Below are 61651 nucleotides of genomic sequence, written 5' to 3' on the forward strand. Positions count from 1 at the left end.
CATAGTCAATAGGGGTATATGATGTGAAGTATTGGCTCTTTCACAAATGAGCTGCATTTATTTTTATAACCAAATCCATAGTCTGTATATTGAATCCCAAGGTACACAGAGAATCCTCTTTAATTAAGCATGTCCCTACACATGGATTTCTCAAAATGATGTGTATACTCATCATTAACTTGCTTGCTGTTCTTCCACAGGACGTAAAAGTTTTGGTAACTATAACAGTAGAATTCAAACTGATATGCTAGAGTTTTGACACTGATTGTCTGTCTAATAGACTAGCAAGACATAATCCATAACATATATTTTTTCTTGATGATGCACCACCTTTTCATTCCTTTGGAGTTTGGACCATCTGCATCTACCTGGCAAACCTTTTTAATTTGGTTTTGCCACCCTGCATTTTTTCCATTTTTCCCCGGAGTGTGATTTCTTTACCTTCTACCTTTCCTAAACTGTATCTTCCAGCTTGACAGATAATGATAGGCATTAAGCTTCAGAACTCTTTATTTTCCTAAGCATATGAAAGTCTTTTTACTTTTCTTTGTTACTAGGAGTCATCATCCTCTCCCATTTGCTCGTGTCTTTAGCTTGAAAAGCCTTGAAAATATTTTTCTGAACAATTACGTTGGTTACAATGTTATATTCAGATTTTCATAGGTGGGGCCAGAGGGGTAGCAAGGATATGAGATTCTGTGGTTGTGAATATGGAACGAATGCATACTTGGATTCAAGATATAATGGTCAAGAAGATTCTTACAGTCATAGTCCCAACATCGACGATCTAAGAACTGATGCAGAAATCATAGCCAACACACTAAGGTAATAGAAGTGCTTGCCATGAAACCTAGAAAGCCCATTGGCAGGTTGTGTAAGCAACTTTACTGGAAGTGGTATTGTATAAACTTATGCACAAAAATCCTGCAAAGTACAGTTGGAAAGAGTGTAGACAAAAAGCAAATTTGTTGATGTTTGGTGAAGGAAACTACACGCATCTATAATGCAAAGAATAAAAAGCCCAAGAGTAAATCTGACTCTCTCTCTCACACACACACACACACACACAGATACACTAACATTTCGAGAATAACTAACAAATCATTGCCCTGTGGTTTGGAGCATGATGGATGATGCAGGAAGATGATTCATGCTGTTCAAAACATTTAAACTCCTAAGTGTAATTGATTAAAATGAAGCGATCTCTAAACTTTCTGACCATGGATTAGAACAAATTCTTTATTGTATTTTGAAACTCATTCATCATCAGATCTCTAGATGCACTTGTCTGAGGTTCCATGCCATTTAATTTTTTAACTTCCAGGCATTATGACAATATAAATCATTACTTGGCAGGCTATCCAAGTAAATCTCCCATTCATTATGCTCTATATTTCAAAACACACGGACCAAAATATAGTGCTTTAGATTATTCTAAAGCATGGATAAAAACATATAATCTTTCCCAAAGAAACACTGTTATGAATTGATCCTAGGTATATGGTCTCCAAAACATTCCACTTTTAAGCATGCTGGAGAATCTAAATCATGACAAATGGTGCGGTCATCAAATCATGCATTTTGACTCTAGGCTATGTTCTGGTAACACTAAAGCCATTCTGCACATATACATCTTTGCTAAATTTTTTGTAAGAACAAAATAACCTAATTTAACCGAGAGCTTGTTTTACAAGCTGTTGCAAATTTGATAAACTGAATATATTGCAGAGCAATACAACACCAATTAATTATTTGAATAGTTTGATCTATTATAATGGTCTCAAATGCCTAAACAAAGAAGTTTAATAAAATGTAGGGTTATACTGGCTATGATATCTGAATGGCTTTGAGACTTTCAAACATCAACAGCACTTTAAAAAAAAAAATATTTTGAGATGAACAGTTCATTTTTCTCATATTTCACCTGCCAAGATGTATTATAAAAAATAGGAGAATTAGAAGCCTTGACAGACAGAATAAATGACACTAAAATGGTCATATGATGGAGAACTATCAGAACAAAGTCAACCAAAGAGCACAATTAACACATCTGTGAAAAATTTAATGGACGGGAGAATATGTGCGGAACAAACCTGAAATGGACGGGAGCATATGTGCGAAAGATGACCTGGGTCCTACTCCTATTGACCTCTCTGTCAATCCAGTGAAACAATGTCTTAATGGCTCTTTGATATGCTGTATATGCACTCATCTTCATCTTTACCTCATTTCCTTCTTGGAAATAACACCCTCTGAATTAAAGAAAAAAAAAATCAGAAGTCAAGCCCACAGATATTACTTTCCACTTAACTCCACAAAGAAAGAATACTCTTTCTATCCAGTGAAAATGAGGGAAAGGAAAATGAAAATAGTGGCTTCCATCTGTTGATCCAGGCATGATTTAGCTTCATTACCTTACCACATTCACTCCTTTCCCTCAGTTTCCTATTCATTGAAACATGGCCTTACCGTTCCCATCACAGGATATTGCTAAGAATCTACAAAAAGGGAATGCAGCTATAACTATATAACTACCCTCTGATAGTCTTCTCATAGTTCCACCAATGCCCAGTGTTAAAGATGAGCACATCAGCATCCTTCCATCGGGTGGACATCCAATCCAAGATGTCCAATTTAAGCGTGGTCTTTACCCTCGCCGGTGCTCGAGCTGGGGGGCGGCTCTGGAGCACCAAGAACGGAGCTCTGTAATACTCTACGGTGCAGTTGTAGTCCCTGAACTTGAAAACCAAGAAACCCTTGTGCTTCGTAATAGGGTTACCATTCACTTCATAGATCGAGCTCTTGTCGGGAACAGCCATAGAAAGCAAACAGAGGAGGGACTCCCACTGGTTCCTTCCAATTGAGTCGCCCACAAATACCAGCCGTCTGTTTCGCAGCTTCTCAAGCATCTTCTTTGCATCAAATCTTAACCATAAAAAATAGAAGGAAACAAGTTAGAAAAAGAACTTTGCCACATTGCATGTCATATCTTCAGCACTTCTCTAAATTAATTAAGAACCGGAAGCCAAGCTAGAACATGGTGTTTGTTGCAACAATCTCCTTGTTTTGCTTAAAATATTAGATATTACCCCTTCAAAGAAAAGGGAAATATTAAACCAACATATTTATAATAAGTAAAGAATGTTAAAGACAGAGAAAAATACGAACTCAATTGAAGTAGATATCAAGTACTCATTAATAATGTTAAAATTTCACGGATTTGTTAAAACAGAAGAAGATATTGTTTAAATAAAAGAGAGACAATTAAATTGCTTCTTTCCAAGATGGCAACATTTATCACTATATGATTGAACTAATTTTACTATACAATACCCAGAAACATCAAGGGAAAAGATGATCCCATTCTAATTAGAAATTAAGCCAAGAAAAATGGTTCAAATAAAAAGCTAAAATATCAGTAACGGATACTATTAGAAATTAATCCAAAACTAACAGAAAATAAATAACAAATACTCGCAAAATAGTAATGGAGAAAATCAAAAATTTCAAAAAAATATGGCCAAACAGCCCATAAACATCAGAACGGCCAATTACCAAACCTTAAGCCAGCTTCCAATAAAAGTAAGTATAGAAGTTTTTAATTCAGTAAATTATAAAATGATTTGGATGTCTCGAGATTCTACAAATATGTCCAAAGAACAACAGGAAACTCCAGATTTAAGGGAACCAGACAAAGGTTATCGAATTAAACATCCCAGCTCCCTCGGTCTCATAAAATTAATGTTGTACAGACGGAATTCCTCTCAGAGGACCAAAAAAGTAACAACTTGTGGTAAAAGAACCGAATTTGTAGTATGAAACAATTGAGAAAATTATCTTTTTTAAAAGAAGGTACAGAATAAAAGAAGAATCTTTAAACCGGGGCTTCCATTGGAAAGACAAGAAACAGTTCGACAAACCCAGCAAATTCAAATTGAATTCCAGAAGAACAAATTAACGGCTCCCTAAATTTCTTCAAACCCAGAAACCAGGCAAAAAAAGAGAGAAAGAAATATGAGAAGTTACGAGCTAAATCACCGAAAACGCATTCCCCTGCGCAAAAGCTCGGAATCTAATTCCAGAAAAAAAGAAAAGAAAAGAAGAGAAAAAGAGCTTGAGAAAAAAAAAGGACAAAGTAAAAGAGATTAAAAAGGCACAGAAAAAAAGAGAGAGGAAGTTAGAGAGAAGAATAAGAATAGAACCTGGGGAGATCGCACCGCGCCGGCTGCCACCGCCACTTGGAGTAGAAGAGATCGCTCCTCCCATTCTCCGAGCACCGAAACCCCTCATCCAAGAACCCGCAATCCCTCGACTCATAAAGCGGATAACTTTCGTCCCAAACCCACTCCCCGTCGAACCAATCGCACTCCTCTCCGCCAGCGCCTCTGCCGCCGCCGCCGCCGCCGCCTTTGTTCCGGGAAAGCTCCACCCCTAGTCCCCAGACGTCCTTCGCTCCGCCGCGGCCTTTGCTCTGGCCAATCTCCGCCCCTAGTTCCCAGACGCCCTTCTCTCCGCCGCCGCCGCCATCGCCGCCGGCGGCGGCGGCCGCCGTTTGGTCAGGCCACGCCATGCCGCCGTGGTTCGAGGAGAAGAAAAAGAAGATAAAAAGGAAGAAGGCCGCGGTGAAAGCGAGGAAGCCGAGCACGCCCACCTGCTCGAATGGCTTCACCCGCCGCCCCAGCCGCCGGAGCGCCTCCATGCCTCCACCCTCCTCCCCGCCATCGCCCCTCCTCTTCGCCGGCGATCTCGGCACCGCCAGCGATGCATTCCTCGTCAGGCCCGAGACCGAGACCGCCATGAAAAGAGCCACCTTTCTCCTCCTCCTCCTCCTCCTACAATTACTATTTGTAAAGAACAACTTTTTCCAGAGCCATGGAGTTATGGAAAGAAATCACGAATAGATTTGGAGGAGGACTTTGAGGTGATGATATCATACGAGTTGAGGATACGGAAGGAATGGTCTATATAAGCAAGGAGGAAGAAATGGAAAAAGAAAGCTGTGGATTCTTGCTTACCAGAAAAAAAAAAATCTGTAGATTTTAAAATATTTTTAAATTTGAACTATAATTTTATTTTATTAATACTTGGGCTTTATTTAACAAAAATTTCCGAAGTAGAAACAGTGGTAGGAGGGAGGGAGGCAGATGGTTGGTCTGTCAGCAAGCAAAGAACAAAATGAAGACATGGAAGCAGGCTTTGCAAGATTTCTCTTTATTTTTATCTATTCAAATTTATTTTTTTCCTCTTTCCCATTTTCATTTATTTTATTATTTATATTATATTATTAGTTTTTTGATGAATAAAAATAAAAAGGTACGAGGGCTTTTTTCCGACTTACCCATTTTACTACTACTTTCGTTCAAGTGCGTGGAATTTTGATAAGATCCGGTGCATTAGTGCTGATACGACCGCACGCCTATTATTATCGTTTTCATCATCTTAGCAGTGCCATTTTGGTCATGGAGTCCTGCAGGCTGTTGAGTTTTTTTCTTTTTTTTTAAGGTGTTTTAGAGAGAGAAAAAGGATGGAGGTGACTGGTGAGTTCCACTTTTCACTGTTAGAGAGAAGGTGGTGGAGTGGAAAATAAGAAATAAGAGGAGTGTAACAATGCAAGCATCTTGCTGCCATTTTTTATCTAGATTATGTTAATTGGTAACTGCATGGGGACGTGCCACCAAGATGGTAGCACAGGTAGAATGAGGCGTTGGCTTTCATCGAAGTGGTCCAGATTTAAAATACGTAGGCATCAATTAAATTTGGAGATCAGATATCCCACATCTGGACGTTGCCGGTGGAAATGTTACTGGTCTACGGGTACTGAGGTGGCACTGGATTGACGTACCCACACTTGGATGATGAGTTCAATAGGAAAAATCCATAGATCAGAGAGGGTACGCAAAAACTTGCAGCCTGCATTAAACATTCCCTGGTGGAAGGAGGGCCCAGTGAAGGCTGCTACGCGGGTGAGGTTTGGCTCTTTTCGTCCCTTTCTATTTTTTAAAAAAGAAATAAAAAGAATAAATCAATAATAATAAGAATAATAATATAAAAGAGTAATTTTGCACGACACCAAATCTAGGCCGAGGGGGATGTTGTCGGGTGTGGATGCCGAGGATGTAGAAGTATACCACTCCGGGCACCGCAAAAGCAACGCAAAAGTTGACCCAAGCCCCTCGATTATCTGATAACGTGATCCATGGGCCCCACAATAATATTTATGATATGCACTTCGTGGTGGAAAAATCAAGTGTGGATGCCGTTGGGGATAAGGTGAGATTTTTTTTTTGCTTGGGGGGGTTTCGTAGCTCGACGTGGGGACGTGGGAGGCGGTGAGAAGTGGGCGTCCACGCCGTGGTACGAAGACTTTGAAAGTTGTCTGATGACGTAACGGGCTGTGAGCGGTGGACGTTGAGGGAGTAATCCTGGGGGGCTCCCACTTTTTTATCACAAGCAGTTGGCATTAATCATGGAAATTAATACTGTCAAGGTAGTTGAATAATAACAGCCATTACAATATTTTTGGGTCGTCTCCATTAGTTATATATAACGGATATTATGAAATATTAGTTTATATTACAATGGTTTGTTATACTATAAATAATGGTCATTAATTTTTGTAATGTTTTTTCTAAATATTTATGAGTTGAATAATGATTGAAAAATATTTTTTTAATATCGACATAGCATTGCTATGATATCTATCGTGGTGATTATTTTAATGATAAAATTTGAATTAAGTTTGAGACCTATTATTGCTTCTCTAGCTACTATAACAGTTAATACAATTCCGACGGATCTATTATAACATAACACCATCATTATTGGAACTTGATAGTTGATATAAATGTGCCAATCTAACATTAGTCCATGTAAGCAACTTTTTATGTAAACACATAGCATTTTTCTTGATAGGTATTGATTTGATATCTACATGCACATTTGCAAAAGAGCATTTTGTTTTTTTTTTTTTTTTTTTGAATGAATATCTCACATATTGATCCATGGAAAACTTATAATTTGTCAAAAAAAAAAAAACATATGCTTTGTAAGCTCCATTTCTAAAACATTGGAAAATGAATAGTTGACAACTATTTAGGTAATCACTAAGTTTTAATCCTTCCTTCATTTATAAAGATTAACATTTATTTCTTTTATGTGAACTTTAATTCTTAACGGACTTATATAATAATTTTCAGTTTATATAGAATTTTACTAGATAAAAAACTAGGTCACATAAGTTTGAGCAAGGATGGACGATCTTCTTGCACTAATAGTAAGTTTAAACATTACTTGCAGGTAAATACAGTGTTATTAAATATAGAATAAAGAGTGTATTTCTTTTTGATGATAAATAGAGAGTGTATTTCGCTCGATCGATTTTTTGAAATTCAAAAAATAAATGAGAAAGGTTGTTTTCCACAAGTATATGATAATTTATGGTTTTATATGCAAAAAAATTTGTTATAACAATTTTAGAGACATATAATTATTACTAGTATATAAGAATGTGCCAATATCTTTATTTTTTGGGATGAGTGTACAAAGGTATGGCACCATGCTCGCCTCCTTGAAGTTTGAAATATGGTTACATTATTTCAAAAGTTGTCACCTCCACCTATCATAAAAGCAACTGTTCTACTAATAAGGTTGCTAACCATCGGTTAATATATAAAACCAATTAAATTTCAAGGCAAAATGTTGGTTTTGGGGTTTAGTTGGGCCGCCCATGCTGGGCTAGCCTGACCAAAATCTTTTAACCAACATGATCCAAGTTTGAATTTAAAGAGGGAGTAGTTATAAGATAGAAGAAACTACCGGGTAGTTTTTTCCTCTCTCATTCCCTCTCTTATCTGCATACAATTGACATTTTAAAAAAAACAAAAAAAAAGAGGAACAACAGGGAAGGGTTCTAAGCAAGAAATTAACTTTCTTCCATCCTATCTTTGCAAAAGCATTTGAACGGTGATTGGTGTGTTCTTTCCATTGTGATTGAACATTTGGCCTGAGTATTTTCATTGGAAGAGATTATTTATGTGATTCAACCTCTAGATCCTGGAAAATCTTTTTCTTTTGGTATTCCTTCAGGTAATTCTTGAAATCTGAAATTTTTTTATATAGGTATACATCATTTTTTCAGATTATCACAAAAAATGACTCCTATTCTTGTTTTCATGATACAAATCCTGCCATGACTCCCCACTTACAACCATACATTTTGCAAACCCTATCAGATCGGTTTGATGAGGGGATCTTACAAAATAAATATAGTCCAACTAAGTACATTCTTATCTATCTATCTATCTATTTATCTATAAAAAAAAAGTTATGGTCCACTTAATGGTCAGCCTCTAGCTTTATGGTCAACTAACTAGAAATAGTCAAGCGGCCAATCCTTAAATCCACCATTTTAATTGATCAATTGAAAGCGTGGCCGGCCTCACCCTTGAATCATTCAAGGGAGGAATGGAGGATTATTGTGAAGGAAAGCAAGGGATATATTTGGTGAATTGATTGGACCAAGAGAATCTAGTTAACCTCACCACATGTGATGCGTGCCCCTCCAAAAAAGTCCACCGTCAAGGTTTTCTAAGTCCCTTGGACACCACATTGTTTGCACTTCACTCCATACCTTTCCTTTCCGGCTTTTCTCCAATTTTCTCTTTGCTCAACCATTCTTTTGGCTCCAATCCCAGGTTCAAATGTAGTTTCTAATCATTCATTGCTTTTTCAATCAGTGTATGACTTCTATTCATTTATCTATAGTGTGACTGAGTATAAAGAAAACAAAGGAATCTGACTAGTTCTTTTGAGTCATCTCAGAAGTTACCAGCCAAGGAAGACTGAGCAAAAGAAAGAGATAGGTCAAGTCTTTGTCATCCCTCTATTTTCCTAAGAAATCCTAAGGCTTGTGCCATATATGTTTCTAGTAACCATTTCCATGTGACCTCCCAAGTACGTTGGGACTTATTTGGTTCCTAGGGAGGGAAGAGGAAAAAAAAAAATGGTCAACAAAAAAATAAAAAAAAATTTCGAGCTTGATTGGAGTTTTTAAAGAAGATCGATGAAAAAATAATTTTTTTATAGAAATAAAATTTCTACATTTCATAAAAAAAAAATCTATATGGGATATGGAAAAGTCATTTTTCTACCAACTAAAAATTAGGATTTTTTTTTTCAAAAATACCCTAAGTTTTTAGACGGAATAGGGTAAGATCTTTCTCTTTATTACGATGAGGTATTTTACACAACTTTATTAGAAAAATAGATACTCACCGAAATATAAGCCATTATGGAATGTGTCAATTTTTTTTATTATCAATTAAACATGCAAAAGCCACTTTTTCAAGCATCATATATCTAAGCATCGATTTTACAGAAAAAATATTAATTCTACCTCCGAGCCAAATGAGTTTTAGGATCTTTTATGTTATTTATATGACTTGAACGAACTTTTAATTTTGTTTGCTTGCTGTATTTTTTTATTTTTCGGGAACAAAGTTAGCATCCTTCTGCTTATATTAAAAAAATATTAATTAGCCTATATTTGTGCTTTCTCTCTCCCTTTTTCCAATCAAATCAAATTCTCATTCCTAGAACTTCCAAATAGATTGAGCTCTCTCTCTCTCTCTCTCTCTCTCTCTCTCTCTCTCTCTCTCGATGGATTGACTATCTCTTTATCTCTTTCCCATCCAACTTATAACATATATCTAGTCGTATTATCTTCCTTCTCTGGGTCTTAAGACATTGCAGAGTTTATACGAGATGGAAGGCATGGGAATAAGGTAGAGGTATTTTAGGGCTGACAGGCAAATTCGGTTCCTCCTTACTTACCTGGCTTTATCAAACAGAACTTTATTGAAAAAAGAAAACAGTAAAAGGTTATCATGTCCAACCAAACATGTCCTTGCTAACACTGGAGCAGGAGGAAGCTACATTGCACCTCCTGCACCTTATTGTTAATTGTGATGGCCAAGGTTTATGATGTGATCAAAATAGGATAAGAGAGTGTGGTTAGATCATGATGCAAAATAGTTGGGCATAATCCAAATGGGAGCTTGGAATTTTGAGGACCACATATAGTTTGTGAATGCCAAGTGCTTTGTTCAGGGAGGCCACCAGGCTTGGTTGCAGGCAAAGGAGGTTGATGGAGAAGTGCAATTCCCACCAGACTTCACACATGTTCAGGAAAGCCAACGGAGCGGCCGACTGGGTGGCCTCCTATGCGACTCACAAATCCGGTGGTTTTGTTTAGGTTGGGAGTGGATCTGTTTTCGGGCCATTACGTAGTGTTTTATTTTTTGATCTTGTTGGCCGCATTCACACCCGCAGTGTGTGAGCCGCCGTTGTACCAAAAAAAAAAAAAAAAAAAAAGAGGTGTGCAGTAGGGCTATCAAACTAGGCTCGAGCTCGAAAAGCTTGAATAAAGCTAAATTTGAACCTCAGCTAGCCAAGCTAGAATTGGCAAGATAGGCTCGAATTTGATTTTAAGCATCAAAAGTTTGACCTAGCTTTATCAAGCTCGGCTCGGTAAAGCTCCAAACAAGACCAAGGCTTTATTTTTTTTATTCCTTGAAATAATTAAATGTTAAAATAAGCTTCAACCAAGCATGAATTGATTCGAAATTAATTAAACTTATGTTCACCAAGTTCGAATTTAAGCTTGAATTAAACTGATCATTTAATTTTGAACCAAGCTCGATTTAGCCCAGCTTAGCTAGATTACACTGTTACACTCCTGGTCTGCAATCAAGCTACCAATCATCAATTATAATGGGAAAGACTTGACTTGGGCCACTTGCAGCCAACTGCGAAGCCAAGGACCTGCATGCATTTATTTTTTCCTTATTTCTGTCTTGATATTACCACTAAATGCTTTGCTTGCATAGTACCATCTATTGCCACTTAAATAAAGAGCAAGGTTTAATTCAAGTTGGAGTTGGCTCTCAAAGAATGGGTGGGTATACAATAGAAGTGAACACAAAATTGGATCCCAACTCCCTATTAATATCCCATAAAAAGTGCTGCCCCATAATATATTCTCAGGCATATGCATTTCATGTGTTCCAACTCTAGCAGTCATCCCATCCAATATTTTCCTAACTATTCATTATAAGTTCTACAAGGTCGTAATCCACCAAGTATAATACATATTTAAACCTATTTCTAATGTTACTTCAAAACTCTCCATAACTTCTCATTAATATCTTGCATGTAGTCTACAAGCATGGAAAACATGTGTGACAATAACTAAGGCATATGTACTGGATCCAACTATTTAATGCAATCAAGGATCCGCAGACAGCCCAAATCTTTCATGTTACTCCATAGACAGTCAACAAACAAGAAGAGATCTCATGATGGTATGACCTATGTTATATATTAACAATGTACTACTAACCGGTCAAAATTAAATTAACAAAACACAAACTATATGCTATCTTAGAAGTTCATATATATATATATATATATATATATAATCCTTTTGTAGCTATTCATTTATCAAAAAAAAGGAGAAAAACTCAATATAAGGAAGGAGAAAGAAATAGTAATAACTTGATCGTGGGCATCTACCATTATATCCACAATGGCTGTAGCTATATAATCGCTGAAACATTTAATATTTTATATATAAGATCATATAGTAGGTCACAAATTAGGAGAATTGGTGCCTAATTTTTGCGAGATATGTAATATATATATATATGTGTATATATATATATATATTTATGAGAAAGTAAGAAATAAAAAAAATCTAATTATACTTTATTGTCTTAAACCTCCATTTGCAGCTATGGGCTAGGCTAGTAAGCTGTGCTAGGGCCCAACCCATCATCATTCCATGTCAAAATCCAAGAATTTAGCCCACCCATCCACTGTGCACCATTGCCTGGCAATTGGGAACTCTCTCTCTCTCTCTCAAATTTGGAAGATCCCACACTCTGTTCTCCTCGCCACCATTTCTCCTCCCTCTGCCATGCTTACACTGCTCAGCAGTCACTGAATGGCATGGCCTCCTCCTCCTCCTCCTCCTCTTCTTCTTCATCCTCTTTGAAGCTTATTATCATCTCAATTCTTCTCCTCTCCTTCATCCTCTTCCTTCTCCTCTTCCCCCCCAAACCCCTCTCCAACACCCCATCCAAATCCCGCCTCCTTCTCGAGTCGTCCTCGCCGCCGCCCCCATGCTCCGCCGTCCGCCGCATTCCCGCCGATCGCCGCTGCGCTGCAGCCCTCGCACTTTGCCGAGGCGACTCCCACGGCCTCCTCAACTACGCCGCCGTCCACTTCTGCCTCCTCGCCGGAGACTCCCGCCTTTCCCTCCCGGCCCTCTCCCTCCTCCTGCTTCTCCACTTCTACTTCCTCGTATCCGCCGCCCGCGACCACTTCTCCCCCGTCGTCACCCGCCTCGCCGCCCACCTCCGCCTTTCCCCCTCCATGGCCGCCGTCACCCTCCTCGCCCTCGGCAACGGATCCCCCGACGTCTTCGCCTCCGTCGCCGCCGTCCGCGGCGGCCACGCTCGCACCGGCCTCGGCGCCATCCTCTCCGCCGGCGCCTTCGTCTCCGCCTTCGTCGTCGGCGCCGTCGCCGTCCTCGCCGGCCCCTTTCCACTCAACCCCGGCCCCTTTGTCCGCGACGTCTTCTTCTACCTCATCGCCGCCTCTGCCCTCTTCTACGCCTACCTCAGCGCCGAGATCTTCTTGTGGCAGGCTGTGGGCTTCATCCTCTTCTACTTGTTCTTTGTCGGCTTCGTCTTCTGGATGGATTTGGTGGTGGAAGGGAGGAGAGGGAAGGAAGGGGGGAGAGCGAAGGAAGGGGAGGTGGAGATGGGCTTGGTGGTCGACGAGGAGGAGGAGGATCGGAACAAGCCTTCAAAACGTTTGGATTGGGAGTCCGGGAAAGTCATGGGAGATTTGGAGGATGCCAAAGCCAGATCTGCATGGAGCCTTTATGGGATGCTTGGAAAGGTACGCGTTGAAAGATTAAACTTGAGGTTTGATTATTTTAGAGCATCAAATTAAATGGATTTTGAATGATATAATTTCTTTATATGGCTGTAAATACAAGAGTTTATTGATTGTTAAAAGCTCACATGAGTTATGGATCTCAAACCAAATAATATGATCCTAAGCAAAGGGGCTATAATTAAGGTTTATTTGTTGTCTGGAACAGAGGATATCGGAATACTAAGCTAATTGGTATCATTCACATCTTTTATCCAAGATCAACTTATATGTGGTTTGCCAATTATTTTCGAGAACTAGTAAAAAAAGCTTCAAATCTGTGCATTAATGGAACTTTGTACCTTTTTTTTTCCAGAGTGCTTTAAGTAAGTTGTTGAGATACGAGGGAGCCAAACTTGTAGAATTCAATTTTCTGTTTTAGTAAAATAACTAGTTTTGTTCTCTTATAATTGAATCATCATGTATGATTTCTGTCTAGCATCCACAAAGGTCGCAAATGACACTGACAAAGCATATTAGTGGATTATGAATTTTCTTTTCTTAAATTGGAGCTGTTTCAGGAGCTACATCAAGTGCTTGCTCTATTTTGCGCAGAATCAGTAGTATTGCATGCTACCTTTTTGCTTCAAATGTTTATTCGAGATAATAGATGGGCTTCTGGCAAAGCGACAATTGTTAAACTTAATGTTAACACCTGGAGTAAATGCATGTTTTGATACTTGCAGATACGGAAGTAAATTTTCCCTTCGTATAATATCCGATCTTGTTAGGTCTGAAACCTAAACCGGTTACTCAATGACTTACTGTAAGTCTGAAGGAAAAACAGGTTACTCAATGACTTAATATAAGTTAAATTGGCTAACTAATCTTTAGTTGAACTTAAGACACTTGCAGCATCTTCTCATGATCAGCTAGGAATGAGCTTGTAATTCTAGATGATCAATGGGACACATAAAAAACAAAGAATGCTTGTATCCACTTGCAATATACTTACAAATTAGAGTGATAAGCCATGCATATCGCTTGATGTCATAAATCTTACAACATTCCCCCGCTAATCAGAGGTTATCTTTGTGTATGTGCATGTATGTGGAATATTTCATGAAATGTTTTAAAGGTAGTAGGACACATGAGGTACCAAATCTTGTTTCCAAGTACAGAGGCAAAACAAATACAATGTATCTGCCTATGCCTGCCTCTCCTTTGCCTAGCTACGTACTGAATCACGTATCCATGTTCACTATTATATTTTTTATCATCACAACATGCTTCTACGCACCTGCGTTCATTTTCTTCATCTGCTGTTGTGCTTAATAAACACGTTCACAAGTTTTCTTGTGGAAGTGAAGGGCAATTGTATTGAAAGATATGTTAAGACAAATCATTGGACACATGGTTAACCAGACAGCAGTTTGTAAAGTTTAAGGTGCAAATATAACATCTTTTGTTTTATGTGAATTTATATATTAATCTAATGCCACTGACTCAGTAAAAACTGTGTCAGTAGATCATAAACCTAAAGTAGTTAGTATTATGTGAATTTATATAAAATTGTAGACATTATTCATCTTTTGTTAAGAGAATCTACATTTAGAAGCAACTGATTGGTGCTATAGACCGTGAGCTTATGGTTAGCAACTGAGGCATGCTATAGGCCATGAGTTTATGGTTATGTCAAATTAATCTAATGCTTCGATAGAATTAATCAGGCCTCAGTGAAGTTAAAGTTATCACTCATAATTAGGATTTCTTACATTGTTAAGTGTTTCGTGACTTAACTATGCATCTACCGCCGTAGCACAGTGCACCAGATTATTTCTGTTATTTCAGAGCGACAAAATGCTCCCATATTCTCTAAACTCTTCTGGCCCTACCTCTAATGCAATGCACAATTTGCAATTCCAATATAGTTTATTAGGAAAATGAAAACAAAGAATGCTTTTATCTTTATCTTTTTCTTAAGGTTCTTTTCTGTATGTTAATTTGATTGTACACATAGTTATGTTACCTCCATGATGAAATCATTGAAATGATTTACTTTTTAAAACTGATTAGGGTGAGTAAGTCAGTTCTAAACTGCATGATGAAATGTCAACTTTTATGTTAACAGATTATGAGTGATACAGGTCAAATCCTGATTTGGCATTTTGAATGATTTGAATAAAATCCACTTTGCTGTATATAGGGAAAAAGTTTCCTGTTAAGTATTTTTGCAATATCAGCCTATCTTGATTTGGAACCTGATTTAGTTCCAATCAACAAATGGTGCAATTGGGCCAGTTCAGGGCACTGAAGGCTGGCCATTCCAGAACTATTAATGCAGTGGAACTGTCCTAGGTTTGGCCTAGCTGAAAGCTAGTCCAATAAGGTTAAACCGAACCTGACACCACCATAATTTTGACTGGACCTAAGCCTAAGATCATATTTAATTAAACATGTCATATAGATAAATTAGTTTTTTTCCCCCTTTGCATTAGGTTGAGGATGACCAAATCCTGACCTTATCACACTTCGTGTTTGCCAAACTGGAACCTGCCCAGACCTTCAACCCACGTATTTTGATTTGACACAGCTCATCCACTAGCTCAGCCTAGCAATCCAATGGTCCACCTACTTAGAGAGAAAAAATAATATTAAATAATAACTACATCTTACAAAATATAGCATTATTTTGTTTATATCATTCTTTAAAACATAACTATATACTAATAGAGAACAGCTAAAATTGGTATGTTATAAAATATTATTGAATGATATATCTTTGTATTCCCATGCAAATATTTTTATAAAGTTGTGCATCGTTCCATGCTAGTGCATACAAAGTTCCAGCGTGGAATATATCACATTTTAGGGTGGGATATTTGTAAATTGTAATATTGGTTTCTCATGCATGAATACTGGTGTTATCAGTAGACTTCAATATCATGCTATCATGTGAGCTTCCTTTCCTGATCCCCCTTTTATAATAAAAAGAGGTTAAATTATTCCCTTAGCCTGTCTTCCTTTGAACGAGGCTAGATTTTTTAATGATTTTTTTTAATGGAACACATCTGTAGTTATAATAATCATCCCATTCGTCATCATATTAAAGTATTCTGAAAGTAAGTAATTTTTGTTACAGCTTAGTTCATAGGCAATTCTGCTGTTCTGGCTTGAGCTTGTAAAAATAGAGTCACTCATGATTGAGGTCATCAAACAACCAAGTTTGTCCTTGATGGTGCCTCTCCTGTAAGCCTAGGCAGCCAAAAGACTCTTGAAGTTAAATTGCAATTGAACCAATAACAAATTTATCAAGCAAATAGAGGGATCAACCTTGGTAACTATGTGTGGAATGAAGTAAAGGAGATAATTATGAAGTTACTGCTACATTCTGTCACCTTGAGCATTTGTCCATAAGGAAATGTGTCTTGTCTTTGGATTCTTGATATAACAAGGAGAAAAGGGAGGACAGTATATGAGTGAGAGGTGGCAAAAGTTCTCATGTTAACGTATACAGGAAGAAAAGGAAAAATTGCTGGAGGTGTTCACTGTTGTCGCTTCTGAAGTTTGATGGTCATTGTCCCCGGTCACTCATCTAGTTCACTTCTTTGTCCTCTCTCATATTTGTCTTCATTTGTACTCCTTTTTCATCATCCCTATGTTTCCCTTTGCTCTCTAGCCTATCTCGTTTCTCTAAAATGGAAGCATAGGAAGGAAAGGGCTATAGATAGATGGGGGTGATTGATGGATGCATGTTATTGATTCGAATGAATATTCTATGGATGGTGTGATCCCATTGACTTTTACAAAGTTTGGACCCTCTTTGAACTTTGTGTACTTGTCTTGTTTCTTGTGCTGAAAATATCGTTTTTTGATGAGAATGAATTGGTTGTATTTACTAAAGACACGACTGCATTAATTGAAGGATCATATCGTTTTTTGGTTAGAATGAATTAGTTGTATTTACTAAAGAAATAAGTGCATTAATTGAAGGATCATAGGTAGCATCTGTTTTTTTTTTTGACAAAAAAAGTGGCCAGCACAGCTTCTTTTTTTCTGACAATCTCTGTCCTTACCAGTTCTGTCATTTGTGATCTTTTGAAATGAAACTTATTCTTTGGTGCTCATGTTAGTATGCTTTAGTTATTATGCTTTGACATGGCATGAGGTCAAGTAAAGATGCAAAATACTGTAGGTCAGGCTGCCTCTTGTTGGTTAGTGTTATGATTTAAGGTGTTGTGGGGCATTGTTTCTCATGAATATGTATCTTATTTGAAATGATCTTGGAAGTATGGTCGCTACTTATTCTGAAGCAATTGTCAGCCCTTTATCACCCATATAACTACTTATCTTGATTCTTGAGGTATAGAGTTTTTTTAAAAAAACTTAATTTGACCTCTTATGTTTCTGAATTGTTTACATTTGTTATTAGACAGATTTTTCAAGTTTGGGAAGTTCCTGTTGCAACTCTTCTGAAGCTCACAATCCCATCAACTTCTCCTTCAGAATGGAACAGATTCTACATAGCAGCTAATATTGGATTGTGTCCCCTTATTCTCCTGTATTCGTTAAGTTCCTTCGTCACATTAGACAGGCAAATAGTTTTCCTTCTCCCTCAGACCCATTTTCCTCTCTGGTCTGTTGTTCTGTTTGTAAGCCTCTGTCTTGCAGTAGTGCACTTCATTTTTGAGAAGGAACCCCCAGAAAACGAACAGATGGTAGCCACCTTAATGGCCTTCATGATGAGTGTGTTTTGGATCTCAACCATGGCTGGTGAACTATTGAACTGTCTTGCAGCAGTTGGAACTATAATGGAATTACCACCTGCCATCCTCGGGTTGACGGTCTTGGCATGGGGTAATTCAGTAGGAGATCTTGTTGCTGATGTGGCATTGGCCAAGGCCGGCCAGCCTGCAATGGCAATGGCAGGCTGCTTTGCAGGCCCCATGTTCAACATGCTGGTTGGGTTGGGCACTGCACTGGTTATAGAGACAGCAAGCACATATCCAGAGCCTTATAAGCTACGGTTTCATGTTAGCATTGTGGTGGCCTTTGTGTTCCTTCTCCTGAGCTTGATGGGTTCTCTTCTGGTAGTGACTTGGTACAGGTTTCGGGTGCCTAGGTTCTGGGGCTTCTGCCTTGTTGGGCTATACCTTCTTTTCACTGCTGTCAGCTTAGCAATTGCAAGGTTTTCTTGATGAGAAAAAAATGCTCATAAGGTGGGATCTGTAGGAGCCCTAAACTATGGAGCAGATCAAGTATTGTGAAGATGGATGCTGTTGATTGTGGTCACACAAGCTGTATTAATGTTTTTCTTTCAATCGCCGAAGATTAGATTTCATTATACTGGATTGTGATGTGTGATTCACCCCACAAGCTACAGATACTTGGTTTGGTGTGGTTGTGTGGCAAACACCACTTAGATTCTTTTGATATAAATGATTTGCTGGCAAGCTCCGCACCCAGGATAACATAACAAACATCAAGGAATTCATTTTACATCTCAAAGATGTAATTTGAGTATGTGACACAATTTAATATGTAATTCATTTCCTTATAGCTAATGGATGTTTTTATTTTGTTCTTTTTTTCTCTCTTTTATTGAGGATTTGTACGAAGGAATTGATGCAGAGATGGGGCAGATCGATTGGATGGGCGGAATAATAATCATATATGCTACATTTTTCTCATTCTATTTTCTGCAGATTTTATCAGCATGAAAAGACATGGAATCATCGTATACTGTCATCCAGTCTAATTCTTTGTGCAAAAAGTTGCTGCTTTGTTTGATAAACATTGCATGGAAGGCTTTTTCATGGCAAGGTCAGAGTCTGCTCAATGATTTGCTTCTCTCTAGGTCGGGTCATTGGATAATTAGTGAAGCTGCTTGTATAGCTTTTTATGTAATATCTCAAGTAGTCCAAGAATTTACAAAATCTTTTTGATGAGTCCATCTTGTTTTTGCGGCATCACAAGCCAATTATGGTGTTGTCTTCTGAAGCAGGAATGGTGGAAGTTGATGCAAGTGATAAGAAGATTTGAGTGTACACTGGTATTGGGTGCACAAGGACAGAAGGGTAACTACGGGGAAGAATCACTTCTACATGCAGTATGGCCATTCTCAAGGGAGCTAGCTGTTAAATGGTTTAATCAGCATGCGACTAGGGCCACCTCACCTTACTGTCAGGAAGCTTCAATTGCACCACCAGTTTGGTCATCAATCTGGCACGAGGTTCAGGTATCATACTTAATCTGAAAGTTAATGAAATCCAATGATGGTAATAATCTACTGATTCCATGTTGTGTTTTCGCTATTTATCATAAGATATTGGGGAGATCTAAGCCTCTAGAAATGCCAACAGGGTCTAATGACAATGCTCTTTAGCGTTTATTACATCAGATGCTACGGTGGTTCGTCAGACCATTGCCCTCTCTGCAACTTGGACATGATTGATTGAACTAGGTGTGTAAATTTTAGTCCTGTGTCACATGAGTAGAAATCTAGTATTTATCACGTAATTGGCATCCACGTTTCTAGTATTTATCACTACCCAGACGTTGGTGACCTTTTTAACTCAAATTACAAGCTACAAAAGTACACAATAAGAAGACAGCTTAAAACAGTTTCAAAGGCATCACAGGGTTTTTGAGGAGAGGCCATGGACATGGAGGCTTTACGTGGGGCTGAAGGGGAGGAGGGTGTGCCGTGGGTTTCGAAAGTGGTCTCGGTTGTGTCCTCGCCAGTGGAGATTCTCGTTGATGGCAGCACTTTGACTTGAAACAACATAGAGCAAAAAAATCTTTTTAGCCGAAACGTATTCGGAGGGAGATCTTTCGATGCCTAAGTCAATGTGGTAATTAGAGAACAAGAAGAGGTTGTTTTTAGTCTATTAGGGCGTTTTTCTTCATTCTTACCTCCTCCTCTTTTTTTTTGTATATGTCTGGTGGAGGAACATACCTATCATTAGAGAATTCAGGCATATGGGTCAACCAAAATTGACTGGCTTGAGTATGATCTGAACATCGGACGTGAATGCTTGGCACATGGATGATGTCCTGTCTGTCACATCAATAGAATTTTGATGGTCATTAGGTCTCTCGGTTAGAATGCGGCTAACTGTAGGGAGCTTCTGATATGCAAGCTCGGCGGTATGGCTGGGACTACTCAATAGCTGCTCTCGATCCACCACATGTTGTCGTCGTTGCCTGTTTTAATTGGTTAAATCTTCTGATGAGCTGTAGTCTGGAAGCGCACTACATTGTAACGTTGACAATCCAACCTTGATCAAGCAACAGCGAATGGACCCACGCAAGCGCGGTCTCTTATCTAGGTCGTATCACCGGTTGCGAGGACGCAGACACATGTTTTGGCTGATTGGTGCAGACACACGTATAAAATTCTTATGCAGTAGTAAGTCTGCACAGAAAATAATATGCGGACCTCCGTTCCTGACGTCGCACGCATGTTTTCGTAGAAAAGTAGGGAATATTGCCCGATGCAAAGCACCCGTGAGATTCTTGTAATATTTAAATGTTTTCCAGGGATATATTTGGACGTGATGATTTGTAATGCCATTTCAGGGATATAGTTTTTTTAAAAGAACTGCCCTAAGTTCGCTCTTATTGAGATGATTTAAATTGATGTTGGGTGTTGCCGCTAGAATTGAAGATCCGAGCCTAGAAACGTCGGACGAGCTTTGTGGTTGCGCTTCGACGAAGAAAATGGCCTGGCGCCGATCGTCCTGCCTGAAGACAAAAAAAAGAAAAAGCCTACTTACTAGAGTTTCTCCTTCTCATACTCAAGTTAGATAGAGATTTTGGAGAAATAATGGAGATCACAAAAAAAAAAAAAAAGGAGAGTGACAACATGAAGAAAAAAGCATACCTAAAAATTCCTCGACCATAAGTGAGGATTAATATCCACTACTGAATAAGATGGATGTGGGTCTTAACTGCTTGGTAATAACCCGCACATCATATGCACTGCAGAGCTTAACGGTGTAGATCATGCGGTAATCGCTCAATTGTGCGAGTCAAGTTATAACTGTCCTACAATGTACCTTATAATTGTGTTGTATGATAACTATCTTTTTAAATATGCTTTGAATTTGAAACATATGGCTCATTATTGCTGGTCGGTCGGTCTGCTTTAGTCAGTATGACAGTTCAAGTCGACAATTTGGTTGGTTGCTCAAGTTGGCAGGTTGGTTGATGCCAAGACTCCTTGGTCAGCTATTGAGGCCAATAGTGATTACCGGCTGACTGATGAATATACCATATTATCGGGCATATTGAAAGTACTTTAAACTTAAAATTCATCATGTAATATCCATAATGATGCTATTTTTAAAATTAATATGTCTTGAATTGTAACTTGCCCAATTATTGACTTAGTTTACAGAACTTAGGTCATTGAATACTCGTGAGCTAAGTATCACACCATATCTTTATGATCATTGCTAAAAAGGTCATAAGTTGTTCGATGCTCTTGTGAAGAAAGGCGAAGAATTTGGCTTTTGGTCTTATTTTAGCACAACTTTCAATGCACTATGGCTATTTCTTCTTTCTCATAGTGTGTTTGGCTATTTTTTAAAAATTGGGCTAAAAATCCTGCCGAATTTGTGGATTGAGCTTTTTATTTAAGTATAACTTTATATCAACCAAACTCCATCTAGCCTAAATCTTATGAGAATAAAGAAAAAAATCTTTATGGAACTACTTTTTTTCTTCTAGAACCCAAAGGTGAAGATCTAAGCTGGGTTGGGACAGGCTTTCAGAAAATCCAAGCTAGATGCGTCAACAAATTTAATTCCTACCGGATTTTCAGCTCTATCCTATCGAAATATCCAAACAACCCTTAGTTGTTTTTAATCCCTTATTTCAGTTTTCTGAGATGCTAGATCGTAGAATTTGATGCCAGAAGCCAGGACTGAAAAATCACGAGGTCAAGTTTCTCCTACTCGAACTTCTTCTTATTGATGGGGCGTGGATTCACCATCGGTTGCTTTGTAGTAGTTATTGGCTGATTCTGGCCCATTCTCCCTTCATCCAGGCTTTGTGGGTCTTCTGGGAGAACTTTGGTTACATGCGTCGCAGTCTACCTTTTCCTTCATAAGTTCAGGGGCATCTGCAATAGACTGAGTCTATAAGGAAACACTTTCAGTAGCCCATGGGGTGTAGCTTCGCTGTGGGCCATTTCTTGGTTCCAAGGTCTGGGAAATATGCTAGGCTTTGGGCCAGGGTCCTCTTCCGAAGGCCTGCTTGTTCCTGCTGTCTTCCTCTTCTCAGCTTCTCTTCTTTCCCTCTTCCTTCTTTTCTTCTTCTACTTTCTCTGCCTCTCACGACAGCACCAGGGTCCTAGTGCTGGGTTGTAAGAGGATGTGTCCCCCACAGCTACCCATTGAGCTCTTGACATAGTTTGCCTGAGCATCTCATTTACTCTAACATGAAAAAATCGTGATTCGGTTCGATTATATGGTCCTAAACCCTGATAGATTTGAACATGAGTAAGCTCAATTGTTTTTGAGCTACTATGCTTCGACTTGAAAATATGTGAAAAATAAATCATGGTTCAATTTGAACCCTACTTGCTCTAAAAAAGTTCGCAAACTATGGTTATGTCCAAGTCTAGCATCCTCTGGCCAGCTTTCCTCTGGCGAAATCTGCTTCATGGTTTGAACTCTGAAACAACTAGAACTTGAGTGGGTAACTATAATTTCCCTTGAATTGATCTATGTTAGATGACTGTAGGTGGATTAGCAGGTTTGGGTCAGACATTCGTATCCATAGTTGAATATATGGCAAGCAAATTAACCCTTCCTTGCACCATATTATGTATATAGTTTACTTGTATTTTTTGCGCAAAAGCATGATTGATCTTTACTTGCAACATCGACTACTGGATCACACCCTACACAAATTTGAAAGCACTCCAAAACTCCATTATATGCCTGCATAGATCTCGAAACAGCTATTGCACGATCCAACGGTGGATTCATGTAAAAGATGATGAATCCTTCTTTCACACAAAAGATACAACCCTGTCCTCTTCCAAGCTCCGAGCCAAAAACAACAGCAATGGGAAAGAACTATTCGAGATGTTCCCATAGAAAAGATACGGGATAATAATAATAATAATAATCTAATTGCATTTGGTCCTGTAGGACCTACCACTAATTCGCCATGTACTAATCTCCCTGTCTTCAAATATCCTTTGTCATTCGCTCACATGCCTCAGATTCTTTCATGTTAAACTAACACTAAACCATGGCCTAGAACTCGTATGATACCTTTGCTATAGGCGTCTACAGGGGACACGGTCGCTCTCAAGTCTCAATGATACAAAAGGAAGATAGTGGATCCGGCCCAAATCCCAAACCACGGTTGCATCCTTGACCTCAAGTCACCATTTCCCACGGCCCACGCCCAAAATATTCTGGGTCCACCGTCCACATCAACCTCCCTCGGAATATTCTGCTCACTTCTCGAGATTTCCAACTTTTTATCATTATCATATCATTATTTTATTTTTACATAATTACATGAGCACCCACCACATCATCATCATCATCATCACCACCTCTATTATCATGGCTTCAGTGTCCCCGTCAACCTTTTTTTTAATATTTTAAATTATTAGTATTTCATCGTATCAATTATCATCATGGCTGTCCCCTAGATCAAATCCTTCCAATAAACACCATTCTATTATTTATTAAAAAATTTAAAATAAAAAAATAATAATCCATTCATCATTTTTTGATAAATCTTTCTATTCAACTATTAAATGTTTTATTATCCAATTCTCATGGATATATCTCGAATGGTTTAATTATCTATTTTATCAAAAGAATTCATTTATTCAACTTTATCAAACCAAAGACTTATTTCAATATCTGGATTAAATTATTTTTGTAAAATAAAATGTTATTAAAAATTTGTCTATGAAACTAGATTGGGACTTTTGAGGAAAAGCACTCCAAGAGAGACGTGGTGATGTTAGTTAATTTGCTACTGTGGTGCACAGAACCTGCGTTATTCTATGGTTGTAGATTCTTCCAGCCGGCTTAGATTTTAATTTGCGAAGTCGGCGAAGGATTCTCTCGCAACCATTAAATTGGATGCATCCAAAAAAGAGGTTGCTGGTTGCTAGATTCGATGCTCTGAAAGGATAGAAAGCAATCAATTATTTAGTCCACCAAATAGACCCGAACTTAGGCCTGTCAACGAGCCGAGCCGAGCCCGAGCTTGGGGAGGCTCGGGCTCGGCTCGTTTCACAGAACTCGGGCTCGGGCTCGGGCTCGGTACCGAGCTCTGTATTGAGCTCGAGCTCGGGCTTGTTTGGTAAAAGAAAAGCTCGGGCTTGGGCTCGTAAAGCTCGTTTCGAGCTCGGGCTCGAGCCCCATAACAAAAATCTACATTAAATACCACAAATGAGGCTCTTACATCATTAAAATGAGGCCCTTTTTCTTGGTCTCACTGTTGTGGCTCGAGCTCGTTTGGGCTCGTGAGCTGCTTGGGCTCGAGCTCGGGCTCGAGCTCGAATTTAAACGAGCCTCATTTTAGGCTCGGGCTTGAGCTCGTTTGACTAACGAGCCGAGCTCGAGCCGAGCTTTTAACGGGCCGAGCCCGAGCCGAGCCCGAGCAGCTCGGCTCGTTAACAGGCCTACCCGAACTTTCCAAATAAGCTTTTTAAAGTGAAAAACATTGCACTCTGGAGGTATTATTTTTCTTGGGCATGATGTTAGTTTTTAAACATACTCGCGCATACGGATCGTTACATATTCTTCTCGTTTACGTTCTGACATCCTCATCAGATTTAAAAGTTTAAATTTATTCAAATCTAATCACAAGCACCATGATCGGCCCATGATCAGTTCTGATACTATTTGTAACAACTCATGATCTCATCCAGAATGGCTAGCCGAAAAGTATTATTTGGATTTTTTTGATCCTATATAAGTATCCAAAATTCACCCAGCGAATAACCGATATAAAACTAAACACATGCCCGTACGAATCCCGCTGGATAGAGACACTCTAGCTTGAAAACATAAACAAGTAAAAATAGCTAGAAGCCACAACCATGCACGAAATATATGCATCCTGCCCCACTAGGAAAAGATTTTTCGTATTGCAGTACCCAAAGGTCTTAGTTGTAGTAAAAATGCCCTACAAACATGGAGTACATGGGAAAGGTTTATTGATAGATGATTAATGGAACTCTTGACCATCATCCAATACATTGGGAGGTTTTAAATAGAGAAGCGAACTTTGAACTACGAATCTCGTAATCTTGTTAAGCTATTAAAGCTTGTCCACATAACCAATTGATTATTCTTTTTCTTTTGTTGAACAAGGAGGTCAGAGATCTCAAGAAAACAACTACATAGAGTGGAAATGGATACAATCTAAAGCGTTATGCTGAATCAAACGAGCGAACTTTGAAGGAAAAAAATGAGCATCCAATAAGATTCAGGTCTGTATGTCTTCCAGCAAGACAGTCTGTAGGAAAGTCAGCTTCTTTGAATACATGATGCACCTCGAAATGTTGTAATTGGGATACAATTTGACTTATATCTCGAAGCAAAGGATGAAATGGGTTGACCGCAGAAGCTTCTAATATCGATTTAATAACAATAAAAAAGTCCCCTCGTAGGATGATTTTGCTACAATATATATATAGTTCATGATTACTTGACATTAAACCTTTCCATGCATCCTGGAGCTCAGAAAGAAGAGGAACTGAAGCAGAAATAAAAAAAATTCTGAAGTCGGCCAACAAGACGACCAAGATGATTTCTAGCCAAAAAACAGGCACCCAGCCTATACTATATCGAACCAAAGTGGAGTAATTAAGTTCAAAATGGAATTTGCGAAATCATTTCTGTAGCAGAATTGTTAAAAGCTACTATTTATAATTTCTGGGGTCATGGAGGCTCTTCTCAAACCAAGGCGATTCATTAATACCTACTTGACTCCATAAGATCAAATGCCTAGATTGTGCATGGAAAATATTTTCAGTCTGGTTGTAGACAGTGACAATGATCACATTGGTTTACATACGTATTAATGTCTTTACAAAAATATTAAAGAAGGCAACAATTAATCTCTGTATGATCATCATGCGACCTGAGAAGGAAGTTTTCCAATCTTCTCGACAACCATATACACTATTTTCAAAGACCACTAAATGGATTATGTTGGTGATCAAAAACTTATAAATGTGGTAGACGTAGGAAGAAGGCGATATACAATTTTAGAGAGACCATCATGTAGACTGAAGGTAAAATTTTCCAAATACCTTGGCAACTCTTGGTGCCATTTTAAAGATTACCGTCGGTTTTGTCGGGATCGAAAGATGACAGAATATGGTTGACATGGGAAGAAGGCGACATTTAATCATAGTGAGATTGTTGCATGGACTTAAAAAAAGTTTTTAAACAATCATATATGCTGCTTTCGAAGACCATGGTGGATTGTATCGGCAATCAGAAACTAACAAAACATAGCTAGTGATCATGGAAAGAAGGTGATATTCAATCTTAGCGAGACAACCACATGGACCAAGAAGAAAGTTTTCCAATCCCCTTGGCAATATGTTCGCAACTTTAAAAAACCATGGCAATATTCTCCTCTCGAATCAATATGGACATGAAACTCCTCTCCAACCAAATGGCTGGAATGGGAATCATTCATTTTTATTCCTATTCAAGAGTCTAACTCTCCCAACCAAACATGCTCTAAGTACAGTTCCAGGTTTAGATCCATCCTATAGTCGCAGAACTCATTTCAGATCCAAATAAAGTGAATATACAATCTAATACATTTTTCAGACAAAAAACAAAAAAAGACATAGAATGTTGCTCATCATATCATCCTGAAAAATGCAAATAAGCTTTATGTATTTGTGGACAGCAGGGCTAGCATGATAACTATAATTATCTAGAAATATGTACTAACGGTCTAAATTATATTGTACGAGGCTGGTAATAATGATGAAAGTTTTTTTAAAAAATATTTTTGAAATGCAATAAGATGTCAATAGCCAAATTGTTCTTATAATGAAAAAATCATTTCTAATGATGGTCGAGCATATTAATACTGTTATTAGCATCTATTGTATATTAAGCAACAAACTTTAATTCTGACTGATCGTATTAATATCAATATTATTAATACCGGTGTAGCCTCTATTTTAGAGATATTAGATATGTACAATATAGTTGTATTGAAAGCTGTAATGGAGGGTTTTTGTTTTCTTCTTTTTCTTTGATATTACCCAATCTTGTTTGTCATTTTGGGCCACTTTGAGGTTATCAAAGGGTAGATTAATTTAGATGGATGGATTTGAGAGAGAAATGGGAAAGAGGAGTGGGGCCCAAACACCTCACAAGCTCCGCTATATAAGCCAAAACCCATGTTTCCCTTCCACCTCTACCGTTCTGTGAGCATCGTCTAACCTTCGTGACGTGTTGTTGCGACGTCGATTGTGGCAAGGGAGGCAGCGATGTTGGGTGTGTTCAGCGGCGAGGTGGTGGAGGCGCCGGCGGAGCTGGCGGCGGCGGGGAGCAGGACGCCGTCGCCGAAGACGCGGGCGTCAGAGCTCGTGGCTCGATTCATCGAGAGCTCCGTCCCGGCGGTGTCGATCCAGATCGGCTCCCTCGGCCACCTCGCCTACTCCCACGCCAACCAGTCTCCCTTTCGCCCCAGGTTACATGCTTCTATTACTCCTATCCCTTCCCTCATCTATTATACTACTACTTCTTGCTACCTTGTCCTCTTGGTTTCCTTTTCCTCTAAATCGGTCATCTCTCCTTCATCATGGGTGGGTGCTCGTGTGTTTGCTTTCAAAAAAAAAAAAAAAAAAACGATGCTTAAATGGTGGTGGAAGTCTATAAGCATGCATTTCAGAGACTCCCCCATAATCTTTTTGGTATTCTTTTTAGCTTTTTTTTTGCCTTTTAAAATATTAATTGTTGGTTTGTTCTAGAAGTTTGATATAGTGAGAAGTATGGAGATTTGGATGATTTCTTCGATCCAGGATGATTTGTCTTCAAGGTTTTGTAAAATCATGCATGGCTTTTATTTGTTTTGTTTTCTTTTTCGCAGGAATGGATTTCTTTTTCTTTGTCGATGATTTTTTTTTTCCTGTAAGAAGCTTAAATAAGTATGAGTTGAATAAACTTCTTTTTTTTGTTTGTTTAAGAAATAAGAATGTTTTCATCGAATGGTGCAGAAAATGTGTCATTGCTAAAAAAATTAGGGATAACGATATAGAAGTTATAAATATATAAAACTAACTATATTTAATTTTTCTTTTTATTTTTTTAATAATAAAATATTATATTTACGTTACCGTCTGGTTTTGTTGGAGGTGGTTTGGAAGGGCTTCGTGACTTCTGGAAAGCACGCCCACAGGTCGAACAAAGAAAGAATGCGAAAGGGAAACCGGGCTTTGGAAATTTTTTAGTAGCAAGCTATATATGAGACAAGTTATTCGTTCGCATGCGTCCCATTCCTGTGAGGCCAAAAAAGTCAAAAATTTAAATTTAAACTTATTTATTTTTATTTATTTATTAAATAAGTCAAAAATTTAAATTTAAATTTATTTATTTTATTAAATATATAATTAATTTAATTTATAATAAATTAAATCAAGTTAAACGAGTTAAACAGTTAAATCTAGGTCGTAATCTAAATCCTAGCTACTAGGTTAGTTGGTCTATAGAAAGAGAAAAAGGGTCATAGAATTCTTTTTTTCCTCCCATAGGATTTAGGTTTTGGGTTCAAGTGGTATCTTTCGTGAGAAAAAAATGATCGATCTTTTTTTACGACATTAATTATTGGATTACATCTTGTAAAAAATCTTCGAGCTATCCAAACTTCTTTATTCATCCGCATGCATAGATTTCGAAATGATTGTTGATTTGTTGCACGATTCAACAGTGGATTGGTGCACAGAAAGATGCACCCTTCTCTTGTGTGAAAGATATTTGGGTTAATATGGATGATATTCAAATAGCCTATTTAATCCAGGAATATAGTAGAAAATCCAATCTAATATTGCTGAATTTTTCAAATAGACTAAATATACAAATTTTTGTTATTTTTTTAAACAAGCTTTTACCTACGGGACAAGGCCCCAAAGAAGACTACGGAACCTTGCCCCCTCTAAAATTCGAATATATTCTTGATGCACCCCTAGTTTAGGAGATTCATATAGCCTAGTACTACATCAACTTTATTGATTGGAAGGATTCCTGAATTCGACTCTTAGCTGCAATCTAGTAGAAAGGAATGGCTTATTAAAGTCTTCCATGCGACCAATTCCTGTAGCTTGGGCTGTACAAGATTCGTTTTGCAAAGTTTGTGCAACAAATGTGGCATGGGATACTACTTTATCTTAACCAAGTTTAACAAGTTGGCTAGCATCAAAATACTTGTAGTACTCTTAAAGCATTTTATGTTCCAGCTTTAGGTGTTCCTCCAATTACTTAATACGAATAATTCTTGCATCCTTTATATGAAATAAATGACAAGGTGTTTGTCCAAGTATGTAATATGGAATAACTCTTGCGTCATTTGTATGGAATAATTGACGGCCCTTCTACCGTTGGCTGTACTCCTGAGGTTGAATCTTAGTGCTCTTATAATCCTTAATTAGGGAAAAAAACCCTACTGTTTTTTTGATCAACTATGCTATTTGTTGAATTGCATGCATCTCATACAAGATTTACCATCTGGTAGCATACTAATATTATCGGTACATTATAGTATAATTTTTTTTTAGCATATTATATTAGATACCAGTATCGAACCAATATGATATGGTACATCTCATATTGTCTTATTCGAACCGGCATGGTCCCATCGCCTATCCATTCATATAATAATTTAGCTTATAGGGGGAGATGGGTGGTGTTCAATGCATGTATTTGCTCAACTAATAATTGAAACGTAGTCCTCAAAGCTTCAAACTAATTTTATACCAACTTCTACACAAAAATTTGAATCTCAACGGATCTCTTCCAAAATATACGACACCTTCCTTCTCTTGGTGTGAACTGGTGGTGGTGATCTTGCTGCAGGTCGTTCGCTGCAAAGGATGATATTTTCTGCCTGTTTGAAGGAGTGCTGGATAATCTTGGCACATTAAGGAAGCACTACGGCCTCTCCAAGAGTGCCGATGAGGTGATGCTCGTCATCGAGGCCTACAAGGCCCTCCGCGACCGGGCACCGTATCCACCGAGCTCCATGCTCGCCCACCTCTCTGGCAACTTTGCCTTCGTGCTCTTCGACGAGTCCATCTCTTCGCTCCTCGTAGCTTCTGTAAGTTATCATCCCAAGTAATCAGCATGCATGCAGCTCCAGTGGTTGATATATGATATGCTGTGTCGTAATTGTAATGTAACAGGATCCAGATGGAAAGGTTCCCCTGTTCTGGGGGATTACTGCAGATGGGTGCGTGGCCTTCGCTGACAATCTGGACTTGCTTAAGGGATCTTGTGGCAAGTCTCTCGCTCCATTCCCTCAAGGTAATTGAATTACTGATCAGAAAGTTCAGCATCTATTGGCTTGCTATGGGATCAATGCTCTGAGATTATGCAACAACGCACTGAGCTATGATTCAGTGTAAAATGGAGAAACGTGATTGATAGATAATTACTAGAGTTCAGGAACAGAGTATATACATGATTATATGGTACTAGATGGTGGCTAAGAAGAATTAAACTTGCAGCACAAAGGAAGAGAGTGCTGAGATATCAGGAAAAGATTTTATGGTGTACTCAAAATAACTTTGACTCTAAACATCCGGTTGTCTACAGCCATTTTAAAATCCCAAAATCAAGAAATTATCTATAGAACAACCTTTACCCTCCTATCATTATTAAAAATAAATATCAAGTGAACTTAATTAAAGCTGAATTTGTTGGCTAAATTGAGCGTGTTCAACTTCCAACTTTTATAGTAGTGGTTTACTCCCTATACCCCAAGACCGCTTCTTGACCAGTTGCTGCCGGACACGAGCTACATGGCCTTTCCCACATCCTGCCTTTCATAAATGAATCATTCTGGTTACACCGCCCTCTTGTATCATCCATGATATAATCTAGTATTCTAGTTGCACAGGTCTCTTGTTTCATTCCCCATAACCTTTCTCTCATGTTTGATCTCACTCGATATTGTTTCACATATAGATCAATGATTTAGAAATGAAAATTCCAATATCTGTAGGCAGATAAACATTGTCTTCATTGCCATCAATCATCTTAGATGAATCCCCTTTTTTTACTATGCATATAGACTATCATATTTAGTTAATTTCTCATTTCACAAATGTATTGCAATCATTAAACCTCTTTAGCTGACTTCACCAGTTCGATGATTGTATACTTGTTAACAGCCTAATTATATCAGCAATCACTTCATGCGACTATTTCCATCATCACTGGAGCTTATGTAATATCATGGCCTTCTCAAAGAGTCATGTAGCCGAGTGTTCTATTATAATAATCACATCAGCTTGTGCAATGCATCTTCTGTGAAGGCATTAATTCACAAATAAACTCGCAAAGACTACCTTAATTCATGGTCATGAAGATCTGAGTTAATAGCAAAATGATAGGAGCATCATATGATGTTGCTTTACAAATGTATAAAATGGCTCAACTTGAGAATTCTTTTAATAATATCTAGTATGGAATTATCTCTTATTGGCAGACAGAAAAATCCACACCAAGTTGCCTGTCCTTTTTCTGCTTGAAATGTTTGCTTTTTTCCTATGATCATGCGAGGCTGTTAAAATCTTTCCTTCAACTGACATGGTAAATCACTTCCCAACATTGGTAGGTTCACTCAGTAGAGTGCTTGCTTGACTAAATTGTTTTATGCTGCATGAAGTCCAATGAGGTAATTACAAGGTTCAGATCTGCAAGCAAGCAAACCAAAGTTGTGCATATGCATGACTTAATGATTTCAGAACTTTAGTGCTTACCTTTAACTACTAGAATTCACAAGCATGCTTCTACAGTGTCTTAATACTTCTGAGATTATTAGAAGTGATTTGTCCTCGATGAACTTCCCATATTCTCCCATGTGTTAGGATAATTTTAATGCCCTTTGAGCAACTGGTCGATACAACTCGTAGTATGCATCTTTACATAGTTGTTGGGGGTTGGACTGCAGGATGTTTCTATTGGAACACTCTGGGAGGGTTGAAAAGCTTTGAGAACCCAAAGAACAAGGTCACTGCTGTTTTAGCAGATGAAGAAGAGATATGCGGTGCCACTTTCATGGTAATTAATATACTTTCTCTTCTATGATAATCTGCAAGTCTACCGTGTTCTAATATTTTGAGAAAACTTTTTTTTTCCAAATATTGACTGTAGATTATGTGAAATATATAATATGAGAACCGAATTACATTAAGTGTGAAATAAAACCACAAATATTAAACTAAATTAAATGACCCTTATGACATCTAGCTTTTTTTTCTTGAGTATCCTGACTTTCTATTGTATCTGAAAGTCACTTAATAGATATCGTTATATAGATCCAAGGGGAATCATGAGTGAGACTAATATCTTACAGTGATAGAACTGAAGGCATATTGATGGGTGAACCCTCCAAGATCAGGTTTGGATCAAACTAAGAATCAGATCATGCACTTATGCTGGTGTTAGCAGGGACTGAAAAGGTGGCCTTCTTTGAGCTTTTTACCAATGAAAGGAGGATCTAAATGGGTTGGATGAAGGGGCCGGGAAGCTTTGAGGTGGCTTTTATGATAACTTTGCAATAGTGAATCATCCATCTCAGTCTGCTTTGCAGCTGGTTCCTTTTCAAGTCCTTTCCAAGAAAAAATACAATCTGCCATCTGATTGCATCACTCATGTTAAGAAAATAATTTATATGTTTTTTTGTGAAATAACTTGTATTATCTTTCATCTTCCTTATAAAGTATAAAAGCCTAATTTTCTGCTATTATATATACAGGTGGAAGGATCTGCAGTCCTCACGGCAACACATTAGAAGCAAGTTGCTCGTGGCAGAGGAGGATCGAATCTGGTTGTGAAGGGATGCACAGGGCATGAAATTACCATGTATATATAATGTTGGAATGTCATGAGTTTAGCTAGGGTTTTGCTTTGTGCTTTGATTTAGAATAATCTTTTAGGTGCAATTGATCCTCCTCCATATGTGCATTGTAATCAGAGTTTATGTATGTAAATCTAGTTATACTCAAAATAAAATGTTGGAAGTAACTTTTTCCTAGTAACTGAAATTTATTTTTAGCATATCATCTTGAGCACTTATTACAAAAACCATGGCAGAGTTCATCTAAAAAATAAAGATTATCCCATGTTAGAGTTTCTCTCCTTTTACTTCCAATGCCTAAGGAGGGAACTGAAAAACAAATCTCTCCTTTAAGCCAATTATTCTATGGGAATATACTTGCACTGTCCATGGAAAAAACAATTGGCTCATTTCAACATAATGGCGCTCACCACCGTCTTCCCCTCCACCTCTCACTCCTCTATCTCAACCTCCACCTCTGATGGAGAATTGGAAGGTGTTGGCATCTTCGACATGGGCTCTCTAAGGTCTCATCTCCCCCTAAGTAAGATCCCAATCTTAAGCTCATGTATCCTAGTTTCATGAATATGTATACACACATACATATACATATGTATGCATCTTCAAATATGTTCTTTGTCGGTTGTTTCGATGCAAACTTTTGAAAAATTGTTGCATCGAACTGAAACAATCTCTTCCTACAGCATCTAGTAACTGTATATTGTCACTACTAGCCTAGCATTGGAATCCAGATTTGCCATACCAGTTGGTACCGATGCATACCAACTTTACCGTAATGTACCGACATCAAACTAGCATATGGTATAGGGGATGTACTGATACTGTAATAGGATAGTACTGGTATGGGGTGTGATATCGAGACGGCGAATCTTGATTGGAATTTAAGGCATCGGCTCGATGATTAGTTAGCCATTGGTTTGCACAATTGGCTTATGTTTGCTCCATAAAAGATACCAGAGGCAAAGAGGATGAAGTATTTGGAGAGGCTATGTGCCATTCTCCCCTCCCCTGTAGGACTGAGACAACTAGTAGTTCCTATTGCTGGTCATACGTGGGAGTGTAGGGTCCGGAGAGAATATTTATTTTCGGATTTGTACAGAAATCAAATATTAAAAAGCTTTTCTTTTTCTCTTTTCTTTTTTTTTTTTCATTGTTACAAAATCCAATACTCCTGTTCTTCGTTCACAGCTTCTTAATTATAAGTCGTGTCAGTTAATTAGTTTATTGTGCAAAGATTCTTGACGTAGTTTTTATTGTTCCTGTGAAGCTAGAGTTGTCCCCGTTCCTTGCTATAATACAAAAATGTAGCTAATAATTTTGGAGTTCCCGCTAGCCAGTAGGGAGACAATATGGCCATAGTTTTATACTTGTGTTTATTTATTTGTTTATCTATTTATTTATTTACTTGTTTGTACTGGGAATCAATGCCGTAGTTACATTGCCTTCAATGACATTATATCAAACTAACAAATTCTTAAAAGTTGGTCCGAGATGTTCCTAGGATATCCTTTGACTTTTTTTCTTTTTACCTTTTTGAACCTATCCATTAGCCCTATTATTACATGAATATATGATTAGTCATTTGGTATGGAATTATCAATAGCCCCTAGAACTTCTAAACTCACGCACTTACACCTCTTTATACTGGGACCGTTGCCATTTTGCCAATCACCTTCCCCATGAAATCTGCTCTGATATGTATGTGGAAGTTTGCATTAGATATGCGGAAACTTGCATCTAATAATATGATTAAACATTAAAAAATATTGATTGTAGCAAAATAAATATAAATTGATTACATTTTGAATATTTTCAATATTGAACTCACTTTGCATTTTAGAAGCACTAAATGTAACTACCTATTTGCTTATAAATAGTGATTGGTGGTGGATCAATTTTTATACATTGAACTCTTGTTCTTCTCTGTATAGTAATCTCATCGTTGCTAGGGTGCCATCTGACCAGGTTGGTAAATTTGCTGAATCTGAATGCTTGTAATTTAGTTTAGAATCCTCCAAACTTTGATTTCGACCAGGCTTTCTCCTTCCTAGTTCACTGAAAAAATAAATAAAGAATGAAAGAAATAATGGCATCGTTCTACGCTCGATAGCTCTTCAATGTTTCTACATTCCGTCCTTTTTTATACTGTTCCATTCAGTCCAAAACACGAAATTTCGCACCCCAATCCACTATATTAGCATCTCCAATAAACAGGGAAAAGGGGTGGGTGGGGGGTGGGGAGGAGAAGAAAATCTCCTAGGGAAGAATAAATTAACTACTTACATTAAACCAAAATAGCCAACTTTCCAACTATTAGTGCAATATTCAGCCTGATAGAAATTGTTCCACATATTTGGCTTAGACAACAACTAGTGACTGAAATTTTGCCTCAGCTTGAAGTTGTCATTGTAGAATGTGAAAACAGAGTTTCTTGACGATTGTAGCTTCTAAGCATCTTTCCAATCAATAACATCATGGATTGGCTCAATAACGCCGAAGCAAAATGTCACCCCGTACTTGCAGTAGAACGGTTCAACGAGAGCACATGTTCACCTGATCAGTTCAAAAAGTGCAGATCCAAGAATAATAATCTATAATCTGATATGACTCGAGAACAATTTGCTACTGGATCAGGACTAATATAACCAGTAATGTCTTATTTGTATATTGGCTATTGTGACTGGTAAACTGCAACCCAAAACAAATACTTGTGTTTGGTGATTTGAACCATCTATAATACTCAATGCGTACCTGTTGACAATCACGTAATAATTAAGATAAGGAAACCGGATATGTTTGCTGAAAATGACATTATTTATTGCCAATAATGAAAATTATTCAAACAGAAAACTTTCTGATTGATCACACCAAAACCATATGTACGAACTAGTACAAATATGATCAGCAGCTAAAAGAGGTATAGTTAGGAATCCATAGATTAATGCACATCAATTACCGATATCTTTCTCCAAGAAAAAGGTATTTACAAACATTGAGAATGAACAAAGGCTATGGGTACTGGGTAGGCTGGACCAGACCTGACTGTTTTAACAAACACGAATCTATTCTAAGAGTCCCGCCAACATGCACTACATTGTCATCAAGCAGCAAACTGAAAAAGCCACAGTTTGCACGGTAGGAAGCCTTGAGTCTCATTCTGGTTTATGTGCATTCTGATGAACCAGAAAGCCATAGTATCACAGCACATCTTTCGAACCAGCATCTTGAAATTTGAATGGCCTATATTACATCACATATCATAAAATTTTGAAGAGTCCATCTCTGCATTTCCAGAATAGCAAAAGATCGTTCGATATTGTACAGACAGGGCACTGGTTAACAAAGACCTTCAATTAACTACATCATCAGAATAAAACAGCTCCCAAAATCCATACATTGTTTAAGATGACACAAAAGAGAAGCCAAAGAACAAGGGCAACAACTATAACTGTCAGTTGATGAAGCATACGGATGATCCTCAATCCAAGTAATATGTATCAAAAGGTGTGTTGGCATTAAACAGACCAAAAAAACAACTGATCTCCAAATCCCAGATCTGAAAACACCATAGTCTCACTTGAGTTTGATAGATTAATATAGTTCAATATCTCCGCCTAGGTGGGCTTCTTGAACGGTGAGCACGTGGTGATCTGCAGAGGATTGGCGAGAAAATGTCACACTACACAGAACAGTACTGTATTTTACTGATAAACATTTGGAATTATATTAGCATGCAGCAACAGGAAATTAATAGATAACTTGAATTGAGAATATATTGAAAGAAAGAAAGAAATCGTGTTATCGGTGATGGCTTTAAACAGAATGAGGACCAGTTTCTGGAGATCCCAATGACTATAAAACCAGGGTCCACCAGCATCATCAATAATAGCAAACATTTGGGCAACTAAAAAGTCAATATAGTCAGCAAGGAAATCAAGCTATACTCTCAGATGAATTCCATGCATATATGATGTATATTTGATCCAATGAGGGCCCGAAAAATTGATGACCACACAAGGTCGGTGAAACTGTCCCGAACCGGACGGTTCCGGCCATACCAAGCTGTCCCGGCGGCGGATCGGGACGGTTCCGACAATGAAAACAAAATCCGTCGCTAGAGGGGGAGAAAGAGAAGGAAAGAGAGGAAAAGAGAGAGCGAGCGAAGGATGGAGGGGGAAGGAGAGGGAGAGGAAGAAGGAGAGGGAGGTGGAGGCCGGCGAGCTGCACAGAGGGCCGACGGAGGCCGGCGAGCCGCGTGGAGGAGGCTTCTCCGAGCTCCACGGCCGAGTCCCCTATTTCGTTCGAAATAGGGTCCGGCCGGTTTTTTAATTTCGCGATATTTAAATGAAGTCAGCAAGCGATTTACCGGCTACACTTAAAAGTTGCAAAAATAAAAAAGCGATTGGATCCCTTGTTTCGTTCTTGCCGACTTCACTTAAAAGTTGCAAAAATAGAAAAAAAATTGTCGGACCCCTGATTCAAACGAACTAGGAGACCCGGCCGCGGGCCCTTCTCCGCCTCCTCCGCCCGGGTCGCCGGCCTCCGCCGACCCTCCTCTCTACCTCCCTCTCTCCCCCTTCTCTCACTCATTTTCCCTCTCCTGTTCGCCTTCTCCCCAGCCTCCTCTACTGTGTTGGTGCCATGCGGGCCTGTACCGACAACCGGGTCCGGTGCCCGGTACCGGCACGGTAAACATTGTGACTGCATCTAATGTACTTTTTCACTTGACGTGTGATCAACAAGCTAGGAGCATTTAGGAGCCTAAAGATGATTCTTCGATCATGTGAACAACAAAACAGGAGCCTAAACAAAGAGTACTCCCAATAAGGCTTAGAACATTTAGAGCATATAGATGTCTCAGAACAAACATTGATCAGATTAACCGTACAAGCATATGAATGCAAAACAGTCTCTAAATACTGATGCAGAAACTAAAGTAAAGCTCCAAAGAGACCACTAGGCTGATAACAAGGATAAGTATATAGAATTCTACCTCCTCCTTGCATTTCTGCGCTTGAATGGGCCATTGCTAAATGCCCAGTCAACGTAAATAGTTTGTGTAAGAAGCTCAGTTCCATTCAGCGCTGCAATTGCATCTTGTGCTTCCTCGAATGTCTCATATTCAATGAGCGCATACCCCTATCTCACAAAAAGTTTGAAGACGTAAATAAAAGTGGTAACTATAGAAGAAAAAAATACAGAAATTACTCAATGCATAATTTGAAATTACTTAATGAAGAGGTTGGGCATTGAGTATATGCTCCTCCAATATCATGCTTTCAGATTAATTGTAAAAATACAGGTGGTTTTTCCTGTGCCTTATCAATACAAATTTTGCAATTAGTGTAGTTAGATCATAAGACATAATACATGAAGTATTAAGATCTTGACTTTTATTTTTATTTTCTGAAAAGCGTATATACTGGGGAATCACAAAAATGAAGAAGTCTATGCAGAGTATTGGTAAGGGATAAAAGATGCAAATGTAGAATCTCTTGTATTGACCGGTAGAACAACCCTTCACTATACTATCACAAGTTATGATGAACTCTGCATTATCAACAATATCTTGTGCATGGGTCTGTATGGTTACAGTTATATGAAGTGCTTATGGAGAGTTTTCCGGAAGCTAATTAACAGAAAGTGAGTTATCCTTTCAGGTATCTAGCTCAACGAAAGTAAGATTAAAGAACTGTCAAGCAAATTTAGTCAAACACAGCAATAGCTAAAAGATGGTCATTGTTACTCCATAACTTTAGAATTTGTACATCTACCCAAGATGAATGAACGCATATTGAACATAAAAAGTGATTCCAAATTTTTCTAAGAGGAATCAAGAAATCACTAGTCACATTTGAAGTGAAAGCTCAACAATATATAAACAAATGAATACACACAATACATACATATATATATATATATATATGTTAAAAATAGTGAATTGCGGTCTTTAGGTATGTCAAATCTGCCCACAGGTGGAAAATTTATTTGTTAGCACGGGAAAATTAATTATATGATTATTAAAGGTAGGCAGTTTTCGAAAACTTATCTGCCCTTATCTTCCTCATTCCTCAAACTCCCCTTATATATAAGAAAGAGACATCTTGCCATCGAGGTCAATTATTTGCATAACTCCTTGATCTTATATATTTCCAAATGTTATCCTTCCAAAGAGATTCAAATTGTTATAGAATATTTTTTTCTAACATGTATATCAAAGTGCATGTACACAAATATATATAAAATTCCATCTACATGACAAAACCAGACCCAATAAATCAAAAGTTCCATTCTTTTCATCTTAATAAGTTAAAAATATCCCAAGTTAACTTCTCAAATACTCTACCACAAATCATTGCAGATGCCAATGAACAATGGATGGTACTAGCTAAAGTGCAATCCCCTCTTTATCTTCAGATATAAATTGACCCCAGTGCCACAATAACATTAAATGTCATCCTTGTAAGCACTTCCTATATTTGTTTTTCTGCAACACAGAAAGGTAGTGCTCTCCACTAAAAATGAAGATCTTCGGAAGCTAACATATGTTTGCACAAAGTAGGTTCAATTCAAATACGAAGTAATGGTTGTTAGAACTTGGCAAGAAAAAAAATTGAAAAACAGTTAGGTTTAAGCCAAAAGGTTCAAATCGACTGATTTTACATTTGAACCTAACGATGAGATACTTTAGCAAACCTTGTATTTTAATATATGACGTGTAGTATCTTTAAATTGTTGTTCAGGGACATAAAAACAAAACATTTGAATATGCAACATCCCTTGCCCCTCATTACTGGGAATGATCTTTGTATCCCCCACCAAATTCCAAAGAAAAGCTTCTGTTTTATAACAAATGGGTCTTGATTAATACTTCCATCCTTATCCTTATGAAAGATTTAAACAGGGAAGGAATGGTTCATGAGACACAACCTGCGTGGGTAAGTGAAACCAGACCACATTAAACATGATCATTAGGATACTTAACCTAGGCTTACAAGGCAAAAAAGAGATTTGACAACCAACAAGTTGTGTCCTGCTGCAATAGGCACAGACATGATTCTACGGATTAGGGTTCAACATCATCGCCAAGGACAAATGGATCAATGATTCATCAATGTCAATGAAGAATCAAGCAGAATATATGAGAGATATTAAATAGTCATGGTTAGTGGTAATCATGTTATAAAAATAGGTGCAATGGAAGCATGGTTGAGTTTTTATGACATAACCTTCTTGTTCAGAATGAAAAGATGCAGTTGTACAATCATATGCTCCATTTTTTTGTCAAGATGATGGAGCTAATATTAAAATAAAATGCTATTTGAGCAATTTTTAGTATTTTTCCCCTAAAAATAGTGAAATGTGTTTTCAGGTAACTAATAATTTAATAGTAAATCAATAGACTTGCCTCCAAACCAATTGAAAATTTAATATTGTATAGGGAATCCATGACTAATGTCTCATCATTTTAGAGTCATGGTGTTAATTTCAATGAAATTAAAAATAATAGTATTTTTAATTAAGTTCCTTTGTAATTAATATTGTTGTCCATGACCTATGAGGATTTTAAGGTGGATGATAAGAAAAACTAGGAAGGACATAGTGAGAAAACAGATGTACTAGAGAGACTGTAGAAATTATACCAATGGAAGAAAAAAGTGAAGGCTAAGCAACCAAGACAGTGTGAGCATGTAAAGCAAAAAAATAGAGAACGCTAGTAAGAGGTATTAGAACATATGCAAAGGACCTGGTCATAGGAAGCAGAGTCATTAAGGTAATACGGATGGACATTGTGGGAACGCACATGAGAAAGCTTCCATAAAAAAAAAAAAAACTAGCCCTAAGTAGGAGTAATTAGTGAATGAGCATTCATGAAATGACCTCAAATAGCTGGAGCAAGACTCAAAGGTTATGGATATTGGTAAAATTTCAATATCCAAGATTGCCCTTACAGGAGAATAAAACATTATAAGAAACAATACAAGAACCGATTGCTCAAGTGAGAAGAGTCCTCAAGTTTTAGGATTGGAAGGAGATGTCACCGTCTTGGCAGGTGAGACCATTACGATCCTTTTAAAATCCTTTTAAGCTATTAGAATGGAAGTAGCTAATTTACCTTGACAAATCCAGTACGACGGTCTAGGTTTAGATGCAAATTCTTGATCTGCCCAAATTCACGAAAAGCATTATGGAGATCGTCTTCTTGAGCCTCTTCATGAACTCCAGTGACCAGTACAATCCATCCCTCAATAGCTGTACAAATTACAAAACAAAAATGACAAACATATGAAAGCCCAGTAACAAAAGTAAAAAAAATCAGCACTTTTGATGACTCAGTCGGCATATATGCATCCTTAATATATCAAGAGCAAGATAAACTTTCTTGCAGAAAGCTACTAAAATCTTTTAATGAGTTAATCATAATATATCATACTGAAATTCAGAAAGATGCATAAGCATGTGGAAAATGGACAAAAAATATGAGCTTGAATAGAAATATCATGTCATGAAACTCAGCGAAGCACAGCACAAAAGAAATTATTCATAATATCATGTAAATTATAAGAATAAACCTTAAAAGAATAAGAATGATAGGATTGCTATGGAAAATTATAGAAATCTAGAAAAAGGCAGGAAATAGGCAGAAAGATGTAGATTAATTTCTCTTAAGCTTTGCTTTTTCCTATTCCGGATATGCATCTGCATGAAAGGAGTACAAGGATAAAACTCATGATGCAATGTCTACAACATAGAATAACTAATCATACAGAAAATGAAAATGGACAGCCCAAGAATAGTACAATTTAGTTTCCAAGAAACAAAACTACCATATGGTTTTACCTTAAAACAAGAAATGAAACTACAACTTCCACATTTTTTTCTAAACACAGCATAGAAATACATTACAAATTTTATCAGATTGAAGCACTTCAAAAAAAAAATATGACAACATGCCAATAAAAAATGTTCTTCATTTGCATTTGCACTACTTTATTCTATAAAAAAATAATTTGATCAATATAGTAAGGCTTGTTCTAAACTTGCCACCCCAAGGGAGAATCAGAGAGTTCCTCAAATGAAGAAACGTGATCAACAGATTAGACCACAACAAAATGAGGGAACAAAACTTGGCAGTGATATCTTGCAACAACATTCTATATCAAATGCATAGTAAATAAAATTGCCTCATATTATTTCAACACTTCATGCGATCAAAACCTCACAACAAGATGTTTTCACTATGTTTGATCTTTCCTCTAAAATGTCAATCACTCATATTTCCCTAGCATTGTTTTTACCATGCAACATGGAACTCTAATATGTCAATGACTCATTTTCCGTACAATGCATCTTTTCAAAAAAAATGGCGTTTAATCATGTATCATTTTTTCTTCTTATGGAAACTGTTAACAAATATAAAAAAATCGTATACTAGTATTAACACAACCACTTGCTGGCAACACATCAACCTTCTCCCCCCCCCCCCCAAAAAAAAAAAAGCTGCTGCCATCACAATGTTATGAAGCCATGTAATACCTCTTCTTTGAGGCACCAGGCATGAATGTTTACTTGCTTTGGAAAGGAAGAGGACCAACTTTACCGACACATAAGTACAGTCAGCACAACAGAAATTCATCAAAAACTTGTGTGCTTGCATTGTCTATAATTTTTGAGAACTGGGATGGGCCCGCATGGCCAAAAATCCAGCTGAAAGCAGGATCAAACACAGTTCACATTAGCTATATCAATGACATAAAGTAAAGGAGAGGTGAAAAAGTGGAAAGAGGGGGGCTTTACAGCACTTTTAGGCCTAAGACTTATACAGTACTAAAATGTATAATACGAAGAGAAGCAATCAGCTTTAACACTCTCCTTCAATAGCTTCTCAAAGCAAATGATGACTCCAAAAATTGTCTGTCGTGAAAACACTTCTTCCATCATGAAAATCTTCCCACTTAATAAAATTACTACCACTCAATTAAGCTAAGTAAACCAGGATCTACCGAACCAGGCAGAACCGGCCGAACAGCCCGGTTCAGGCAGTACCGAGCTGACCCGGTGCAAAATCGGGTCGATTTGGTATTTCCATTCGGTTCCAGCCCCTACCGATTGGAACCCCTATTGGACCGGTTGGAGCCGGTCCTTTACTGGCCAGTTCGATGACGACTCAGTGCGAACCGGTCCTTTACTGGGATGGGCCCGCATGGCAAAAAATTCAGCTGAAAGCAAGATCAAACACAGTTCACATTAGCTATATCAATGACATAAAGTAAAGGAGGAGTGAAAAAGTGGAAAGAGAGGGGCTTTACAGCACTTTTAGGCCTAAGACTTATACAGTACTAAAATGTATAATACGAAGAGAAGAAATCAGCTTTAACACTCTCCTTCAATAGCTTCTCAAAGCAAATTATGACTCCAAAAATTGTCTGTCGTGAAATCACTTCTTCCATCATGAAAATCTTCCCACTTAATAAAATTACTACCACTCAATTAAGCTGAGTAAACCAGGGTCTGCCGAACCAGACCGAACCGGCCGAACCGCCCGATTCAGGCAGTACCGAGCTAACCCGGTGCAAATCGGGTCGATTCGGTATTTCCATTCGGTTCCAGCCCCTACCGATTGGAACCCCTATTGGACCGGTTGGAACCGGTCCTTTCCTGGCCAGTTCGATGACGACTCAGTGCGAACCGGCCGGTTTCGAACCGGGTTGCCTGTGGCATTATTGCCCCAGTGCCGGCATTGGGAACGCCTCTTCATTTTTCCTAATATAGATGGAGAACCAACAATAAAAGCATGTGCTAATCGGCAACTGATTATACTATTACAAGGAATAGAAAAGATATGTCAACGGGACATTTGGAATGCTAACTATGAGAAATCATCAGGAAAACAAAAATTCTCAAGTTTTAGCAAGTTCAAGTCAATGTCGTGCATGAGTTTCAGCACCACTATTGATCTATGTTGCATAGACATAGACACATGAATCATTCTTTCTAAAAAACTTAAACTCTCATTTGGTCTATACACAAATTTTTATGCACCTCAAGAGAGCTTCAATGTACAATAATTACATTATGGAATGAAAGCTTCACTCATTCAATTATCTAATTTTCATGCTTTTCTAATAAGCCACTTTCATTAATAAGAAAAAAACTCTTTGATTTTTCATAATATAGATGGGGAACCAACAATAAAAGCATGTGCTAATTGGCTACTGATTATACTACAACAAGGAATAGAAAAGAAAAATGTCAACGGGATATTAGGAATGCTAACTATGAGAATCATCAAGAAAACAAAAATTAACGAGTTTTAGCAAGTTCCAAGTTCCAGCCAACGTCGTGCATGATCACTCATGCAAGATATTGATTGTTTGTACTAAGTACATGTTACTTACCATAACTGCAGATCATTTTGTCTTTAAAAAATTTTGGGCCTGTTTGGCATCATTGTTGTTTTTGTTTCCATACCAATTAAAGAAATGTTGCAAGGAGATTGATATTGAAAGATAGCATTTGCAAAAACTCATGATATTCTTGGTTCTATTTCGACTCTTTTTTGAAGGCAATGAATCTTTGCTTGCAAAAGCTCTAAGTATTTTACAAACAGTTTCAAAAAAAACAAAAGGATTTCAATAGACATGTTGTTCAGTCTATTTCATTTTTCTTCTTAGGTTTTTGGAAAACAAAAAACGAAAGCAAAAGCAACATAAAATGGGCTCTTAGTTTCTTGATTTACTATTAACAAAGTAAAATTCCAAACATCTCCTTCTTCTTGTAAGGAATCAACTCTCTAAATTCTTAAAAAACTTAGGTTACTGCAGATATACTAAAGGTATGGCTGCTTCAATTCCACAAGAATCTTAAGATGATAGAGCATTTCCTCTTCTTTCATCCAAAAAGAGAATTACACTAGCAAAGTAAAACACAACCATATTCATCCAACAAAACTTCAACTTCAAGAGATTTCTACAGAATCCATCAGTTTTTTTATATAATTTAGTGTGAAGTGTTCTGATGGGACTCATCAAGAGGAACAACCTAAGTCAAGTATATCAAGTGATCCTTTGCACATTCCAAGTGGGCCTATTACAAGGTCCCGGGCTAAAAGACTTAGAGAAGCTCTGATTGGGCTTGTTCTAAACATATGAGCTAGGCAAGCTTCGAGTGAATCTACAGCTATAAAGCTGGGTTTGAGCAATTCACAAGAAGATTCACAAGAAGTCATCAATGTCATTCAAGTAGAAGATGGGATTTGTTGACGACACTTAGGCCAAATCTACCATAAATGAAGAAGTCTTGCTGAATATCATACATGGGCTGATTCATTTGAACCTGGACTTCATTAATTTGAGCTCAACATGGTGTTTTTATCTTCATTTTGATGCTCCAAGGTTCCTGTCTACCTCATCTCTGCCCTTAGGGCCATTTCTTCTATAACCCCTTCCATGCCTAGCTCCTCTAGGCCGATTTCTACCCATTTCACAATCAGACTCATAATCCTCCTCATTCCCACTTCCTGCTTCATATTTATCATCAAATTCATCCACAGGTATAGGTTCTCACCTTGCAGGTCTTCTAGGATTAGAATTTTTATTAGGCTGCCCTCCTTGTAAATTTGCAATCACCATGTCTTGTCTTGTCGATCCATCCTGTCCCTGAATTCACCGAAAACCACATGTAAACGTTCAAACTGTTGTTGCATGACATTTATCATCAATGCCATATTTTGTGTATCTCCCTAGTTAGATGTGGCTTCATCCCCATGAGACATTGTTAAAGCTGCAAGAAAATGTTAGCGAAAATAAACCTTACACACTCCTTCATGTAGTTACCCTCAAAAGATATCTCTCCACTCTTAGCTTTCTCTTATAGCTCTTTAAAAAACTGATCAACTCAAACAAAGATTTACTCAACCTTGCAAAATTCAATTCAACACTTAACTTTAAGGAACAAAATCAACAACTTTAATCAGGAAGCAATCGATCCCCAAAGAAACAATCAAATTCAATATCACTTGTGCCTGCGATTACAATGGCAAATTCCTTTCTTTTTTCTTTTTCTTTTTTTTTGAATCTGGATATATATACTTTTTTTTGAATCTAGATATATATACTTTTTTTTTTTGGAATCTGGATATATATACTTCTTTTTTTTTGGCTAGATGCTCAGGAATTCAAATGAGAAAACAAAAATTGGAGCTGATGGATAAAGATAGAAACAAGATGAATTAACTCACTTGATGTTTAAGAAGAAAATAGACGAAAGAGTATGATGAACAGATGAAAATAAAGGATAGTAACCTGATTTTAGGGCCGAAGCTCTGATACCAAATGATGCGAACCCACAAGGATTAGATCCTTAGAACCCACGAACAAGATGGTATTCTAACCCCAAAAAATTTAAAACCAAATTTGGGATGATCCACTAGAACCCTTGAATATGATGAAACAAGGACCCAAAGTGCTGAAACGCCATAAAGTTGATCAATCCTTGATAAGTTTAGGCAGTTCAATGAAGAACATAAGAGAAAGCTTCTCTCAAATCTGAAATTCAGAACAAACTCATTGTTTTTCATTCTTTACATGACCTAAAATATAAATACTACTCTTGGAACACCCCTCCAAGCATGGGAAACACAAAGTATTAATTAACTACCTTGGAACACCCCTCCAAGCATGGAAAACACAAAGCATTAATTAACTACCTTGGAATATTCCTTCAAGCATGGAAAACACAAAGCATTAATCAACTATCTTGGAACATCCCTCCAAGCATGGAAAAGACAAAGCAACTAATGAGAAGTTTCAAATGATGAAAAGTCTTCATAAATTCGTGCAACCCATTAAATGAAGATAAAAACACCATGTTGAGCTCAAATTAATGAAGTCCAGGTTCAAATGAATTAGCCCATGTATGATATTCAGCATTTATGGTAGATTTGGCCTAAGTGTCGTCAACAAATCCCATCTTCTACTTGAATGACATTGATGACTTCTTGTGAATCTTCTTGTGAATTGCTCAAGCCCAACTTTATAGCTGTAGATCCACTCGAAGCTTGCCTAGCCCATATGTTTAGAACAAGCCCAATCAGAGCTTCTGTAAGTCTTTTAGCCTGGGACCTTGTAAAGGCCCACTTGGAATGTTCAAGGAAAGTTGAACAAAAGGCATGCTCGATGGCTGGAATTTATTGAAACCTTCCCGTACATCATCAAATACAAGCAAGGTAAGGAGAATATAGTTGCAGACGCCTTATCCCGAAGGTATGTTCTTCTTACTTCTCTAAATGCAAAGTTGCTTGGTTTTGAGTATGTCAAGGAATTGTATGCCAATGATCATGACTTTGCTGATGTGTTTGTTGCTTGTGAAAAGGGAGCATTTGGTAAATTTTATAGAGTTGATGGGTATTTGTTCAAGGAAAATAAGTTGTGTATCTCAATGCTCTATGCGTGAGCTTGTCAAAAAATCACATGGGGGAGGGTTAATGGGGCACTTTGGTGTCAAAAAGACCTTAGCAGTCTTGTTTGAACATATCTTTTGGCCTAGAATGCGACGTGATGTAGAACGAATCTGTGATAGATGTATCACTTGTAAGAAGGCTAAATCCAGGGTCTTACCACATGGGCTTTATACACCTTTGCCTGTACCTAGTGAACCATGGGTAGACATCTCATTGGACTTTATTCTGGGGCTGCCTAGATCAAAGAAAGGTAAGGATTCAATATTTGTGGTAGTTGATAGGTTTTCTAAAATGGCTAATTTTATTCCTTGCCATAAAATTGATGATGCCACCCATATTGCTGATTTGTTCTTCAAGGAAATTGTGAGACTTCACAGTGTCCCTAAAAGTATTGTTTCTGATAGGAATGTAAAGTTTCTTAGTTACTTTTGGAAGGTCTTGTGGGGAAAGCTTGGTACTAAGTTGTTATTTTCTACAGCTTATCATCCATAGACTGACGGTCAAATTGAGGTCGTTAATCGAACTTTAACTCAATTGCTTCGAACTATTATTCAAAAGAATTTGAAGAGTTGGGAAGATTGCTTGCCTTTCATTGAGTTTGCATATAATAGAACTGTGCATTCATCTATTGCATATTCACCTTTTGAGATAGTTTATGGTTTTAATCCACTAACTCCTTTGGATTTGCTACCTTTACTATTGATGCAAGAGTTAGCCTTGATGGGAAGAAGAAAGCTGAAATGGTGATGCAACTTCATGAACGTGTTAAACAGCACATTGAGAAGAAAAATGATCAATATGCATCTAAGGCTAACAAAGGACAAAAGCAGGTTGTTTTTGAGCCAGGTGATTGGGTGTGGGTGCATATAAGAAAGAAGAGGTTTCCAGTACAAAGAAAGTGCAAACTGCATCCTAGAGGGGATGGTCCATTTCAAGTTCTTGAGAAGATCAATGACATTAGTGCTACATTCAATGTTGCTGATCTTTCTCCCTTTGATGTAGGTGATGATTCGAGGACGAATCTTTTTGAGGAAAGGGGGAATGATGCGACTCATCAAGAGGAACAAGCTGAGTCAAGTATATCAAGTGATCCTTTGCATATTCCAAGTAGGCCTATTACAAGGTCCCAGGCTAAAAGACTTAGAGAAGCTCTAATTGGACTTGTTCTAAATATATGGGCTAGGCAAGCTTCGAGTGGATCTACAGCTATAAAGTTGGGCTTGAGCAATTCACAAGAAGTCATCAATGTCATTCAAATAGAAGATGGGAGCTGTTGATGACACTTAGGCCAAATCTACCATAAATGAAGAAGTCTTGCTGACTTCATTAATTTGAGCTCAACATGGTATTTTTATCTTCATTTAATGGGCTGCACGAATTTATGAAGACTTTTCATCATTTGAAACTTCTCATTAGTTGCTTTGTCTTTTCCATGCTTGGAGGGATGTTCCAAGATAGTTAATTAATGCTTGGTGTTTTCCATGCTTGGAGGGATATTCCAAGGTAGTTAATTAATGCTTTATGTTTTCCATGCTTGGAGGGGTGTTCCAAGGTAGTTAATTAATGCTTTGTGTTTTCCATGCTTGGAGGGGTGTTCCAAGACTAGTATTTATATTTGAGATCATGTAAAGAATGGAAAACAATGAGTTTGTTCTGAATTTCAGATTTAGAGAAGTTTTCTCTTATGTTCTTCATTGAATTGCCTAAACTTATCAAGGATTGATCAACCTTGTGGCGTTTCAGCACTTTGGGTCCTTGTTTCATCATATTCAAGGGTTCTAGTGGATCATCCCAAATTTGGTTTTAACTTTCTTGGGGTTAGAATACCATCTTGATCGTGGGTTCTAAGGATCTAATCCTTGTGGGTTCGCATCATGTTCCTTCCAAATTGTTTAATTCCATAAAGAAACCTAATGCACAACAGCCATGGCCAACTAACATCAACAAAAAGATGGTCAAGGCAAATTTTGTCATTCATAACACTTCTTTAGTTTTAGGCATTGTTCCCAAACATCAGAGCATAACATACCACAATTTTTCAACGCAATGATTAGAAACCAATATTATCAACTGAAATGAGTTAATATCAATTCTTGAGGGCACAATGTTATTCTTACTCTCATTTGTTGCTACAAAGCATCAAAACAAGCAATCTTTGATATTTCAACTGCTAAGTAAGTCGCACGGAAACCTCACAGAAAAAGTATCGGCTTAAATCTCCTATATAGTTGAATGCTACTTTCACTTCTCAGGATCAGTCCAAGCCTACCCCTTTAAAACTGGGAACAAAAGCCAAGGGAATGCAGACTCCCTATCGCTAAAAGATCTATAAGAAAAGGCCGAACCAGAAAACCTAACCATACTAATCTAAAGGCGCCCAAATCCAGAGTGAAAGATGTCGGCCGTGTCAACATAGCAACATGATTTAGAAACCCTAGAACGATTCCACCTAGAAAACCCTAGAAATCAGAGAGAAAAAAGATCAAGGGAAGAGGACTGACATCGTTGGGGGCCGGGGCCGCCGTCGGAGTCGAGCGACTCAAAGTCCCTGCCGGCGAAGCGGCTGTTGCGCTCCACGGCGGCAGCTTCCTCCCGGAATCCGCGGCCCTTGGTCTTCTTGGCGCCGGCGGAGGGATCACCGCCGGTGATGGTGGACCGGAGCTTAGGCTGGGGAGCGGCGGCGGGGGCGGTGTCGATGTCGGCACCGCCGTCCTCGTCCATGAGATCGTCGTCATCCGGCTCGAAGTCCACCACATCCACGTCCGCCGCGTTCGCCGCCATCGCCGCCCCCTTTCTCTTCCTCTTTCTTTCTCAATACTTGGCAAACAAAAGTGAGAGAATTCTAGCAAAAAAAAACAAAAGTGAGAGAAAGCCAAGAAATGGAACAGCGGCGAAGATATTACTGTTTTTCTATAACTAGAGTGGGTCACGTGCCATACAGACGTTTAGGGCTCGCTTGGTTTGCCGAAAGGGGAGGCGTGAAAGTGTGGCCAAAAAAATTTTGAAAAAAAATAAAAAAAAAACTTTTCATGGTAGAAAAGAAATTATAAATTTAATTTTTATTGGTTGAAAATTGAGATAATTTTTTAAAAATATTTTTAAATTTTTAGATGGAATAAGATAATATTTTTTTATTAAAAGCATAATATATATTTTATAAAAAAATAAATGTTCAACTCAGCATAAACTATTTTAAAATATGCTACTTTGATCAATTAAACGTGCAAAAATTACTTTTTTAGATATTACATATTTAGATACCAGTTTTCTAAAAAAAATATTTTAATAAAAAAATTGTTTTTACAAACCAAACCAATTTTTTTGAAGAAATTCCACATCCAAATGTCTTCTTCTATTTCTATCAAGACTGGCTAGTTGCATAACTGATGGAAACAAAAAGTAATCAGAAAGTGACTTGTTAAAAAATAATTTTTACAACAAATAATGTTATGCAGTTTCATTTGTTTGAAAAGTTAACATTAAAAATTATTATTCTGCACCTTAAACAAAATAATTTATTTTATTATTATTATTATATTTAAATAATTAATTATATTTCTATTATTTCTAATTAACTACATAATACTAGTATTCTTAATCTTTTATAATATGCTAAATATTATTTATCATAATTATATAAATTAATATTATAAAAATAATATTTTTAAAATTTTAAATAATAATTGTTTTACTATTCTGGCTACAAGTTGGGCTCGGGCTCGGATTTCTGGCAGAGTTCAGGCCGGGCCTAGCAACAGCCGATCACAGCCCATAATTTTTTCGGGCCTTATTTTTAAGTCTAAGCATGACTCAGTAGTCTCGGGCGGGCCCAGGGCCCGACCCAAAGCCAACATTTCTAGCCCTACCCACACTTTTGCCCGTTAAAAGTATTCAAATAAGGGATGAGCCCGAAATTTTTGGATGAAGTATTAAGATTCAAGAGGCTACCAGACTAACAAAGAGCAAAACATCTAAAATTCGATTTACTATAATATGAACCAAAATAAAATCATTTACTGATATATGAAAAGAAAAAAGAGAATGAAAAAAAGCAGATGATGAATGAGTTTGTAGTTGAATAAAGAGATACTACACGTCATCTCTATTTATTTATTTATTTATTGCTAGTATCAGAGGAAAGTAAAATCTTATATTTTATTTGATTTTTCTACTCAGAGCTTCACCACAAAAAAAAGACTTAAAAACATACATGACTAGAAAAATAGTCATTCCATTCAAACTCAATCCAATTAGATATTTAAAAACTTAAAATAATTGAGTGATAAGGCAATCATCCTAGGGAGTGGATGGCCCATTTGTTACAGATCTTTTCTATCAAGAAAAAAAATCTATTAGTCATATTATTTGGTAAATGCAATCCCACCTGTACTTGTTATACTAATGCTATTCTCTCTTAAAATGCACCACTTTTACTTGATATACCAATGCTATCTTCTCTTTAAATGCATGCATGTACATGCAGGAAGATAATAGAAAAACTAAGGTACATGCATTTAAGATAGGATTATAAATTCATAAAAATGGCCTGAAGAAGATGGATGATAGGGAAGCACACAAGGTAAGATCAGCTTAAGAAAAAGTTTGTCCCCAGCTCAATCCATACTCTTATGCACTTAGGCCAAGAAAACCATATTTAGTGTGATACGCTTGGCTCGAGCGTAGGCCAACGTCTTGTAGACGAGGAGGTGTGAAAGCTGGATGGCTTAAGTGTGAATGTTAATGGTGGGATAAGTAGGCAAGAGAAAAGGGTTTTGGGCCTCGCAAGATAAAGGAACTTTGACTTGAGATGCCTTGGAGAGTTTAAAATCCAAGCGATGACTTTAATTTATCAGTTTTACACTCTACAATCAATAATATTTTTTTAATATGATATATATATATATATATATATATATATATATATATATATATATATATATATATATAGGGGGCTAACTTTAAATTTTCTCTCTATTTTTATTTTATTTTATTTTATTTGGTACAATGGTAGCTCATCCATGCCGGACAGACTGTTTTTATTTTCAAAAAAAAAAAAGGTTTCCTACTCATATCATAATTTTTCGGAGTCAACTAAAATATTAGAATTTTTTTTAAGGAAAAAGTTAACAGATTCCCTAGGACATCCGTTAAGGTATTGTTGCTGGAAATTGGACCCGGAGGCAGTCTTCGGTTGAGGGAGAGGGAGCTGCGGGTCACCACGGCGGGGCGGCGACCAGTCGGCGGGCGGCGTCCTCCGTCTGGGGTGGCCGGAGAGAGGGAGCAGGGGGTCCTCACGGCGGGGCGGCGATCCGTCAGCGGGCGGCGTCCTCCGTCTGGGTGCCTGCAGACAAACCGGTGGCCGGGCTTTCCGGCGCCGGCCCTCCGACGCTCAAGTCAGGGAGGGGGCAAATAGTGTAAAGAGGAGATAAACAGTGTTTGTAGGGCACGGAATCTCCCAACCCCCTCCTGAGAAGCCAAGGCTCCCTTTTATAGGTGGGGGTCGGTTTACCTGTGATGTAACAGGGCGAGGCCATAGTACGGCTCGGCATGCGGCTCAGGTCGGCGCACGGTCAGGCGAATCATTGTGCTGATATCGGCGGTGAGGGCGTCGTACGACCCGAACCAGCACGCTATCAGGCAAATCATTGCATTGGTGTCGGAGGTATGGCCGAGATCAGAGACTTATCATGGTTGACTAGACTCTGCTGGGCTAACTTGCCGTGGAGAGCTGAGAGTCCGTAGATGACAGGAGCCATGCGCATTAAATGTGGAGTAAGCCGGAGATCCGCATTAATTGTGGAGTAAGCCGGAGATCCGCATTAATTGTTGAGTGAACTGGAGGTTTACAGTAGCCATGCGCAATAAATGCTGAAGCAGCGGCAGGATATGGTCCTCAGTTGGACCTCGGAGGAGTACGGCCGTAGTAGGTGGCTGACAAGGGTAGACCTTGAGCATCAGGATTTTCCTAGGTCGGAGGTCTCGAGGTCGGATGTCTTGAGGTCGGGCGTTCCGAGGTCGGACGCCGACTTTGGCTGTTCAGGGTCGGCAATTGTGCGGCTTCTTGGGGGCATTCGTGTCACTTGGGGGGAAAAATCTTATTCCCCCAACAGGTATAATTTCTATTGACTGATTAGCTATAGTTGAGTAAAAAAATTTTGACAGTGCTTGTGCGTATATATAAAGTTCATTAGGTCCATGATCGTTGATTTGATTCCCATTTTTGGCAACAAATCACACAAGTTGCACTAATATGCCCCATGATAAGAAAGTTGTCCTTGTGCATGTAAGGATCCTTGAAGTATTATTCTAGTTAAATATATCATTTTAGATATTGTTTGGTTTTTAAAAATATGGAAATGAGGAAAAGAACGGTAACGTTATTTCTATTTTTTATTTTTTTAAAAAAACTACTTTGTAGTTTCTAGAAATTGTGGAAGTTAAAAAATTAATTTTTAAAGTATTTAAAATCCAAAAACATTTATGATTGCTGCCTACAACTACCACCACTATTGTCAATCCTACCATCATCGCCGGTTATTGTCATCATCACCACCCTGCTAGCTGCTCTCATTACCACCGTGATCGCTATCGCAATGGTTGCTGCTTCCTTGACCACGACCATTGCTACAACCATTACCATTGCTGTAATCACTACCAAATGCAATTCAAATGGCTATCAAACAAATTTCAGATTTATAATTTTTAAATAAATAGAATTAGAAGCTTGATTTTTATTTTTTATGAAACCTAAAAAATAGAAATAGTACTAAAAATACTATAACTATAATTGTCCTTTCAAAATTGCTCCCGGAAATTTTCTAAAGTCTCTCCATCCCAATCACTAACCTTCTTGTATATTCCTACTAGCAAAACATAAACGCATGCCAATTATAGTTTGATTTTTCGAAACTGATGGATCCCTAGGTCATAATTTTATTTTTTAAAAAAAAAATTTAAGTAATAGTTTAATAGTATATAATCATCAAAATTTGAACTCTGTATCCTTTATAGTAAATGCAAGTTCTTAAAAGGGGTGTATTTCATCTGTGAGCCCCCACCCCCGAGTTTTCTCAATATCAGCTTTGACGACGCTATCTTAAAGGACGACGGGAAGGGAGGAGCAAACTTCGTCATCAGAGGCCCGAGTTCCAGGGTGGTCGCTGCTGGCGGCCATCAGATCTTTGATATCTCTGTGCCAGGTGCAGAGCTGCAGGTGGCTTGGATCAGATTATGCCATGCCAGGTAAGTGTTTCGGGCTACCTCAATCATATTAGAGGGTGACTCAGCCATCGTGATCAGTTGGGTCCAAAAGGCCTGAGCGGTGTGGAAAGGGTACACCCCTTACTTTGAGATATTTGGGATATGGTGAGTGATGTGGTGGCCTTTCAGACTAAACATGTGTATGGAAAGGCCAACGGGGCTGCGGACTGGATGGTGGCGTATGTCACGTGTCACTCAGGAGATATTCTATGGGCAAGAGAGGAGGGATTGCCTAGGATACTGTCTAACTTAGTTTTCGCAGATTCTACTAGATGTATTCATTCACGTAATATATGAAATACCCGTTTTAAGCAAAAAAAAAAAAAAAAAAAAAAAAAGAAGAAGAATAATAAGAAGAGAGAAGCCTGCTAATGAACTCATCATAAACCTGCATGCTTAATTGCTTGCCAGCAGAATCAAGTCTGCTTTCTTATTTCCGAGCCAGTCATTTTTGGCTCATCTACCCATGACTTCAACAAGGACTCGAGCTGGAAGCATGCCAAGGCTGGTGAAGACCCGTGAGAAGGTGAATACGTAATCAATGCAGATAGGCACGAGGTTTAGGTTAGGGGCCAAAAGGCTTGCCTTGCCATAAATTGTGAACGCTTCATTCCTCCCTTGGTATGAATAGAACGGGCCAAAATATGTGACACAGAGATGGGAGCCAAAGAAGACGTCCCGTTTGCAGCCACACGCAGCGAGAGAGAGAGAGAGAGAGGGAGAGAGAAGGAGAGAAGGCGCAGCTCACGGGGGCTCAGCGCAGCCATTAAATGAGAGCACGTAAAGAGCAGCCATTCTAACATTCCTCACACCACCACGGTCTGCATGCATGCGTGTATTTATACGTGAGCAAAGGCAAAGCTAGCAGGAGAAAGGTGGCAAGCAGACAAATAGTGGCCTGTTTGTGAGTTTGGGAAGCAATAAAGGAAAAAAAAATGTCTCATATTGCAGTGGAGAGGAACAGGAGAAGGCAGATGAATGAACATCTCAAGGTGCTGCGCTCGTTGACGCCGAATTTTTACATCAAAAGAGTATGTATCATTTTTTTTTTTTATTCGTGCAAGTTATAATGTAGGCGGTTTTTGGATTCATACACCTTAAGCCATTTTGTTCTCTCTCCTAATAGGAGATATATATAATCTTGTATTTTCAAAACTTGCAGTACTAATAGATACTTGGTCTGAACTAGTATGCAATTTCGTACCATAACGATACTCTTAGTGCTTTTCGCCGTCTTCTACCGTACCATATACTGACACTATAATAGAATGGTACCAATATGGGATATGGTATCGAGACGTTGAATCTTGTTGTATTATTTTATTTCTTTCAATAAAATTTGGTGGCTTCGGCCCTTCCTTCCCTTAAAAAGAAGAGGGGAAAAAAAAGGAATCCGAAAGGTCGTAACCTTGGCATTTGAAATATTATGGTGCAATATACATAGCTTAGGTTTCATTCCATGCATCTGATTGAGGGGAGAAGGGGGAAAATATATAGATGATAAATGACTTCATGATCAGAAAAAGTACATTTAGCTGAGCTCTCATGAACGCATAATGTATAGCACTATGGTCCATTAAGCTTTTTTCTTAGCTGTCCTACTAATTCCTATTTTAGTTGTTGAAACACCACACAATTTATAATAACATGAAAAGGACTTGGAGAGTGTATTGAAAGCTGCAAGAGAGAGTGCAATAATGCATATTCGTTAAAAATGCTCAGAATTACTTTCCTAATAATTCCAAATAATTTTCAGAGGATTAAGGTATCTATATCCAAGTGGCAGTCTGTTAATCATGAATAAATTATGTTTTTGCATTAGTAGTTTTTCTTTCTAAAGGAGAAATATCATTAGAGCTAATGATCAACGACTTGACAATAGTGAGATCAGGTTTATGAAAATTCGAATGTGTTTCTCAAGAACGGGCTTCAACTCTTTCAAAGGGACATCATCTTCTTCACCTAGCAAAGAATAAAGTAGGACTTATTTCTGACAAGATTACTATTGTTTATATCGGTTATCTTTCTTTGTTATTGATCATAATATAAGGGAGACCAAGCATCTATTATTGGAGGAGCCATAGAGTTCATCAAGGAGCTGCAAGAAGTTCTACAGTCGTTGGAGGCCAAGAAAAGAAGGAAGAGCTTAAGCCCTAGTCCAACTCCTAGCCCAAGGCCATTATTGCAATTCACTCCCTCACCACCTTTGAGCAATCCTTATGACTCGGACGTCGTTAAGGAACTTGGGGCATGCTGCAACTCACCAGTTGCAGATGTGGAGGCAAAAATCTCAGGTTCAAATGTTCTTTTGCGAACCCTTTCCAAGCGCATTCCCGGTCAAGTCATCAAGATAATAGCTGTGTTAGAGAGATTGGCCTTCGAAATCCTCCATCTCAACATAAGCAGCATGGAAGACACTGTACTCTACTCCTTTGTCATTAAGGTACAAGAGATCCATTATACTTTTTAATCTGTTGTTTGATGAGTGCGTCTTCGCATTTAATAAACTTACAAATGAGCATAATATCTTTCACTCAATCATAAAATATCACCATGTTTAGGAAGAAAAAAGAAAAGAAAAGAAAAGGATAGCTTAGGAGAGAGAAAGCACACTTTGTCTAACTCGCTTTTTTTTTTCCAGTAAATCGCCTTGTTAAATCAGTTTATAACAAATTTACATATGTAAAAATCGAAAAAGTGCCATCTTCGTTTGCTAGGCCTCCAACGATACTTTGAAAAGCGTCATCTTAGAGAAAGATTAGGCCAAAGATAATTAGGCCTCTGATGGCATTTTCTAAAGCGTCGCAGTAGCGCACTAGTGCTTCCGACAACGCTTTCTAAAGCGTCGTCTTAGATAAAGAATAATGGAATGGCTTTCGACAACGCTTTTAAGCGTCGTAGGATTCCGACGATATGCATTATCTTATAAGCGTCGTCTAATCTGAATCTTTTCTAACGCTATTAAAAAGCGTCCGCAAATTTTGGTATGGTGGCTAAATTGCCGACACTTTTTTCTTGCTTCGGCAGTTAAGAATCGAAAAAATTCATTTTTGCTATAGTATGATAAGTTAAAAGAAATACATGTCACAACCGTCAATATACCCCAGCCACTTTAGGCACACCATGTTATATTTTTATAATATTACTAATACATGAAATGAAATACTAATATGTGAAATATCTTTTTGAGATAATGATTCCTTTTTCTTAAAAACAAACTTTTTTTTTTCTTTCTGCACCACCTGCAAGGTTACAAGCAAAGGGGCCCCAAGACAATTAATTTTTAAAGTGGAGAAAACTACATTTTTAGATTTTAAATGCTATTGATGGTGTATTTTATGGAGAACTTAAATCTAGTCGAACTTATTTATGTTTTTCACTTATTGAATCTGCAGATTGGATTTGACTGCCAACTTAGTGTGGAGGAATTAGCTCACGAAGTCCAACAGAGCTTCTATCAGGATATTACATATTAAAACAAATGGTATTTGTTTCGGTTGCAAATATGAAGATCTATAGGTGTGCTACATATAAAATTGTTTAATTTTGTGAAGTCAAGTCAAAATCTGTAATCGATCTTATCACTTAGACTCGTGATAGCCGTAAAAATTAATAGTTATGTTGCATTGTCTGAGGAAATGCTAATTAAGCACTATTTTTTGAAATAAACTAAAGTTGTCACCTTCTAGCCAAAAATTAAATGGTTTTGTTGTTTTCTTTTCTTAAAGAAATGAAATGGAATGGTGTCTTTCTTTCTTTTCTTTTTTCTTTTTTGCTAAAAAACAAAAGAGAAGAGGGGGGTGAGGAGAATCTCACCCGCGTAGCAACCCTCACTAGGCCCCCCTCTGTTGGAGAATGTTCGATGCGGGTGGACAAATTTTACTCATACCTTTCCTTACCTATGGAGAACCCACGTATGAGTACGTCACATCAGCACCACCTAAGCATCCGATAGATCAGATAGCGACTCCACCGGGTAAATCAGGTGGGGGGCATTCGGTCTCCACATTTAATCGATACCCGTACATTTCGAATATGGGCCACTCCGGTAAAATCAAAGCTTCATTCCCACCGTGCTACCACCTCGATGGTATGAAATGTCAGCTAAGTTTTGTTGACTTCTGTCTTTTCAGTAATTTATTACCTCTTCTTCGATTTTACTTTGCTTGCAACAATTACAAACTAAAGGATGAAACCTAGTGCCAAATTTAACAATCTTAAGAGCCAATGTTCTCAAAATTTTTAGTTCCTCTCCGAAAAGCAATTTTCATCATTTCCGCATTTTAGGAGAAAACTAATTTCTCAAGAAAACTAAAGACCGCACTTATCATTTTTGCATGTATACCAGTACTAGCCTTCTACATATTTCTCATTGTATTACAGCAGCCATGAAGCAAATAAAGCTATCCACCAAGGCACCAATGAGATGATGGTTGGAGAGAAAGGAGGTTGCCTAAAAGAAACATAACGAATAACTTTCTATCTTCAAAAAGTTCTATTTGAACTTGATGCAGCTTATCCTCTCATTGCATGGACACAGACATATTTCCCACTTCCTTCTCAAGTTCCCAGGGTTTGAGGCAAGAATCCATGGACAAAATTCAGGAACGTGGACCGCTTCGCTTCTTGAATTGATTTTGACTTACAAATAATAATCCATTCACGGCAGATGAATGCAAGGTGATTGTGATACGCTGATACTGCTCAATTAGTTTGTGAAATAGGCCCATAGTTTGAAAAGAGATGGTCCCTTGTGGTCCAGCTGAAATACCTGGATTTTAGAACCCGAGGTTTTGGTCATATGGATCTGACCAAAACCTTGAATAATGTTGGTCCCAAAGAGTTTGGTTGTTCAACCTTTCCAAAGGGTTCTCACTAGAAGAGTGGCTTTTGTTTATCTTGGTTGGTTTAGGTGATCAGCATCTGTAGAGTTGCCTTGTGAATGAAGGAGACAGTAGAAACTCAACTACACTGTTTTCCAAGTACCATGTAATGATGATTCAATCATGATCTTGAGAAACTTCCAAGCTTAACTAGTAGCTTAAAATCAATGGTAGAGAAATGACTGAAATGAGAGGTGACACAATTGGATCCTCCAATGTACGTACGAGGCCAGCCATGCAACAATGACATATGCAAATCATCTGATTGCACTGTATTATACGAGAGGGGCCACATATGGGTGATTGAAGCACCGATGTGAGCTTAGCTCATGCATGGGGACCTCTCCTGCTATGTTCCAAGGTCATGTGTTCGAATCCTGTGGCGATTGTCATAAGGATTGGAGTTATTGCAAACAAAATGTTATTGGATGCATTCATCATGCAATATATATATATATATATATATATATATATATATATATATATATATATATATATATATATATATATATATATATATATATATATATATATATATATATATATATATATTAGTTGTTGGCATGTTGTATACTCTAGGGTAGTTTGGCCTCATGCCTACAATAGGCTTCATGCTCATAATTTGTCACGAAGTTGAAACCTATAATGATGATCTATGATTTCTAAGTTATTACAAAAAGAATGCGCCCGGACGGATTCGTCACATGATATGTTACTTGTTTTTGGCTTGGTGTTTAGGGGTAATGTGGATTCATGCCCATGATAGGCCAGGATAATTTTGAATCCAGCCTTTTAAGCTTAATAATTGATAAGAAAAAATACATGATTGATGTATGATAAATAAAAAGCCTAGTTCATAATGATGATGATGATTTTTTTTGGCGATCGATAATGATGACTTATTGTTGATGCATTTTACTTCTATCTGATTGCTGGTCTGCTATTTGCCACTGGTTACTATTTGAGAGTCGTTCATTAATGGCTGCTTGTTACTAGTTACTGATTGATAATTACCATTTAAATTTTGTTGATTGGCTTTTTTGGATTGTGCTACTAAAGAGGACTCAAATTCACCATGTGATCAGCTATTACAGTCATGACATAGACCTTAATCTGATTCTTAAGGCCTTCATTGGATTGATTCATTATCCACTGTCATCTTCTAATAAAATCTTCATCACATTCAAGGCCTATTTTGAATGATCGAAAATGATTGAAAATTAGTAAAAAAGTTTGTTAAGGATCATAAGATTATATCTAAAATGATGTAAAAAAATCTAAAAATGCAATATACATAAAATATTGCAATTAGTTAAAGACTAAAACCTACATGCTTTAAAAAAAAAAGCATAAAATTAAGATACAAAAAAAAGATGATATAGAAGCCAATCCAATGCAGAAAACTAAACCATTCTAGAGTTGATGTTGTGAATTGAGAGAAATCCTAGTTAATAGCCTCCTCCAACATTTATAGAGGAAAAGTTGGGTGGTTTTTTTTATCAATAGCTACCATCGAGTAGTTATTTCCAGCAAAAACTACCTTTTGGATAGTTATTTCCTTGCAAGATTAGATCTTGTTCCCAGAAGGTTACTTCCAGATATCTTTTTCTACATAGCGCCACTTGTTCGTCCGTAGAAAAACCATGTATCTTATTCGGATTGTCCCAACAAATGGTAATAAAACAAGTTATAATCTATCAGATAATTAACTGATTAACATTAATTAATTAATCAATTAACAAAGTTCCTGCACAAATAGATAGTCAACACTTTATGTAGTGTAATTGTAATTTATTTTTCTTAGCTAAATGGTCCATTCTCGGGACACCAAATCTCAAAAGGAATTACTAGGCCCTTCCATTGGGTATATATTAGATCTCCACTCACAGAATTGCTCATTGCCCTTCTAAAGTTTCTTAGCCTGATATAAAAAATAATACTTTGGTCCCCAAAATGAATCATGGCTCTTGGACCACATGAAGCAACTACCTACGTATATAGATCATTGAAG

The 61651-nt window shown here is 37.8% G+C and overlaps 5 protein-coding genes across 8 annotated transcripts in view; 3 read left to right on the top strand and 2 right to left on the bottom strand.

Annotated features, from left to right (window-relative positions):
* Positions 1 to 4955, bottom strand: part of LOC103709918 (protein trichome birefringence-like 10) — a 7110-nt gene extending 2155 nt beyond the window's left edge. The window contains exons 1-4 of one of the 3 annotated variants that reach the window (XM_039132278.1): positions 4203 to 4955; positions 2536 to 2925; positions 2094 to 2252; positions 764 to 850 (exon numbers count right to left, since the gene is read on the bottom strand). In XM_039132278.1, coding sequence (XP_038988206.1) covers positions 766 to 850; positions 2094 to 2252; positions 2536 to 2925; positions 4203 to 4798 — 1230 coding nt within the window. In that variant the 5' untranslated portion in view covers positions 4799 to 4955 and the 3' untranslated portion in view covers positions 764 to 765. The remainder of the gene's footprint in view (positions 1 to 763; positions 851 to 2093; positions 2253 to 2535; positions 2926 to 4202) is intronic. The other 2 variants (XM_008795453.4, XM_039132279.1) reach the window with 2 other exon arrangements.
* Positions 4956 to 11907: 6952 nt separating this feature from the next.
* On the top strand, positions 11908 to 18526 carry LOC103709919 (cation/calcium exchanger 5). Of its 2 annotated transcripts, none has more exons than XM_008795454.4 (2): positions 11908 to 12963; positions 17376 to 18526. In XM_008795454.4, exons 1-2 carry the CDS (start codon positions 12007 to 12009, stop codon positions 18135 to 18137), a joined length of 1719 nt encoding a protein of 572 aa, XP_008793676.3. In that variant the 5' UTR covers positions 11908 to 12006; the 3' UTR covers positions 18138 to 18526. The 2 variants fall into 2 exon arrangements, with proteins under 2 accessions (XP_008793676.3, XP_038988208.1); XM_039132280.1 differs by having other exon boundaries at positions 17372 to 17682.
* An 8841-nt stretch (positions 18527 to 27367) lies between these two features.
* LOC103709935 (stem-specific protein TSJT1-like) lies at positions 27368 to 33223 on the top strand. The gene is made up of 5 exons (XM_039132281.1): positions 27368 to 27651; positions 30030 to 30270; positions 30356 to 30476; positions 32128 to 32237; positions 32935 to 33223. Exons 1-5 carry the CDS (start codon positions 27449 to 27451, stop codon positions 32968 to 32970), a joined length of 711 nt encoding a protein of 236 aa, XP_038988209.1. The 5' UTR covers positions 27368 to 27448; the 3' UTR covers positions 32971 to 33223.
* Positions 33224 to 36291: 3068 nt separating this feature from the next.
* Positions 36292 to 50359, bottom strand: LOC103709920 (RNA-binding protein Y14A-like). The gene is made up of 4 exons (XM_008795455.4): positions 49999 to 50359; positions 41153 to 41289; positions 38030 to 38175; positions 36292 to 36686 (listed from the first exon to the last, which is right to left on the bottom strand). The coding sequence occupies exons 1-4, from the start codon at positions 50276 to 50278 to the stop codon at positions 36638 to 36640; spliced, it is 612 nt and encodes a 203-aa protein (XP_008793677.1). The 5' UTR covers positions 50279 to 50359; the 3' UTR covers positions 36292 to 36637.
* A 5287-nt stretch (positions 50360 to 55646) lies between these two features.
* Positions 55647 to 58375, top strand: LOC103709936 (transcription factor MUTE-like). The gene is made up of 3 exons (XM_008795471.4): positions 55647 to 55788; positions 56808 to 57200; positions 58153 to 58375. Exons 1-3 carry the CDS (start codon positions 55693 to 55695, stop codon positions 58231 to 58233), a joined length of 570 nt encoding a protein of 189 aa, XP_008793693.1. The 5' UTR covers positions 55647 to 55692; the 3' UTR covers positions 58234 to 58375.
* Positions 58376 to 61651: the final 3276 nt, after the last annotated feature.

Source organism: Phoenix dactylifera, chromosome 12 (assembly GCF_009389715.1).
Source record: "Phoenix dactylifera cultivar Barhee BC4 chromosome 12, palm_55x_up_171113_PBpolish2nd_filt_p, whole genome shotgun sequence".
NCBI classification, from domain to species: Eukaryota; Viridiplantae; Streptophyta; class Magnoliopsida; order Arecales; family Arecaceae; genus Phoenix; species Phoenix dactylifera.

Bases quoted from the DNA above. Each gene is read 5' to 3' on its own strand.
- LOC103709919 (XM_008795454.4), top strand. From the start codon at position 12,007: ATGGCCTCCTCCTCCTCCTCCTCCTCTTCTTCTTCATCCTCTTTGAAG. The intron at 12,964-17,375 runs GTACGCGTTGAA...GTTATTAGACAG, and splicing joins TTTATGGGATGCTTGGAAAG to ATTTTTCAAGTTTGGGAAGT.
- LOC103709935 (XM_039132281.1), top strand. From the start codon at position 27,449: ATGTTGGGTGTGTTCAGCGGCGAGGTGGTGGAGGCGCCGGCGGAGCTG. The intron at 30,271-30,355 runs GTAAGTTATCAT...GTAATGTAACAG, and splicing joins CTTCGCTCCTCGTAGCTTCT to GATCCAGATGGAAAGGTTCC. The intron at 32,238-32,934 runs GTAATTAATATA...TTATATATACAG, and splicing joins TATGCGGTGCCACTTTCATG to GTGGAAGGATCTGCAGTCCT.
- LOC103709920 (XM_008795455.4), bottom strand. From the start codon at position 50,278: ATGGCGGCGAACGCGGCGGACGTGGATGTGGTGGACTTCGAGCCGGAT. The intron at 41,290-49,998 runs GTCAGTCCTCTT...TAATTTGTACAG, and splicing joins CGGCCCCGGCCCCCAACGAT to CTATTGAGGGATGGATTGTA. The intron at 36,687-38,029 runs GTAGAATTCTAT...AATCCTCTGCAG, and splicing joins CGCAGAAATGCAAGGAGGAG to ATCACCACGTGCTCACCGTT.
- LOC103709936 (XM_008795471.4), top strand. From the start codon at position 55,693: ATGTCTCATATTGCAGTGGAGAGGAACAGGAGAAGGCAGATGAATGAA. The intron at 55,789-56,807 runs GTATGTATCATT...TCATAATATAAG, and splicing joins CGAATTTTTACATCAAAAGA to GGAGACCAAGCATCTATTAT. The intron at 57,201-58,152 runs GTACAAGAGATC...TTGAATCTGCAG, and splicing joins TCTACTCCTTTGTCATTAAG to ATTGGATTTGACTGCCAACT.